Genomic DNA, 68,282 nt, shown 5'->3' with positions numbered 1-68,282 from the left:
TTTGATGTGCGCTGGCTGTCCTCATCCTGCACGTCAGTGACAGCTCTCTGGGAGAGCTATCCAGCCTTCCCGGCCCACAGATTTGCAGAGATGTGGTTGAAGCAGGGTCACCACGCTGCTATCGATCCCCCAACAGGAAAGCAAAAAAAAGAGGTTGAAGTGCGTCATCAGAGCGGACTGTTTTCGTAGTCTGACCTATAGTCTACCCGATTAACCCATAAAAAAAAAAAAACGTCTTGACAGCACATTGTGGTATTTCATATTTTCTGTTGAACTGATATCGGGGAAAAAAAAAATATATTTTTTTTTATTTGGCACATTTAAAAACAATATTAGCTATGAGAAAATATTTCTGCAAATGCAGTGGTTAAGTTCACGTTCAAAATAGGCCTACCGCCTACGTTATGAAGCCTAAGTGTAAGGTTTAAATACACAAAGTCACAAGATCAACTGTTTTCATAAGTTTTCACACTGTTGTGTGGTTATTTTTCCTGAATAAAATGTTTCTCAAAATTATCCCCCCCTCTGGTTTTTTCACAAATCGCACCCTGCGCGTACCCAATGCCTCGACGAACTCATCGAGCGGCTCGGGCCCGCTCGATACCTCACCACCCATGACCTTACCAAGGGATATTGACAGGTCCCCCTCAGCAAGACCGTCCTGGAGAACACGGCGTTCGCAACCCCCGGGGGACTATACCAGTACACGGTGCTCCCCTTCGGGGTACATGGAGCTCCGGCCACCTTCCAGCGCATGATGGACGGTCTCCTGCGATCACACCAGGCCTATGCCGCCGCCTACATTGATGACATCATCATCCATAGCGCCAGCTGGGACATCCACCTGAGACACCTAAGAGCGGTCCTGGGGGAGCTGAGGAGGGCGAGTCTCACCACCAACCCCGCCAAGTGCCGTCTGGGCTTGGAGGAGGCCGCGGGAACGTCCGATCCCAGGAGGCCAAGGTGAAGACCATCCAGGACTGGCCCCGCCCCACCTCCAAGAAGCAGGTCAAGTCCTTCCTCGGTCTGGTAGGCTACTATCAAAGGTTGATTCCCAGTTTCGCCACCCTGGCAAGCCCCCTACCTGACCTGACCCGGAAGGCCCTGCCGGACCGCGTTACCTGGTCGGAGGCAGCAGAAGGAGCATTCAGTCTCCTCAAACGGGCCCTCTACTCCGAGCCAATCCTACTAACGCCTGAATTTACTCTGCCCCTTATAGTCCACTCCGACGCCTCAAAGGTGGGCCTCGGAGCGGTCGTCTCGCAGGTCCGGGACACGGAGGAACACCCGGTGACGTACATTAGCAGGAAACTCCACACGACAGGTACTCCACCGTGGAGAAGGAGGCCCTGGCCATCAAGTGGGCCGTAGACAAGCTGCGGTACTACCTCCTGGGCCGGGACTTCACCCTGGTGACGCACCATGCCCTGCTCAAGTGAATGGCCACCGCCAAGGATACCAACGCCAGGGTGACAAGGTGGTTCCAGGCCCTTCAGGACTACCGTTTCAAAGTGGACCACCGACCAGGGCGGGAGCACGCCAATGCCGATGCCCTGTCCCGTCGGGACACATGCCTCTGGGCAGTCAGAGGCGCCCCGGGGCTACATCTAAGGGGGGAGGAGTGTGGCAACCCGGCCCCGACAGGGCGGCCCTTGAAGCCCAGAGGGCAGGTAATACTAGCAGTCTACCACCCTTTTCCCCCCAGAGGGCGCCAAGGGCCGCATTGGCACGGCCCCACTCAACGCCAACAGGAGACACCTGTGTACCAGGCCAATCAGACCCAGGTGAGGGCTATATAAGAGAAGCTGAGACGTAGTCTAAAGGTAGGAGGTATGGGACCCATGTAGGAGCCGAGAGCGGACTGAGATTCCCTACCTGGACGGACCTTGGCCCCAGGACCCGGTCTAGAGGCGACCACAGGACTACACGGAAGGAACTCCTCACCTGGATACCGGGACAGCGCGTGAGATACGACCACAGCATCCCCAGTGGCTCACGGAGCCCAGACTCTTTTTAGTTATAGTTTGCATTGACGGGTGATTCCCCTTTTTTCTGTTTTTTGGACTTAATAAACGTGCCTTGTTGGCAGTTTGAGCATCAGAGACTATTGTTCATTGATCGGAGGCGGGCTGATAGAACCGGGTTACCACAATATGTAAGTGTTAGTTTACAGAAATGTAAGGCACGACTACAGTATAGGCCTGGTTGGGACCCGGCGACACAGATATGCGCAGGGTAAACAGTAAACAATACAATTACACCTTGAAATCAGGAACTAACATGATTGTCATGAACAATATACTTCCATGGAAGTGTAATGCGGTAACACTTACAAAAGCTGTGGTTTAATGTGAGTCATGCTAGGAAAGGGAAGTTACATCTTCTCGAACGTTGAACGTAACTAATATTCTTGCTTTCAGCATTCATCTCTTTTAGCTCTGTGGCAATCAAACATTTTCAATGATCCAATGATTAATAATTAATAGGGGTGTGACGAGATCTCGTAGATTAAACTCAACGATATTACCCGTCGCGTTAAAAATCTGTCTCGTGAGATTTGTGAGCTATCCAAACTTCTATTTGTGGCCTGTAGGGGCAGTAATGCGCCTTTGCTACGTCTAGTCTGCCAGAACCTAATGAAGGAGAAGGAAAAGAAGAAGGGAAGGAGGGGAAGCAGAGGAAGCCGCCATAGGCAGCCAGAATGACGTCGGAAAATACCTGTATTACCGTTGAAGATGCCCCCGCCACTTTTAAATCATTGGTTTGGCAGTATTTTGGGTACCCGGCGGAAGAATGAATGAATGGCAGTGGCATACTTGGTCAGACTCTGTTTGCACTATTTGCACTCTGTATTGATGGAGTAGAACTTTGATTTGGCTTTGCACATTATATTGTTTGCACTTGGAAAAAAGAGAATTATTTAATTTAATTTATTTTACTTCAACTTTTATAAATTTGAGTTTTAGTTTCAATTTAATGCATGTGAAGAGTTATAATAAAACATTTCAAAATGCATGTGCAACTGGGTTAAATAAAAGTCTGTTGGTCCAGCCATATATTTTGTCATTGTAGTATTCTTAAAATCTCGTCTCGTCTCGTTCTCGTGAACCGAATATCGTGTCTCGTCTCGTCTCGTGAGCTGAGTGTATCGTCACACCCCTAATAATTAACTATTAAGACCAAAATCCCAGAGATTCCCAGAATAGCAGGGAGCAAAGATGCAACACCTGTATTGAATCACAAGAAAAGCTTTGTGGACAGCTCCATTGGGTCTATTCTTAGACAAGCAACCGCAGCATATCTAGTTTGCCTTTCGATATCGGACATTGATACAAATGGAAAGTTCCTGTTCCACAAACTCCAACTATCACATTTTGTTCCCTTCCCCATAACCTCAATCCAGTTATGGGTTTTGTTTATTAATATTCATCAGCTGACTTTAATTGTCCAATGTTTGCAGCGCATAGTGCCAGATTGATGTTTTCTTTGTTGGGATGAACAACATTCCCAGTTTAGTTTCTTAGTTCCATGTCCCTTAAATAAACCAGACAAACAATATAAAAACATTATTTATAAGATACACAGACATTTAACTGAATGGTTACCATTTGGATCTGTTGGACAGGTCATAGTGCGTTGGCAGGGTTATCGGGTCACAGTATTGCTCCAGGAAAGAGTTAAGAGGTAGCTTCGCTAGTCAACTAATAAGCACCGCCTCTTGCCGATATTTGTGAATATAAACGATGCTACAGTCGTTTATATTCAGTCGTGAGTACCACTCACATCAATCTGACCTGAACCGTCGAAGAGCAAGCTTGATCTGCACATTGATCTGCAAAATGAGTCCCTCTTTCTTCCTGCTGGCCTTGTGTCTCCCAGGCTGTAAGTATTTAGTCATTCATTATCAATTGATAAAATACAAAGTACACTTGTGATAATCCAGTACATTTCTGATTGTCTCTCCATTGGTTTTTACGGCTGTGCATAGTTCTGGCCGTGCCCAGTTACAAAGCCCTGTGGCAGTTCAGGAACATGATTCTCTGCATCCAGCCCGACAGCTGGCCTGTGCTGGACTACGCTGACTACGGCTGCTGGTGTGGGAAGGGGGGCTCCGGCACACCCGTTGACGAGCTGGACAGGTAGTATACTGAAGGGAACCAAGGCCGGTGGTGGTGGTGGAATGTTAAAAAAATAGGTCAAGTCAATAATCGTGAGTCCAGTATACTAGTTTTGATTTTTCATGGTACATTTGCTCCAAAAGGGAATAGGGTTTGCAACTAAGGGAAGCTAATTATTAAACAAAACTACCAGGTGTCTGTCAACTGGAAAGTAATTGTGCCGGTTGTTGGACAAGACCCTGATGACCCTTTTCTATAGGTCCTTTGTTGAGTCAGTTGTCACCTTCTCCTTAATCTGCTGGTATGGGTCTATCACCGTAAAACAAGAAAACTCCCTTTCCAAGTTAATTAAGGTGAGCAGCCGTATCACAGGTTCTAATCAGAAAGGCCTGGAGGAACTTTATCAGAAGCAGATGCTGAAAAGGGTTGATTATATCCTGTCAAATAGTTCTCATCCCCTACAGGCTGAATTTCAGATGTTGCCATCCGGATCACGCTTTAAACTCCCACGACTCAAAAAAAACTATTTTGTTCCCACAGCCACCCTACTTCTAAATTCCATAAAGACACACTCACACTTTTGGATATGCTGAGCCTCTGCCTTTCTATATATATATATAATATATATTTATATATATATATTATGTGTATTATTATTTTTTTACATATTTATTGACTACTATTTATTGATTGTATAGTGTTTTTTATTGTGTGTGATTGTGTGTGACTTGGATTTGTATACTATTTACTGCACAACAAATTGCCCCATTGGGGACAATAATGTATTTTGAACTTGAACTTGGTCTGCAGGAAGGAGCTAATTTGAAGTGTTTCCACTAGATGCTGTCAGGTTCATGACCAGTGCTACGACGATGCAATGCAGAACGATGCCTGCTGGCCCATCCTGGACAACCCCTACACAGAGATTTACAGCTACGACTGTGACTCCCACAACAAGAACATCACCTGCCGCCGTGAGTCTCTCCCGTTATGACCATTCAACATGTGATCAACAACATGACCCTTTGAGGGGCAGGGGCTCAAATTCAAAAAAGGGCACATGCAAAAACCACTACTGTCAGAGACACTGAGACAGAGTAGACATGAAACGGATTTGCCATGTCCAGTGGCGGCTGGTGATCAAAAATGTTGGTTTGGCACAGTAATAGACTGGGGGTCTGTTACTGTGGGGGGTCTGTACCGGGATGACGTGCCCGGTACAAATTTGGCACCCGGTACAAATATGGTGTGACAGCGCCCTGGCGCCCTCTATTGACCCACCGCCACTGGCCATGTCATGTGGCCACGTAGTTACTACAGAGTAGCCTATACAGATTCAATATAACAATGTATGCTTTCCCTTTGCAATTTCAAAAGGTTTCCCAGATAGGTTTGCTGGTAGGCAATAGAAAATAAACCGAGTGGTAGCCACTTTCACAGTCAGTTAAAACGATGCTTGTTGAAAAGCTTTTGCTGGCAAACATAGGTGGCCTATACTTCAAAATGACGCTACAAAACGAGAACTGTTACAGTTTATTTAGCATTATCAACTTAATGGTTTTGGAAACAACTGTCTGTGTGTGTCTGACTCTGTAGTGATCTTACCCTGCATTGTACCGTCTATTAAAACAACAAGCGCTTCGCGCAGGCAGGCAAAGGTGAAAAGTCACGTTGATAGCCTATGACGTCACCCAGCGGCAGCTGCGCACTGAGCGCCGGTAAACGAGGCTACAAAGTACAAACTTTACTTCTAGATTATTACTTTTAGACATTTTTATTCTCGAATAATTGATTCACATGTTAATGTTTAATTGTTCATGTGTAATTTTACAAAGCATTGAAAATGTAAATGACTCAAAAGGGCACTTTGGTCCTTCAGAGGGAAAAGGGCAGGGGCTCGGGCACCCATAGCCCCCCCCCTCTGCACGTGCCTGGATCACAGTAACTTAATGTTATAATTACTAAATATAGGGTATTTTTTACTGAGATATCCTTTGCAATATTTTTATTTTTATTCGCACAGGTAAAAATGATCCGTGTGAGATGTTCATCTGTGAGTGTGACCGATTGGCAGCCATGTGCTTCGCTCGATCAAAGTACAACCCAGAAAACGCTGAACTCCCAAGTTACCGCTGCCAGTGAGCTAGCCCACACTGGATCAATACGTCTCCTCAATTAAATGAATAAAGAAAAACTCCACATCATTTATTTGGTTATTGTTTTCTCTCCTTTAATATAATAAATATATACGTCTAGCATTGTGTATATTCATTTGATTTGAGTCCATACTCTGGACCCTGAGGGTTCCAGACAGTGCAGTGCAGGCACGGCACCAGGATTCCAGTTGTGGATGGGCCAAACCAATTGTGGTGGTCCTTAAAGTGTAATTCCGGCGAAAATTGAACCCGGGGTCTTTGTTTTGGCATGAAAACCCATCAAATAAGCCCTCCAGATACCTTTTTTTTTTGAAAATCGAGGATTAAAGTTTGCCCGGTGCAATGTTTGGCGTCCATGTTATTGGCTTGGGGCATAGAGTTTCACTTCCAAATCTGCATTTTTGAACCACTAATATTGCTAAAGGGTCCCTACACGTAAACGAAGCACCAACAACTTAATTTGCAAACCCAGAGTTTATTTAAAAAGACAATTTAACAAGCATTACCGGTAGGTCAGTGTTTACAGGAAGTCCACACAAGTCGATTACCGAATGCGCCGGAGTTCAGTTCTGGAGGAAAAGTTTTGGAATTTATAATTTATATAATTTATATTTATAAATAATATATAGCAAGTGTTGACACCTAAATTAAAGGACATGCATATGTAAGTTACTTAGTTCATATGTTAGTTATATTTGTTCGCTACAATCAAGCATGGCACATTGTTGACAGAAGACGCACTGCACACGTGATTGATGCATAGAGTGAAGGACAGCTCAAGCACCGGAGAAGACGCGCATCCACAGCTTGAAGTCAAGACAGAGAGATGTTTCGTTTTGGTGTTTTGCTCGGCTGCGGGGAAAAAATGGAGATCTGAGAGTCGACCAAGAGCAATGATGATGCTCTCTACAAAATGGCTGTGCCCTTGCAGAGATTATTATTTTTTGTATACACTTGATTACATTGCTGCTATATTAAGGTCACCAATTTATACATTGCATGGTCTTGCTGTGTGTTCAAACAATCTAAAGTTGTGTTGTTTGTTTTCGGGCTGGTTTGCAAAAGAAGCTAATGTAGCTAACAATAAACAACCACTAGCCAATTTCATGACACAATCACAAAGACGAACAGGAACGCTATGAATGCTCCGAGACCGGAAATTACGTCAAACGTCCAACTCGGAAGGCTGGCGTCCGAGTATTCAGGAACACACCATCAGTTACGGCCACACTGAACGCGTTACGCACGTTAAAGGCATAGAAAATTGGCATTTTTGCATAGGGAACCATTGGTTTAGGCGCAAAGATGCGTTATACGAGCTAAAGCAGTGCGTTAGACACGTTTTACGCACCTAAATAACGCGCCCAACGCACCTACGAGTGGAATTCAAAAAATGTAACTTTTAATGCTCCTACGCTTGACGCTTAGCCGCGATAGCCAATCAGCGTTGAGCTTGACCCGACGTCACTGGCAGAGAGACGGAGGACAGGTGCTCCGTAGCTCCGCACCTGATATGGATCGCCTGTCGTTGGTGTCCTGACGGGAGATCCTGGCACCAACCCAGGCTAGCAGGTCATCGAACATGGCCATAAAAAAGCATAAAAGCAAGCACAACATATAGTTAGACAGATGATTGGCATTCACATTACATGGACAAGGACACACACTAAGATGACAAAGACGTAATGTAACATGCCAGAATAAAATAAGAAGCATTGAACTCTTAAACAGTTAGTAAGCTCACAATCTATCAGGCCGGGGTTTTCAGGCACACACGCAGACGGCAGGTCGGGTGCAACAGTGAGGTTTACTGAAGTCCACAATAGAACGGTTAGTCCAACAGAAAGGTTATTCACACTAGGGTAATCCAAAGAAGGGGTAATCCACAGGAAGGTTAAGTCCACATAGGCAGTGATATGATGTTGGTGAATGTCAATAGTAATGCTAAGCTAGTTAGCTGATGCTAATCGCGATTTACCAGTATTCAACAGAATATGCTAAGGCACACAAACTAGTCCTCATGGGTGAGGAGGAAACTAAGGGAGAACTGTACTCACGAAACTCCGTGACAGACTGAAGAGGGAACAAACACCCAGTGCTTAAATAGGAAGTAAGTGGAAGTGGAGACCAGTGTACAGGAAATGGTTGATGGTGGATGCTCTAGAGTGAGCGTCGCCCTCTAGAGGGCTGGCGACCCTGCACGGACGTGACAGGACCCCCCCTCCGAGGGGCGACTCCTGACAACCCAAGGGAAGAGGCCCGGAACTGTTGGATGAGGGATTTGTCCACGATGTTCTTGGCGGGGATCCAGCTGCGCTCCTCCGGCCCATAACCCTTCCAGTCCACCAAGTACTGCGTGGACCTCCCTGATTTTGCGTTCATCCATAATCCGGTGCACGGTGTAGGTGAGACCTCCGGCGACGAACCTGGGGGGTGGTGGGGCTGGGAGCTCTGGACACAGAGGGGAGGAGGTGGCAGGGCGTAGTACAGAGCGATGGAAAACGGGGTGAACTCGCATAGCTCGTGGCAGCTCCAGATGGAAGGCCGTCTTGGATATCCTCCGGAGAATCCGGAACGGTCCAACGTACCTTGGGGCCAACTTCCGGGTTTCTCCTTTCAGGGCCAGGCTCTTAGTGGCCAGCCATACTCGCTGGCCAGTCTTCAGGGTCGAGCCCGGTCGCCGCCGCCGGTCGGCCTGTTGCCTCATCTGTCTCTGAGATTGAAGCAGGGCCCGACGAGCCTGTTGCCAGCGGACGCGGAGGCGAGCCACCGAGCTGCGAGCCGCAGGCACGTCCCCTATCTCTGGGGAGGAGGGGAACAAGTGCGGGGGGTATCCCCACATGATCTCAAAGGGGGAGGTAGCCGTGGAAGCACTCCACTGTTGGTTGTGGGCCACCTCTGCCCACAAGAGGTTCTGACTCCACTTGGTTGGGTCCTTGGCAGTGTAGCACCGGAGATACATTTCGAGGGCTTGGTTGACTCGCTCAGTCTGCCCGTTGGACTGAGGGTGGTAGCCCGAAGTCAGGCTTACTGATGCTCCCAAGTTGCCCCAAAAGGCCTTCCAGAAACTCACTGACGAGATCTTCTGGTGGTCCGTGGTAGCGCACCACCTCTCTCACCAAAATGTCTGCTGTTTGTTTGGCCGTGGGGAGTTTGGTCAAGGCAATGAAGCGAGCGGCCTTTGAGAACCGATCCACAACCACTAGGATGGCGGTGTTCCCTTGTGACGGGGGCAGCCCCATAATGAAATCAAGGGTGATGTGTTTCCAGGGGCGATGTGGGACCGGAAGGGGTTGTAGGAGTCCTGCTGGTCTGCGGTTGTCTGGTTTCGCCCCCATGCAGACCGTGCACGCCACAACATACTCAGTCACATCTTGACGGAGTTTCGGCCACCAGAATCGTCTCCGGAGTAATTCCAGGGTACGTCGAACTCCAGGATGGCCGGCCAATCGGGAAGCGTGAGCCCACTCCAAGGCCTTAGTGCGGCAGAGTGGAGGCACAAACAAGAGGCCCTTAGGAGTCTCCGTGGGTGCCGGTGTGGGTCCTTGTGCCTGTCGAATTTCCTCCTCCAGATGACAACGTACAGCGGCCACGACTTTAGAGGAGGGGATGATGGTTTCCAACACTGCAGGCTCCGCCTCCGTAGTGTGAAAGGGCATCAGCCTTGCCGTTCTTGGACCCTGGGCGGTAGGTGACCACAAAGTTGAAACGACTGAAGAAGAGGGCCCAGCGGGCCTGCCTGGGGTTCAGGCGTTTGGATTCCCAGAGGTAAGCCAGGTTTTTGTGGTCAGTGAATATAAGAAACGGGTTGGCTGCGCCCTCGAGCCAGTGACGCCATTCCTCTAGTGCTAGTTTGATGGCTAGCAATTCCCGGTTATCCACGTCATAGTTTCGCTCCGCTGGGGAGAGAGCTCGAGAGAAGAAGGCACAAGGGTGGAGCTTGCTGTCCTCCGCTGCCCGCTGCGAAAGCACTCCCCCTACCCCAGAGTCCGAAGCATCTACCTCCACCACAAAGGGTAGGGCTTGATCTGGAAGGGTGAGGATAGGCGCCGTGCAGAACCTTTGCTTGAGGTCCTCGAAGGTCTTCTGAGCTGCCTCTGTCCACTCCAAACGACGGGGACCCCCCCGAAGCAGGGCTATGATAGGGGACGCTAAGGCGCTATAATTGCGTATAAAACGCTGATAGAAATTGGCAAATCCCAGGAACCCTTGAACCTGTTTGATGGAGGTGGGTATTGGCCAATCCACGATGGCCTTGACCTTTTCAGAGTCCATCGAGAGCCCCTGGGGGCCCACTACAAACCCTCGGAAGGTAGTTGAAGCAGAGTGGAACGTGCACTTCTCCACCTTGCAAAACAGTTTGTTCAGGAGGAGGGCCTTTAGGACGGCTCGGACGTGGCTGACGTGTTCCTGGAGGGACTTGGAGAAGATGAGTATGTCATCCACGTATACAAACACAGACACTTCCAGGAATTCGCGCAGTACGTCGTTGATGAGGTTCTGGAAAACTGCCGGGCTGTTTGACAGACCAAACGGCATTACGAGGTATTCGTAGTGTCCTGTGGGTGTGATGAAGGCGGTCTTCCACTCGTCTCCGGCCCGCATGCGAACCAGGTGGTAAGCATTCCTGAGGTCGAGTTTAGTGAAGACGGTGGCGCCCTGAAGACGCTCGAATGTGGTCGACATGAGGGGCAAGGGGTACTTATTCTTCCGGGTTATGTTGTTAAGTCCCCGGTAATCGATGCACGGCCTCAGTCCGCCGTCCTTTTTCTCCACGAAGAAGAAGGGTGCTGCAGCCGGAGACGTAGAAGGGCGAATTAGCCCAAGGCGCAGCGCATCTATGATGTAATCCTTCATTGCCTGGCTCTCCGAGACGGAAAGGGAGTGGAGACGCCCCCTAGGGGGAGAGGTTCCAGACAGGAGGTCGATGGCGCAGTCGTACGGCCGATGAGGAGGGAGAGTGGTGGCCTTCTTCTTGCTGAAGACCTCCTCCAGATCATGGTAACAAGTAGGGACTGTGGACAAGTCTGTTTTTTCCGGCGGGGCCAAAATGTTCACGCTTGGAGGGGTGCCAGCCGACGGAACAAGAGACATGGTAGTGGGAAATTAGGTCCTGGCGAATTCCTCCTCTATGGTAACGCGGGAAACACCGGGTAGTGTTAGTGGTTGAGCTGGGAGGTGACCAGCCGTGGCACAGGCAGGGCCCCAGTGGAGTAGGGAGCCAACCGCCCACGCAAACTGAGGTTCATGGACAGCCAGCCAGGGGTAACCCAGCACCACCGGGTCCTGCGGTGTGGTGGTGAGCCAAAAGTGTATAGTCTCCTGGTGGTCATCATGAGAAGACATAATGAGAGGAGCTGTCACCCGCTCCAGATGTCCAGAGCCCTAGGGGCGACCATCCAATGCCTGGACCGCCTGAGGGATGGCCACCGGGGTGGTTGGAATCCCCAGCTGTTTTGCTAGGGTAATATCCATCAGGTTGACTGCTGCGCCGGAGTCCACCAAGGCGTTGAGGGAGGCAATGGGATGGTTCTTGCCTACGTGACGGAGTTGTATGGCGATGGAGAGACGGTTGGCGGGTCCAGGGGTCTTGGCGCTACCACTCATCAGAGGCCCTGGGTCCCTTGACGAGCGCGGTCTTTTCCCTGTAGGTCTGGGCAGTGTTGTGCTTGATGCCCGGAAGAGCCACAGTACATGCACAGGCCTCTTTGGAGCCGGCGGGTGCGTTCCTCGCGACTCAGCCGGAGGCGGCCGAGTTCCATGGGTTCTTCAGGTGACTGGGCCGGGGCTGGATTGAGAGCGGGGGTGGCTGGTCGTGGCAGGAAGGTCGTCATGGGTGCCCGGGTCTCCTGGCGGTCACGGCAACGCTCCTGAATGCGAGCATCAAGGTGGATGGCTAAGTGGATTAGCTCGTCAAGCGACTGTCCCCAGTCGCGGTTGACCATTTCATCCTTCACGGCCTCCTGTAACCCGCGGTAAAAGGCTGAGCGCAGGGCTTGGTCCCCCCAGCCACTTCGGATCGCCAGGGTGCGGAACTCCACGGCGTACTGGGCTACAGACCGGGTCCCCTGGTTGATGGTAAGGACTCGTTGTGCGGCCTGGTCCTCGGTGCGCCCCGTGTCAAACATCAACCCTAGGCGATGCAGCTGGCTGTCGTTTGCCTCGGGCAGCTGGCTATCCATGACAGTGGCTGCCCACTCCAAGGCTGATCCCGAGAGTCGAGAGATGATGTAGCCCACTCTCGCTTGTTCGGTAGGGAAGAGACGTGCTTGGTGGAGGAATATCTGGGAGCACTGAAGCATAAAGCCCCGACAGGCTCTAGGCTCCCCAGAGAATGGTTGGGGGGCAGATAGAGGTATGGTGATGGTGGGATCGACGGGAGGCAGAGCAGGGGCAGCGTGGGCACTGGACTCCGCCCTACTGCTAGGATCTGAGGTTGATGGGACGGGTGGAGGTCGTGCACACAGCTCTCGAACAGTAATGTTCAGTTGCTGCATATCCAGCTCCAAACGCCTCAATTGTGGTGCGTGGGCATTGATGATGGCGCCCAGCTGAATTAGGGCGTCCCTGATCTCCTGCAGCTCTGCTGCGCCTTGGCTTGACTCTTTCATGCTATCAGGCCGTGGTTTTCAGGCGATGCTCTAGAGTGAGCGTCGCCCTCTAGAGGGCTGGCGACCCTGCACGGACGTGACACAATCACAGATAAGAAGGAGGTTATTATAGCAATACCACACTCAAGGTAACACGTTACCTATGGTTACATGTTTGTTTATGTAGTAGTTTGCATTATGGATTTAGTGAAGTAGTTTATGTTTGTATTATTCCTAAATTAAATTGGTATGGAGTTCCAGGTGTGTGCTGCTCGATAAGAGAAGGCTGACTGAAAAAGCTGCTCTGTATGGTATTATGCAGTCCCCTCAAGCAGATCTTCTTGATGTATTTTGATTTTGTTTGATGAACTCACTAAGCGGGGCTAAGCCATTGAAGTTAATATATCAGCAAACTTGGTCATGTTTTCCCAGTTTAGGAAAACATATTTTACTAAATGTTACAATGGTGATAAACATTTGATTTCTTATCTTATCGTGTTTTCAAAGCCTGCTTATAAAGTCTTTCCACTGTTGCAAAGTGGTTCTTGATGTCTGTGTCCAGCTGGTGGTCATTTATGTGTGAGAGGATCATGGCATGCATGTACAATTTAGATGCTTCAGTTGTTAAATTATTCCTTATATATCTAAAATTGTTTAAATTTAATTTGATTCTGTTCACAACCTTTTTCAAGTGAGTTTTGAGTCAATTAATTTACTAAGATACTTATATTCATTCATAACTAATAACTTTCTCCCTGATACTAACACAGCAGGCTCGGGATCTTTATTTGCAGACTTTGAAAAAAAACATACAAATGCAAGGCACTGTACTGAATGTTTGACTGCTTGCATTATAGCACATATGAGAAGAATGAAAAAAAAGTTACGTGAGTGAACATTGTAAACGTAAATTAATATCATTATCTTCACTGAACTAAAAAAGTTTAATTTGTATCAACAAATATCATATAAATATAAATCGGGATTGTATATCTCAGTATATATTGTGGCAACCCGGCCCCGACACGGCGGCCCTGGAAGCCGCCAACGGTTCCACGACTGGCGCTTCGACCCCAAGGGCGCCGTGAGGTCCCAGATCGCCCAGCACGCGCGGCTCATCAGGAGATGGCTTGCGGGAGAGGATGGTCCAAGCGTTAGGGTTAGCGTTAGCTCTACCGGGTGTTGCTGGACAACACCATACACCAGCTACCGCCGGAAGCCCAGAGAACCCTCGCCACCAACCATCCGACCACAGTGGACGAGCTGATCCGCCAGCTGGAGAACTGGCAGGTGGCCCGACAGCTAACCAGCGCCATCCGGCCACAGCCCCGCCCGATCGAGACCCGTAGGGACCGACGAGGACCAGAACCCCCTTGACGGATAGATCAGCCGAAACCACAGACCCAATTGCCGGAAGCCAGAGAGGTATGGCGGTGCTATAACTATGGCCAGACAGGACACCTTGCTCGTCACTGCCCGGAGAACCGGGATGTGTCTATGCCTTCGCCCTTCGCGGGCGAAGGCCGGCCGGGACCATGTCAACTCACCACCTGTTGGGCGCATCAGGAGGCCGGAGCCCCGAACCTCCCGGCTCGGGTGGGCGACAAGGACACTCAGGCCCTCATCAACACGGGGAGTGTCGTCACCCTCCTCCGGCCCGACCTAGCCGTCGGAACGACGGGGGAGCCGATGGAGGTCGCCTGCGTACATGGGGACACCCGCACCTACGACACGTGCCATGTGGTCGTGCGGACCCCCGAGGGGCCTTCACCGTAAGGGACGGGATCGTACCCAACCTCCCGGTACCCCTATTGATCGGGAGAGACTGCCCCATCTTCCACCGGCTCTGGAACGCGGAGCCAGGACCCCGACCGCAGCCGAGGCGACACGACAACCGGTTCGACACGCCTACGGAGCCCGGGCACCACACTCCTCCCCAGCTGAGACATCTGGAGAGGGAGACGTCACCGGGAGAGACGGCCTGACACCACCAGGCACACCAGCCCGCCCGACCGGCGAGACTCATCGCCTGGACCCACCGGGGACCCCCGACACCCTGACAGCGTCGGAGCGACCTGCCGGGTTAGGAGAGACGGACAGTTCCCCCCTCACGGAGCTCTCGGACTTCCCCCCAACCGGGAGGGGGTCGGACCGTCCCGGACAGTTCGCCACCGCCCAACTGCAGGACGACACCCTGAAACACGCCTGGAGCCACGTTTTCGCCCATGACGGTCACGCCAGGGACTCGGTGAGTACTCTATCGTACCAGCACTTCTGCACCAGGTCAGACCACCTTTTGTATAGGGTAACCGAGAGGGCGGGGGTGATAGTAGAGCAGTTGGTGGTGGCTCGCCCGTACACCAGTAAAGTCCTCTTCATGGCCCACACACGTCCTAGGGGCACACCTAGGCATGGACAAAACTAGGGAACGGATCCTAGACCGGTTCTACTGGCCGGAGATAAAGAAGGATGTTACAGAGTACTGCCAGGCGTGCCCGGAGTGCCAGCGGACGGGCCCGAGACCCTCGATACGGAGTCCACTGATACCGATGCCTATCATTGAGTTACCCTTTGACCGACTGGCCCTAGACATTGTGGGCCCTCTCCCCAAGACCAGCCGGGGACATCGATACATATTAGTCATGGTCGACTATGCCACCCGGTACCCGGAAGCCCTACCCCTCCGCGCCGCAACCGCTAAGGCCGTAGCCCGGGAGCTAATGATGCTTTTTAGTCAGGTCGGGATAGCACGGGAGATTTTAACGGACCAAGGGTCATGTTTTATGTTGCGTGTGCTAAAAGAGCTTCTCAGTCTCCTGCAGGTGAAGCAGCTGAGGACTTCAGTGTACCACCCCCAGACGGACGGGCTGGTGGAAAGATTCAACAAAACCACATGCTGAAGAAGGCCATGGAGATAGACGGGAAGAACTGGGACCAGCTCCTCCCTCACGTCCTCTTCGCGGTGCGAGAGGTACCCCAGGCCTCCACAGGGTTCTCCCCCTTTGAACTGCTGTACGGACGGCGGCCAAGGGGACTACTAGACCTGGCTAAAGAAGCTTGGGAGAGCCGACCCTCCCCCCATCGTACCCTAGTGGACCATGTCGAGCAGGTACGAGAGAGAATGGCGCAGGTCTGGCCCATAGTACGGGAGCATCTGCACCAGGCACAGCAGGCCCAGGCGCGGACCTACAACCGCGAGGCCCAGCTGCATCTCTTCCAGCCGGGGGAGTGGATCCTGGTCCTCATCCCTATGCAAGTTCCTGGCCAAGTGGCAGGGACCGTATGAGGTGGTCGACCGCGTGGGGGAGGTGAACTACCGGGTGCGGCAGCCGGGGAGGCGCAAGCCCACCCAGCTGTATCATGTGAACCTCTTGAAGCAGTGGAAGGCCGGGACAACCCCACCGGTGCCGGCCCCCGTGGTCCTCGTCGCCCGGCAAGGCGTACCGGAGGTCCCGATGGGAGAGGACCTCAGCCCCAGCCAGAAACAAGACCTCACTGACGTGGTGTTGCAGCACCAGGACGTGTTCTCCGAGGTAACCGGGAGAACAACGGTCGCTCAACACGACATCCGAACAGAGGCAGGCGTCACGGTACGCGTACCCCCGTACTGGGTTCCAGAGGCCCGTCGGGTCGCCATACGGGAGGAGGTCAAGAAAATGCTCCAGCTCCGGGTGATCGAGGAATCACACAGCGCCTGGTCCAACCCATCGTCCTGGTCCCGAAGGCAGGTGGATCATTTCGATTCTGCAACGACTTTAGGAGGCTGAACGAGGTCTCGGAGTTCGACACGTACCCAATGCCCCGGGTCGACGAACTCATCGAGCGGCTCGGGCCCGCTCGATACCTCACCACCCATGACCTTACCAAGGGATATTGGCAGGTCCCCCTCAGCAAGACCGTCCTGGAGAAAACGGCGTTCGCAACCCCCGGGGGACTATACCAGTACACGGTGCTCCCCTTCGGGGTACATGGAGCTCCGGCCACCTTCCAGCGCATGATGGACGGTCTCCTGCGATCACACCAGGCCTATGCCGCCGCCTACATTGATGACATCATCATCCATAGCGCCAGCTGGGACGTCCACCTGAGACACCTAAGAGCGGTCCTGGGGGAGCTGAGGGCGAGTCTCACCGCCAACCCCGCCAAGTGCCGTCTGGGCTGGGAGGAGGCCTCATACCTGGGCTACAGAGTCGGACGCGGGAACGTCCGACCCCAGGAGGCCAAGGTGAAGCCCATCCAGGACTGGCCCCGCCCCACCTCCAAGAAGCAGGTCAAGTCCTTCCTCGGTCTGGTAGGCTACTATCAAAGGTTGATTCCCAGTTTCGCCACCCTGGCAAGCCCCCTACCTGACCTGACCCGGAAGGCCCTGCCGGACCGCGTTACCTGGTCGGAGGCAGCAGAAGGAGCATTCAGTCTCCTCAAACGGGCCCTATGCTCCGAGCCAATACTACTAACGCCTGATTTTACTCCTCCGAACGAAAGGAAAAACTTCTCCCGAACGAAAGGAACTACTCCCCCGTGGAGAAGGAGGCCCTGGCCATCAAGTGGGCCGTAGACAAGCTGCGGTACTACCTCCTGGGCCGGGACTTCACCCTGGTGACGGACCATGCCCCGCTCAAGTGAATGGCCACCGCCAAGGATACCAACGCCAGGGTGACAAGGTGGTTCCAGGCCCTTCAGGACTACCGTTCCAAAGTGGACCACCGACCAGGGCGGGAGCACGCCAATGCCGATGCCCTGTCCCGTCGGGACACATGCCTCTGGGCAGTCAGAGGCGCCCCGGGGCTACATCTAAGGGGGCAGGAGTGTGGCAACCCGGCCCCGACAGAGCGGCCCTGGAAGCCCAGAGGGCAGGTAATACTAGCAGTCTACCACCCTTTTCCCCCCAGAGGGCGCCAAGGGCCGCATTGGCACGGCCCCACTCAACGCCTCCTCACCTGGATACCGGGACAGCGGGTGAGATACGACCACAGCATCCCCAGTGGCTCACGTCACGGAGCCCAGACGCTTTTTAGTTATAGTTTGCATTGACGGGTGATTCCCCTTTTTTCCGTTTTTTGGACTTAATAAACGTGCCTTGTTGGCAGTTTGAGCATCAGAGACTCTTGTTCATTGATCGGAGGCGGGCTGATAGAACCGGGTTATGATAATATGTAAGTGTTAGTTTACAGAAATGTAAGGCACGACTACAGTATAGGCCTGGTTGGGACCCGGCGATACACTGTAAAAACAAAAACTTAAAATTGTTGGTCTCATTATGATTTCTGAGTAAAATGAATATACAACATTAAGTATTCATGTCAACTGTGCAATGCAATTTAGTCCAACCAACAATGTTGAGTTTTGAGTCAAGAGTTGGGCTCACGGTAGTATCTTTGTTAGCAAGACACACGGGTTTAAGTCAGACTCTGTCTGAGGCTGGGCCAACTACGGTGCACATGCGCATTTCGACACTTTGGAAAATACGGGATTTCCTAACGGAATTTTCAGGGGTTTCACCTACATTCCTCCACGTCGTGGGTCTTCGCTACGTATCACAACACAGTTCCATGTTGGAACTGTGTTGTGAGCCGCACAGGTGCTTTTACAGGTTATGCGTATTTTCATTTGACACGGCCACTTCAGATATGTCAGCAATGTTGTTGCTGTTGTTACAATTGTTATGCACTGCACAATGACATGTTTACAAGATGGTAAATATTGTGGCGACTCCTACCCCCCGGGGAGTCTGGGTATTCGTGATGCCGGTTGGGAAAAAGGGGTTTATTGCCTTTTGTCAATTTGTTTCTGTTAGGTTAAGTGGGGTTAACGGGTTTGGGGTCTTTATTGTTTGTGTGTTGTATTGTGTGTAGTGTTGCCGCCACCGTTACCGAGACTTGCATGTCCGTTGGTTGGGTGTGCGGTGCGCTGTGTGTTGTGGTTGTGTGTTAAATAAAGGCAGCTCTCGGGTTTGTGCGGTGTATGAGGCACGAGAGTTGCGTCACCGTTTAACATGGGCTCCGGTCTCGTGCAGAACAAGTTTGACCATAATGTCAAACTTGTTCTGCACTTTGGTATGCTGAATTTAGACAGCGATTCTCTGCTGCTGAACTAGCTACATGTTGCTTGTTCTATTGCTGTCTGGCATTCAGAAATGTAAAATGGAAGTTTCTAATTATTACTTTTAATAAAGTGAACTTAAAACTTGTTTTGCATTCTTTGAAATGCTTTTTTTTTTATGTTATTAACCTTAATTTGAAATATTAAATTAACAACCCTGACTTACTTTTTTGAGTTTTGTAAAATATAAAATCTTAGTTGGTATAGCTCTCACTTTCAAGTTTGTCTAAAGAAAATGTAATTATACAAACAAAATAATATTAGTTGATGGAACTTTTTTAAAACTCAAGATCTTTTGTTGGGCTCAAAACTCAAAAATTGATTGCAGTAAGTTGCCTTGCAATTTTGAGTTTTCTCAACTTTTTATTTTTTACAGTGTACAGATATGCGCAGGGTAAACAGTAAACAATACAATTACACCTTGAAATCAAGAACTAACATGATTGTCATGAACAATATACTTCCACTGAAGTGTAATGTGGTAACACTTACAAAAGCTGTGGTTTAATGTGAGTCATGCTATTGCTAGGAAAGGGAAGTTACATCTTCTCGAACGTTGAACTTAACTACTATTCTTGCTGTCAGCATTCATCTCTTTTTGCTCTGTGGAAATCAAACATTTTCAATGATGCAATGATTAATAATGAACTATTAAGACCAAAATCCCAGAGATTCCCAGAATAGCAGGGAACAAAGATGCAACACCTGTATTGAATCACAAGAAAAGCTTTATGGACAGCTCTATTGGGTCTATTCTTAGACAAGCAACCTCAGCATATCTAGTTTGCTTTTCGATATCGGACATTGATACAAATGGAAAGTTCCTGTTCCACAAACTCCAACTATCACATTTTGTTCCCTTCCCCATAACCTCAATCCGGTTATGGGTTTTGTTTATTAATATTCATCAGCTTACTTTAATTGTCCAATGTTTGCAGCGCATAGTGCCAGATTGATGTTTTCTTTGTTGGGATGAACAACATTCCCAGTTCAGCTTCTTAGTTCCATGTCCCTTAAATAAACCAGACAAACAATATAAAAACATTATTTATAAGATACACATTTAACTGAATGGTTACCATTTGGATCTGTTGGACAGGTCATGGTGTGTGGGCAGGGTTATCGGGTCACAGTATTGCTCCAGGAAAGAGTTAAGAGGTAGCTTCGCTAGTCAACTAATAAGCACCGCCTCTTGCCGATATTTGTGAATATAAACGATGTTACAGTCGTTTATATTCAGTCGTGAGTCCCACCCACATCAATCTGACCTGAACCGTCGAAGAGCAAGCTTGAAAATTGATCTGCAAAATGAGTCCCTCTTTCTTCCTGCTGGCCTTGTGTCTCCCAGGCTGTAAGTATTTAGTCATTATGTACATTTTGCACTATGTACTTATCTACTAATAATATTCAACATCCAATTTATATATTCAAAAACGTCTATATTTCAATGTCTTTCAGGGTCTTCTGCTGTATGCGAACATTGCACATGCTAAACAGCACCTTATTTTTAACTGTTTTGTTTAACTAAACTCTGCTCTTTGTACAGATATTTTTAGTAGTTTAGTTTATTGATCTACTTTTTATTTTAAGCATATTTTGTGTCTAGGGATCTTGCAAATTAAGAATTTCATTGCCCAGTGTAAACTATGTTTCCATTGTGTATATGACAATAAACGATCTTGTATCTTGTATCTTGTATTCATTATCAATTGATAAAATACAAAGTACAATTGTGATAATCCAGTACATTTCTGATTGACTCTCCATTGGTTTTTACGGCTGTGCATAGTTCTGGCCGTACCCAGTTTCAATGCCCTGTGGCAGTTCAGGAACATGATTCTCTGCGTCCAGCCCGACAGCTGGCCTCTGCTGGACTACGCTGACTATGGCTGCTGGTGTGGGAAGGGGGGCTCCGGCACACCTGTTGACGAGCTGGACAGGTAGCCTACTGAAGGGAACCAAGGCCGGTGGTGGTGGTGGAATGTTCAAAAAATAGGTCAGGTCAATAATCGTGAGTCCAGTACTATAGTTATATAGTTTTGATTTTTCATGGTACATTTGCTCCAAAAGGGAATAGGGTTTGCAACTAAGGGAAGCTAATTATTAAACAAAACTACCAGGTGTCTGTCAACTGGAAAGTAATTGTGCCGATGGTTGGACAAGACCCTGATGACCCTTTTCTATAGGTCCTTTGTTGAGTCAGTTGTCACCTTCTCCTTAATCTGCTGGTATGGGTATATCACCGTAAAACAAGAAAACTCCCCTTTCCAAGTTAATTAAGGTGAGCAGCCGTATCACAGGTTCTAATCAGAAAGGCCTGGAGGAACTTTATCAGACGCAGATGCTGAGAGGGTTGAATCTATCCTGTCAAATAGTTCTCATCCCCTACAGGCTGAATTTCAGATGTTGCCACGCTTTAAACTCCCACGACTCAAAAAAACTCTTTTGTTCCCGCAGCCACCCTACTTCTAAATTCCATAAAGAACCATAGATAACACCTCCTCCCCCCCCCCCCCCCCACACACTCACACTTTTGTATATATGCTGAGCCTCTGCCTTTCTATATATATACATAATATATATTTATATATAGATATTATGTGTATTATTCTTTTTTTTAATATTTATTGACTACTATTTATTGATTGTATAGTGTTTTCTATTGTGTGTGATTGTGTGTGACTTGGATTTGTATACTATCTACTGCACAACAAATTGCCCCATTGGGGGACAATAATGTATTTTGAACTTGAACTTGGTCTGCAGGAAGGAGCTAATTTGAAGTGTTTCCACTAGATGCTGTCAGGTTCATGACCAGTGCTACGGCGATGCAATGCAGAACGATGCCTGCTGGCCCATCCTGGACAACCCCTACACAGAGATTTACAGCTACGACTGTGACTCCCACAACAAGAACATCACCTGCCGCCGTGAGTCTCTCCCGTTCTGACCATTCAACATGTGATGAACAACATGATGTTGATCACAGTAACTTAATGTTATAATGACTAAATATAGGGTATTTTTTTACTGAGATATCCTTTCCAATATTTTTCTTTTTAATCGCACAGGTAAAAATGATCTGTGTGAGATGTTCATCTGTGAGTGTGACCGATTGGCAGCCATGTGCTTTGCTCGATCAAAGTACAACCCAGAAAACGCTAAACTCCCAAGTTACCGCTGCCAGTGAGCTAGCCCACACTGGATCAATACGTCTCCTCAATTAAATGAATAAAGAAAAACTCCACATCATTTATTTGGTTATTGTTTTCTCTCCTTTAATATAATAAATATGCGTCTAGCATTGTGTATATTCATTTGATTTGAGTCCATACTCAGGACCCTGAGGGTTCCAGACAGTGCGGTGCAGGCACGGCACCAGGATTCCAGTTGTGGATGGGCCAAACCAATTGTGGTGGTCCTTAAAGTGTAATTCCGGCGAAAATTGAATCCGGGGTCTTTGTTTTGGCATGAAACCAATCAAATAAGCCCTCCAGAAACCTTTTTCTTTGAAAATCGAGGATTAAAGTTTGCCCGGTGCAATGTTTGGCGTCCATGTTATTGGCTTGGGGCATAGAGTTTCGCTTCCAAATCGGCATTTTTGAACCACTAATATTGCTAAAGGGTCCCTACACGTAAACAAAGCACCAACAACTTAATTTGCAAACCCGGAGTTTATTTAAAAAGACAGTTTAACAAGCATTACCGGTAGGTCAGTGTTTACAGGAAGTCCACACAAGTCGATTACCGAATGCGCCGGATTTTAGTTCTGGAGGAAAAGTTTTGGAATTTATAATTTATATAATTTATATTTATAAATAATATATAGCAAGTGTTGACACGTAAATTAAAGGACATGCATATGTAAGTTACTTAGTTCATATGTTAGTTATATTTGTTCGCTATAATCAAGCATGGCACATTGTTGACAGAAGACGCACTGCACAGGTGATCGATGCATAGAGTGAAGGACAGCTCGAGCACCGGAGAAGACGTGCATCCACAGCTTGAAGTCAAGACAGAGAGATGTTTCGTTTTTGTGTTTTGCTCGGCTGCGGGGAAAAAATGGAGATCTGAGAGTAGAGCAAGAGCAATGATGATGCTCTCTACAAATGGCTGTGCCCTTGCAGAGATTATTATTTTTTGTATACACTTGATTACATTGCTACTATATTAAGGTCACCAATTTATACATTGCATGGTCTTGCTGTGTGTGCAAACAATATAAAGTTGTGTTGTTTGTTTTCGGGCTGGTTTGCTAAAGAAGCTAATGTAGCTAACAATAAACAACCACTAGCCAATTTCATGACACAATCACAAAGACAAACAGGAATGCTATGAATGCTCCGAGACCGGAATTGACGACAAACGTGCAACTCGGAAGGCTGGCGTCCGAGTATTCAGGAACACACCATTTAAGTTACGGCCACACTGAACACGTTACACGCGTTAGAGGTGTAGAAAATTGGCATTTTTGCATAGGGAACCATTGGTTTAGGCGCAAAGATGCGTTAAAAAGCAGTGCATTTTTCTTACGCGCCTACGCGCCCAACGCACCTACGGGTGGAATTCAAAAAATGTAACTTTTAATGCTCCTACGCGTGACGCTTAGCCGCGATAGCCAATCAGCGTTGAGCTTGACCCGACGTCACTGGCTGAGAGACGGAGTACAGGCGCTCCGCAGCTCCGCACCTGATATGGATCGCCTGTCGTTGGTGTCCTGACGGGAGATCCTGGCACCAACCCGGGCTAGCAGGTCATCGAACAAGGCCGCAGTCAACCGAAAAATACCGCTGGAACCGGCCGTCATCCAGGCTGAGTTCCTGGAGGAGGTGGTGAAACTCAACCAGCTGTGAGCGCCTACGGAGGATGTCATGCACCCAAACACGACAGCGTTTGGGTTTCCTACTCTCCTCGAATTCCCACAACAAATACAGCGCAGCGATGGTGGTGATCTCAGCCATGTTTGTGGAGCAACGGAAAAGTAGAGGGGGAAAATAAGTTTTGGGCGGGCTCATCTAGCTGCATAGGCGCGTAAGACGTGTTAGGCGGGTTGAACCATTTTTGTGACACACAAAGATCAAGCAGCAGGTTAGGCGCATTACACGCTTAATCCTACCGTGCAACACGTTCAGTGTGGCCATACCTTTAGCCTTACTAGCCGTTTCGAAAATCTGCCCCATCTGACATCACTAGTGGGCGTGTCCACCTAGATCTGTGCTGTATAGATCAGTCTACGAACCTACCCAGTGGACTGAAGGAAACGTTGCTCATCTATCCAGCACTGATCTAGGTGGACACGCCCACTCGTGATGTCATATGGGGCAGATTTTCGAAACGGCTTGTAAGGCTAATCACACTCACTGTGTCTGAATAAATGTTAAATCTCTCTGAGCAAAACTGCCTTGTGTCCGTTTGATTCTTCAACTCGCTGCTCTGCTTAGAGAGATGATCCAGAACCAGAGAAATAAACAACACATATTATAACATACATTATTTAAATTATTCAAATACTTGTTTTTTATTGTTTTCCGAAAAACTTCAGAAAAATGTTATATCGATTCAGATAAGGTTTGTCTATGAGTAAATGTAATATGGCATATGTGATAGTAAACTTTGGCAATCTGTATATTTATAAACTATTAAACTGACAAGCCAAGGAAGTTTAATCCATGGATATTCAATTAATAATTGTATCTTTCCTTCATCAGCATTAAAATATCTTTGGGTCAATTTCTCTTCCCTGAACAAAGCAGCACTTAAAGTCGAACCATTTCAATGCAAATATTGAGTATACCTTTATGGTCGTCAGGTATTATTGAATCACAAAAAATAAAAACCAATATAACCCAGTAAAAATCACAGCATTTGTGTGATATCTGATGTGTAACCAATAGGACCACATTGATGTTTTAATAAGCCTTTTTTATATATACAAATGTTAATGTGACTTAATTCGTTTGTATCCCAGGCTACAGTGGGACGATGTGAGATTCCAAATTATTCAAGCACAAGAAACACCAAATATAAATCTTTAATAATTGTAACATTTTAAAATAAAGTGTTCTTGATAGGGAACTATTTTTTTTTTAATATACGAGCAGGTTAGTCCCATTTATTAATATTTTTTAAAGAAAAACTATAAATAGTTGACGCCAGAGCCGTTTCTCTCTTGTCTTAATAGCTCTGGCTGACGCTAGAGGGCGGGGTCTGTAATCGCGAGAGTTTAACGATCTCTCACGTGACACAGAGGTTCTAGCATCACCTTCCGCTTTACACATCGGTCAAGAAATGAAGATGGCTGCTTTGGGAAAGCTCTCTCAAGCTCTGCTAAGGTCCTCTTTTGGCCAAACGAGGCGTCAGCTCTCGGCTGCAGCTTCCGCTGGACATGCCGAAAACGCATGTGAGTTTGGAGTTTTGTTCAGAATACAAGTTGCGTTGGTTTAAATTACCTTAGAATTACACCAATTCCTTTGAATAATGACCTTGCTGAGGTTGCTAGCACTAGCAGGCTAATATCCTTGGGAGAGTGCAGCTCAGTCAGAGGAGTTTCACTCTGCTATAGAAGTAGAAGGAAGCTTTAACTGATATTGACCCTGGTCCACATTCTTTGCTATATTCAAAGCAACTTTAGTCAATAGGAATAAAATATTAATAATTGACAGTTAAAATTATACTTGCATTTGCCCTAAACTTTTATGATTGCAACTTGTTAAAGTATCGAGTATGTATTGGGTCTGGTTTTCAATGTTTTTTAACACTGCTGCCTATGACCAACATTCAGCACAATAGTCACACCAGAGGCACTAAACCCTGTAACTCCATTGGTTACTTTCTAGTAATAGTTGTGACATAAACCCATGTATAAAGCTCAATCGTCTAGTTGTGTCCTTATCCGGTATTCCCTGAATTCAACTCCAATTCTTTTGTTTTTGACTGATTTATTTAGTCCAAAATTAGTAATGGTCGGTTTCCCCCACTAGCCCGGACATGGAAGATCCTGAGCTTCGTGGTGGCCCTGCCAGGTGTTGCCGTGTGCATGTTGAACATGTATCTGAAGATGCAGGAGCATCACCACGAGCAGCCCGAGTTCATCCCTTACAGCCACCTGCGCATCCGCACCAAGGTCTTCACCACATACACTTCATACCGTTTACACACCTTGTAGTACACAATTGTCTTCACTATGAACACTTTATATCGTTTACACCTTGTAGTCCGTCTACAATACATACACTTATATCGTTTACACACCTTGTAGTCCAACAAGGTGTCCAACCCTTGACAAATTTATAATATGACAATATCACTGACTTGGGTGCTACTGAGCAGACTAATAAGTAGGGGAGGTGGACGAGTCCAAATGAACTTATTCGGAACTCGGAGCATCATAATGTTGGACACGCAAGAACCTGTGTGCTCAGTGCATCAATGTACAAACCAATATCTAGATTCTGAAGCATTTACCTTCAGTGTAACTATTGAATTATATTGTAAAGTGTTTCTGTTCCATTCCTCCTAGCGTTTTCCCTGGGGAGATGGCAACCACTCCCTCTTCCACAACGACCACTTGAACGCCCTCCCTGGTGGCTATGAGGGACACGACGAGTGACAACCTCCTCCCACAACCCCTCCATCCTACTGGGACCAGCTTCCCTCATTGTCTCCAATGGACCATCCTCCCAATGCAGTCGACTTGATCATTCACATCTTGTTTACCTCTGTGCTACTACTCCTGTAAGGCACTCCAAACTGTTCCAATGTCCTGTACCAGAAATCAAATTGTCTGCTCAAATGTATCTTAACGAAAATAAACTATTAAATTCTCTGATCTCATGTGTTTTCTTCCTATTATTTCATGTAATTTGCCAAAAATTGTGTGTTAAATATATTGTGGACACAATTTTGAATGTATGGTAGGTTATGTGTTGTGTATTTACATTATAATCCCACATTTTGGTGAACAAGTTGGTACTTTTAGTAAATATTGCCAAAGACCATGACTATAAAGTATTAACAGATTAAGAAATGCCGTTTTCCCCGGGGTGATGCTCGCTTTATTGCTACAGAGGTTGCTCGAGATAATAGCGCGTAGAACGATAATTTAATTTTTGTCCCATTTGCTTGCCGTACTTTCACATGACCACTGCTTGTGACTACTTGCATTCTTGTAGCTTTCGCCCTGAAAACTTGCTCCAGTCTCACGATGGATTACCAAAGAAGAATAGGATAACTAATGCATTTATTACATATATAACTTAGCCGTACTGAGTTGATTGGCATGTATTCGTGGATATAAGTGTTACTTTGCCCATGTTTCATGGTTGTAGGGGTAATCGTGATGCGTTAATAGTCATTTGACTCATCGTTTCAATGGCAAACTGAGTGGCAGTAAAGTTAGGGGAAAACATTGTTCCAAAAAGCTTTTTCCTCCGTGATGGCTGAACTGATGGCCAACTCAGGAAGGTGCGCTATTTATTTTACTCGTCTTTGCTAAACGTAGACAGAAGTTTTGTATTTGGCTTCCGTCTTACTTTTTCCTAAATCCACAATGTGCCTGTTTCCTATTCTATTCTCTATTCTATGATTTGAAATGTGTAGGCTATTGAGTGCTTTTAATTAATTCATAATTTGGTCCCTATTACTTTTTACAGGTGCACTTATTTTTTCCTCTACGATGGAACCAAGGTCCAAGGAGAGGGAGACCCTACGAGGGAAGGCATCTGCTACTTCTACCCAGAGCAGGTCTGACAAAAGCATGGAAATACCACCAGGACTATTCCTTTATAGTGTTAATCAGAAACTCAGTTAAATGCATTGTAGTCTTTTAGTGTGCAGACCTGCTTCCTGTTGGATCAGTGTTCTGAATACGGTTTTAACGATACCGGTGCGTCTCTTTCTCTTCTAGACTCCCGTGGACCAGCAAGAGCTGCTGTGCGGCCAGCTGGCCGGGGTGGGCCGCTGTGTGTCCGAGCTCTCCTCCTCGCCTGTCCGGGTGCTCCGGCTGCGCCACAGCAAGTTTGCCATTAAAATGGAAGATGACTTTTTTTGGGTGAGCGTAATGGCCTCTAATGTGAATTGTTGCATCCCCCTCTGGATAGTGGACATTATCCCTTTTGTTTTAATTCCTGTTCGGTCATGTAGGCTCTCGGTTGCGCCATGGACTTCCCAACAGTGAGTATGTGTGACCGTCTGGACCAGCTGATCAAACTGTTTTGTTTTTACAACGGCCCCGTCCGCCAAAGCTACCAGGTAACAACCTCAACTGTATACACAATCAATTAAAAAGTACAATATCAACTAGCGCAAAGTGCTTGTTGATATTCTTCTTCTTAATTGCAAAAAAACACTACAGAATAGTCCTTGTTCCCTGTGGGGTAGCTTTTGAAGTCCTACCCAAGACAGTGCGACTCTCTTCCTGCAGACGAACAGCAGGGAGACGCTGGCTCTGTGCTGGTCCCGGTACCTCTTCTACCTACAAGCCGGAGCCACGGAGCTGCATCACATCTTCAGCTGCTTGCGGACCATCGACTCAACCCACGTACGTGGCTCTCATAAACAATGGGATTAGGCTACTAGTAAATCTCTGTTCAAGATCATTATATTTCATCAGGTATTTTCACCGTTAAGTTTCCTACTCACTTTCAGATAAAACGAAATATCAACTAATACGCTATACTTAATTCCTTTATCAGATTTCACCTATAATTGAATCCTAAGTAAACCAACCAAAAATGTTTCTGCTATTAACGTGGGATCTAGTTGTTAGATCCCACGTAAGGTCAGCAAAAAGGTCCTGGGTTCGATCCCCATGTCCACAGGCCCGAAGGCCTAACCTTACCGGCCCCTTGAATAATGTATCCACCAAGTCACCAGTTAATAATACTGCTTGTTCTCAGATTGACCCTCTTCTGCTACTGAAAGCTGCCCTCATACTGCAAGCTTGCCAACGCTGCCCTCTAGTGTTAGCAGGCTGTATTTTATTCCGTGGAAGGTGAGCAGGAATTTCCACGTTCAACATAACCTGTATTTCCGAGAGCTTGGTTGGAAAGAGTAACTGACGTTCCCGTATCCGCAGGGTGGTGAGCACTCAGATGCCTCCATGTCTTACAGTGAGGGTGATGGCCCACGAGACTCAAACCTACAATAAGGTGTGTGTAAGATTACTTACTTGGAAGTCACTGGTGTCTTTCGTCCTAAGTGGACAACACAACAGTATTGGACACAATATTATCGATTTGCTCAATATTATTTGATCTCATTATTTTATTAACTTTTTATTTTTATTTATCTAGTACATCTTTTACATCTGAAATTGAACATTTCATTTCTGAATTATTTTGCGCTGCTCATTGTTGTATAACGCTTTAATTTTTTTGCAAAATAATCCAGTCCCCTGATTTGGCCTCAAATCGCATCCTATGTTTTTTTTAATTAACAAAAAAAACTTTTTCTTATGGTACCAGGATGAGAGACTAAACGGGATGAGTTCCAGTTTTCCTCTCTCCAGCGCTGTGACTTCCACTACCGTGCATCTAACCCTGTCGGAACTTCAAGACCTGCGCTCCACTACTGTGGACAGAGAATCCAGGTAGACCGCCTATTTCCCTTTCTGATGCTCTTTTGTTAAAATGAAGAGGGAAGCTGAATAACAAAAAAAATCATTACAACAGAGAGACGGCTTTTGTGGTTTAGTTTATCATAAATTAATATAAAAGTACGCCCATATCCAAACTAGAATAGGGCAATTAAATTCTTTCCTAGAATGGGATGCACAATGTTGTTTAAAGTCGGGACATGAATGGTTACAGCCTACTGGGATATTGAGTTGAGTTTATTTGATTGTGTTACCCTGTTGGGCCTTGCTAGTGTAGTCATGAGACCATACTCAGTTCATGAAGTGGAACACCCAATGAAGATAATCACACAATGGGCTTAGAAATAGCCTGGAACGCTTCTTTACATTAAAACTATTAGTATTATTTAACAGTTAAAGCAACCTTTAAAGTAAGACTTTCTTGAAATTGTGGTAAATTGTCTAGTTCAAAGATGCCCACAGGTCGAAAGTGAACATTGGGGTTCGAACCCAGACCCTTTCTGGTTCCACTGGCCCCCTGACCCTCCTGTGTTTCACCCTCCCCTCCTCTTTAGACCCCACTCCACTCCCAGCCAGGGCAGCCGGCCACGGAGGACCCGTCTGTCCAGAACGTTATCAGACACGCCGTCGACGGAGTCAACCCCCGACCTGGAGCCGGAGCCCCCCGGCAGGCCCATGAGGCTGGACGCCCCCCTCTCCCCGGGGCTGAGCCGGGGGGCCGAGCAGAGGGACGCTACGCCGACCAACGACCCCCTGCTGTCCCCAGCCTCGCCCCGGTTCCCGGAGATCTCTCCTCTCACAAACCAAAAGGGGCCTCGGAGAGGGGGCCAGGAAGAGGAGGATGAGGAAGACGGCCCGCTGGAAAAGTCGCGCTACTACAGCTTTCACAGCCCGGACGGAAACACCAGCCAGACGGAATTCCAGGGAGAGGCCCCGCCGCCCACCGACGCCTCCCCTCTCGGGAACCCCCCGCCGGCAGGCCGCCGGGCCCCGGAGCGGGAGGGGTATCCAGAAGGCCGGGCAGCATCCGGAGGCAGCGGGGGCGACATTCTTCCCGGAGCAGGGGTCAAGGACAGAACGGTGGTCCCCATGACGCTGTACCAGCACAGGGTGAAGGGCCTTTTACTGGCCCTACTGGTGGAGCCCCACCTCCAGAGAGACACGGAGGCCATGGAGGAAGTGGTGAGTGGTTCATGTTAACGTTGCTCGTCCTTTGAGGAGGAGTAGTGGATGGGACTTTAGTGAATGGGACTTAAGTAGCGTCAGTTTTGCGGAACAGTGTTTGCGGCAGCATTTACACAGTGCCACACTAGGTTATCGCCAGCATATTGATTAGATGAAAAGGATCTGCGGTTAACTATAAGTAACAAGTGTTATCTCTCATGTTGTTGCTTTTAAAGTGCAGATTATGGCCCATTTGTAGCTTAGCTTAATTAATAGATTTACAAACTTAGTTAACGAGTTAACCCAAACCCCAAACAGTGAGTTAAGGACTCCTCATCTCAGAGATAGAGTATAAAGTAGCAGTTGTTCAGCATTATCATGCTAATGTTGCTATTTATCAGCTAGTAAGCCCCGCCCCTTTTCTTTCTGTGTTTTTTCTGCATCCAGTATCACAGCAGCCTGGCGTCCCTAAACGGACTGGAGGCCCACCTGAGGACGGTGGCCCCGGGGGCCCCCGGACTTCAGGGGCCCTACACCTTTGCTCATTATGACTGCGTTCAGAACACCCTGACAAGTGAGTGCTTGTTTTTTAAAAGTCATGATCGTTTGTGTACAACCCTCAATTTGTGAGACCCAATAACCTTCTTTGACTTTCAGTTTCCCCAGTACTGTACTGGTATTATTATTTATTACATTTGAACCAGGAATGGGGTTTTCACTCCTTTCCTAGTTAAAGGGAGTTTCTCCCCTTCCTAGTTAAGTGTTTTTCACTCCTTAACTAGTTAAGGGGTTTTCACTCCTTTCCTTGTTGAATGGGTTTTCAATCCCTTCCTTGTTAAAGGGGTTTTGAGATGAAACGTAAAACCCTGTAGTTCATTTGTAGATTTCCAATTTGTGCTTCATATTGTCCAACCCTTTCTATGTAACGCATTGTAAAGCATGCATGTATGTGCACAGCCGCAGCCTTTCCAGTAGAGACCCCCTTGTTGTTGTGTCTCCCTGCAGCCAACGTGTCTGGTCGAGCAGGGGGAGACCAGGACCACTCCTTTGTCCGCGCCACATCGCTGCTACACACGCATTTCTGTAACAGTGACGCTCTGCAGGAGGCTATTATCAGGTCAGCAAGGCACAGGTGTGTGTGTGTGTGTGTGTGTGTGTGTGTGTGTGTGTGTGTGTGTGTGTGTGTGTGTGTGCGTGTGCGCGCGCGCGTGTGTGTGTGTGTGTGTGTTGGGAGTGGGGGGGTTGTGAAATATTGAACACTTGGTTGTGTCCCTTGTCAAGATGTCACAGGGTAGCCATGGGATTCAACCACGGCTTTACCCTTACCCCCAGTAGTAAAACTTCATTCATTGTATATATTTATCCACCATGGCAGCATTTACCTACCATGGAGGCCATTCTGCTCACCTTAAAACCCAGAAAAAAACATATCACAAGCGCTCATGCACATTATGCATGAGAATGTTTTCTTAACGTGTGTGTGTGTGTGTGTGTGTGTGTGTGTGTGTGTGTGTGTGTGTGTGTGTGTGTGTGTGTGTGTGTGTGTGTGTGTGTGTGTGTGTGTGTGTCAGGAGCGCCCGGACGGCGGTGTACGCCACCCGCAGCGTGGCCCAGGAGACCTACTTCCTGCAGCACGGCGGGGCGCTGCGCAACTCGGGGGTCCCCAACCACCAGGACACGGCCTTCACCCTGCCCAGCAAGGCCCGCCACAGGCTGCTCAAACACGGGGTCAGCCTCCTCTGACCCGGGGCGGGGGAGGGGGGCCGACCCCCACCCACCCCGACGCTCTGATCACAGTGTTAAGCGGGAGGTGAAAGCTGGTGCTTGAACCTCTGCAGGAGTCCCAAGGGTCTTTTGTAGCTTCCGCTAATCTCTGCTGGGAAGGATTTGACTAACTAATTCTGGATGAAAGCCTGCTTTGACATTTTGAGGACAGAGTGTGTAAAAGTTAACATTTGTCAACCAAAAAAAATCACGTTTCAGTTCAGGCCGTGTGTTGAATGTAAATCTTATACTTTTCTTTTTGTGTTTTATTGAAGCATAATAGCCTAATTATGTTCCAATCTGCCTAATTAATTGAGTCTTCTATAAAATCCCAACAGTATTGCATAAATACAACGCAGTGTTTTCAATGCATTTTGCTAATTAACATGCATTTTTTTAATGACAATAACCCAGAAGAGAGTTTAAATAGTATTTATTAATGTAAATGAAGTGTTAAGCTTAAACAACCATAGGACAATGTCATTGTGTGTCGTTCATAAATAGTTTAAAGGCTTTGCGAAAAGAACAGGTTTACTTTTTCGATTCACGCCTTTATTCGAAACCGAACGTCGATAAATAAATTAAATACATAAATAATCCGCTTTGTGGAGTTGCACTAGAGCTATTTTTGTAACCGCTTGTTTTTGATCCACAGGGGCCCCGTCGCCTCATTAGGCCCCGGTAGTTTGCATGTGACCGGGCCGCCGCGGCCCTCATTGTTTATTACCCACGTCACCTGAATGGCGGGTTGGGAGGCGAAATGTTTAAGAGTAGTTAGGGATCTGTGTGTTTTGACTTTGCACAAATTAAAAGTAGGACAAAATGCACATATAAAGTCCTAATCATGAGTTGAGGTTATTAGAATGAGTCTCCGCAACCTCACATGCGTCCAGTACAAGAGGCTTGTAGCGTAATGGCTGTCATTAGCCGAGCGGCTGAATGTGAATGGAGGAGGCGGGCCATCCCAGGCGCCTCATTATGCACGCGCATTAAGAAGACGCGGCGGGGGGTCATTATGCACGCGCATTAGGAGAGAGCAGCGGGGGATCAATGGGTGGTGGGGACCCGAACAAAAAGAGGGGAGGGACAATGACGAGGGCCAGGATTCAAATTCTAAGTAGCAAGTGTCCCCCATTGTGGTTGGAGATATATAGGGTAGCCACAGGGGCAACCCCCAAGTCATCGCACAACCCCAACAAGTTTCCCCCTAGGAAGAGGCCCCTGAGAAGTCGCCATGGCGTGCCCCCGGACCCTACTGTGTTTCTTCACGGTGGTGACAAGCGCCAGTGGACTTATGGATCGGTTAGGTGAAACGAGGGAATATATGTCACCGTTACCACAAACCGGAGAGGAATCCTACAGGTCGAACCCGCGTTTACACATGGTGAAGAGATTGAAGAGGGAGGTGATGGATGCGCACCGGCAACCCTGCGCTGAGCTGAACGCTCCCTGGAGGGAGAGCACCGCGCAGCCCGCGGAAGGGGCCACGTTACTACGCCTCCGCGTTAGGTCGTTCGCTCAGGGAGGACCTCGGAGCGCTGTTTTCCCAGGGAAGTCGCTTTTTAATTTCGTCCGACGGGCGTATCGCTGCTGTCAGGAAGGGTTCCTGTGCAGAAACGTAAAAGGCATCCAAGGACACTTGCGCGAAGGTAAGCTAAAGTAGACCAAACCTTACGCACCATTCAACTAGAAAGTAAATGACCTATTACGTATTGTGCTTATATGTGCCAAAAACCTTGTTAAGCCCTACAGGATACATTTGAAGAATGAACACTCATTTTTTGTTTTGTCCCCCCCAGGTGCACACGCAGAGTTCCTCCTAAGCCCAGATGTGCTATCAATGCCCATAGTGAGAGCTGAACTTCATCTGCAGATTTTCCACCAACAACACCTTTCCATTCACCCTGCGCTGCTGTTCCTGGCGAAGCGCAATCTCCCCACAAGGTAAGGGCAGAGCGTGTTTACTGTCAACAAAATGGTTTCACTCATGGACTCATATCTACGTATTGACACACACACACACACACACACACACACACACACACACACACACACACACACACACACCTTGAAAACTCAACACAAAGGCTATGAAAGAACACTTTCTAAACCCCCTTCTCCCTCCCAACCCCCCAGATACGAGGTGTGGCCACGGGGGGACATGGTGGAGCTCAAGGTGGACCTACTGCCTCTCTTCCAGGGGCTGGCGGACACCGCAGCAGCTGGTGGAGGAAGGGGGGGGGCCTCCAGCCTGATGAACATGCTGCGGTGGGGGGTGCGATCCAGGGGGGGTCCCCCACAAGCACCAGGCCAGCAGTCACTGCAGGACACTGACGAGGATGATGTGTGGGGGGAAGGCTTGAGCCGCAGGCCGCCACCCCCTCCTCTAGAGCTGGGCCTGGCCCTCAGCTGCAGCCATGAGGGACAGGCCGTCCCCTGTGAGCATGCAGGCCTGCGTCTCTCGCACATGCCTTTCATCGCTCTATCGTACTGAAAAGGAGCGTATGGAACACGTATAGAGCATGTGTTAAAGACTCTAGTTGGGTTTCATGGAGTGAAGTCACAGTCGAACTCTCTCTCTCTACTGGGGCTACAAGTCACCGACATCCATACAATGTTGGGCAAAGTAATGCACTTCACCGATGGCAGATATATTATTTATGAATGTGTTTATGGTACTTTTATTCATGTGTAATTGGTATGTAAATAGTGTATATTTCATATAGACTAACTTTTTGATGGTCATACATAAATTTCTTGGATTTATTATGCCATTATAAAACCAGATGTCCCAGATTTAAATGTATATTTTCGTCAATTTTATGAAAGGATCAGATTGTATTACGTTACATTTGCAATAATAAATATATGTGAAAAGCTATGGAGCAGCCGTTTTTGGTTTGTTTACGAGGTTAGCTGGTGGTGGTTGCAGGGATCAACATCTGGACAAACACAAGGCAGTACTGTTGAATGCTAGAATCCTCACATCAGACCGTTCACCATTAATGATAAAAACAAGGCAGTGGAGCTCACATTTCTTACGATTGACTAAGGTTATTTGTTATCTGGTCATCTAGACTAATCCATACACAAGAAAATAACCACCGATATAAATAACAGCAGAAACAAGTTAGATAAAATAGCACATTTATTAAAAAGAGACGGCATTTATCCACATTTTCCCCACTTTGCAACATCAGTGAGTGAGAGCAGGGGTCTCGGAGGCAATGTTGAACTACTCCTGCATCTCAATGGGACTCTTGTTTTGACTCTCTTTAATACAATGAGATATACATGATGGTAGACCAGTTGAGACCGGTGTGGGACAGGTTTCATGATGGTGTTAAGGTTTTATTTCAAAACCGTCTCCAACCACTACAATATTAGGATACAATAATGTAGTTTGGACTGCTGAACATAAGATTTGATCAAAAACCGCATTAAAAAAAGTAATGGGTTCTTTATAGAATAAAAATAAGCAACACATACCAAAATCTTCCAAGTTTATTCCCCAGCAAGAATATACATGGATATTTTTGTTGGAATATGACTTATGTGACCTAGAAGGAAGTTTGTTCTTTGGTAAGGAACATCTGGAGCTAGAAGAGAGAAAACATTGTCTTCACTCTGCTCTTATTTTGAAAGAATTGAAGACACCTACATTATCCTCTGGCAGTGGCGGGTTTAAATCTGCTGCTAAAACTGCTTTCATTTAACTGTTACTCACTCCTTAAAAAATAAGTTTTATCCTTTGCAGCACTGAAGTATTTTGATTTCATTGAATATTTATTAAAAACAGGTTTACTGTGTACTGATCTTCCCTCACACTATCCATAGGGGCGGAGTGTGATAAACATCTAGGTGGAACAGAAAAAAAGCTCAACTCATGTAATGTTAGGGCAACAAAGGAGGGACACAAAGCGACATGGTGGCAAAGCACAATGTATTCAATAATCAAGGCAACAAAGGAAAAAAAAAAACATACACAGAATGACACGTGATCTGAACATAAATGAGGCAGTGCAAAACAACACCAATAAAAAGTTAAACAAATAAAAACAAATTAAAGATCCTGAGGAAACAATTCAAAACATATAAATCTGAGCATGAATCAACATCTCTCCAGACTAGCCCCGCTCTTGATAAAATTTACATTTAAAACATACTAGATCGGAAAATTAAAATATTTTACTTTTCTTTTGAGTTTCGACCATCTGGTCATTTTTTGCACGATTTATTTCGTACCAACAATATTTCTACTTCAGCAAAAAGGCCTCATGTATTTTTTAACATGACAGAAAAACAAATAATGGAAAAGAGTAACATCATTTTTTTATTAAACAGAAAAAAAGGGTGACTACTGTTACGCTATAAAAATAATAATTTTGTACCTTATATACACAAGCAACCGTGTAGAAAGATTTGATTTATTAAACAAAGTGGTGACTTTGGTGCTGAATTAAATTAACTTCTTGCAACCTTTAAGGGAAAGAAAAAAGGTGCTCGCATTAGGTATATCTTAAAAACAAGAAAACAAAACGCCAATAACGAACCGACATGGAAAACTACTATTTTTGTGGCAGCAATAAACAGGGAGGGGGGATTGAGGGGTGGAGGGGAATACTTAGGACCTGGACCGTTTGTCAACGAAGAGCCAAACCAATAGGAGAACAGTCTTGGGGGTTTTTGAAGACCGGAAAGGTATACAGGCAAAGTTACAACATTCATCCTCCTTGGTGAAGAGCTTAGCACTTAATGGAAGTAATGTGATACATAAAAACCACTGTTCGCCAACGGAGCGGGAGAAAAACCCGTCTTCAGTTACGGTAGAAGAACCAAAGGGGGCTGTCGCCGTCCAGGGGCCGAGTGTGTGCAGACATGACCCATGGTGAGGGTGAGGAGGTTGCCTGCTACCAAATCTACCAGAAAGAGGCAGACACAGTAAAGGCTTTCGTCTGTTTCCAGGGTCCATTCAAGTGGACTGAGATTCTGACAGCACCCAGAAGCAACAGCGACCCTGCTAGTGCTCAGAACCCACAGAGGATCCCGAGTCACTCCACAGCTGAGCCGTCTCCCAAAGCGCACACGATACACATGCTTTCAGTGCACACCTCACAGGCAACAAAAAAAGCTTAAAGCAAGAGTAATGAAAAATTAAAAATAAGTCAACCTAACGAATGCTAACGTTTTGGTTTTGAATAATTCAGTTTTTTACCCCTATACCTCACCGTTAAAACAAAACATATCCCGAAACTTATTTCAATGGGATCAATTTTGATGTATAAAAAGGAAGCATGGCCCAACAGTGGATGATGTTCACCATACCTTCTTAGACGCTGTTGGGTCTATCAAAGCACATACTATTCATTTCAGATAGCCCTGTTTCAGCTGTGGTGAAAGATGGGGCCCTGATGGCTGCTCGGGGGCCTGCGGCCTGCCAAGGGCCCTGGACTGGACACGGTAACCAGGAGCACTCAGAGCAACCCAAAATTAACGCAGGCAGAACAGCCTGCAGTCAGATTCGAACCCCGGACGTCCTGCCAGCGAGGCAACATTGCTAATCGCTGCGCCACCAGTCCCTAAATAAATAATTGTGTTCAGTTCATAGCCGTGATCAGCACCGTCATGTCCACAACTCAGATCCACTGTCCATTTCCACAACGCCAAACGAAAAGAAAGACAAAACTATTTTAAGACTACAATTACAAAAGCTTGGCAACATTGTTTTAAGACTGACGAGCAGCTCATTTTCATTTAGATCGATTCTTCTATAAATAATAAAACAGCATACGTCTAAGCATGCTCATCCTGGGATTCCACTCGCACACCTTGATCTGGTTTGGGGGGACTGAATGCTGAACAATTCCTCCATTAAATAACAGAAATGTTTCTTTGGTGAAACAAATGGAAGGCGTGTGCTTATCAGCAAAACAAGGCAGTGTCCATGTAGCACTCAGAGCTGTTAATGCAATGTGAAGGTAAGGACAGCAATGGCAACGTAATCCATTCAAACATCAATGAAAATATGGCCAATCATCCACTGCAATTAAGGGACCTGAATAACGATTGCCCTAAAAAAAGTGAATGCAACTTTTTTTTATAACTTCATAGTTTATAGCTCCATCTAAAATAATTTAAAAAAAAAAATTATAACTGGACAAAAATTTTGTTTGTCAAGGACTGAACTTATTTTTGATGCCCAACTGTTTTATGTTTGTAAAAGCATAAATCTTGTAAAAAAAGATGACAGGGAGTATAGACTCCATGAATAACAACTAAGGGATGTGGGGAAGGATACTGGCCAATGTGATTGTACACAGTTATAATCAGTAGCACACTACAGAGAGCCAAAATCAATCACAAATGAAATATGAACAGTATCAAATGGCCACTGTATTCTCATGAGCCAATTACTGTGCTTACTGTTAAAACACCCAATTAGTTCTCCTTTAGAAGTTTGAGTTCAGTGAGTGTGTGTTGAAACTTATGCAGAGCAAGTGTCCAATGTTTGAGTTACTAAACCCTGCACTAGAACATAGGTCCACAACCGAAACCCATGTTTTGTACAACTCAAGAAAACATGTGGTGTTCAACTTAAGACAGATTAACTCTTGCCGCGTCTTGTGTTGGTGAAAAGGATGCAAGTAAGTTTGTTCAGGGCCAGCGCCAATGGATGTTGAACACAATCACACGATCGCCCCAGCACCTACACACTCAACAGTAAAATCCCATGGTAACCGCCTCCCCTTACAGTTTTCTTGCAAAACCAAAAAAACAAAAAAAGAAACACACCCTGGTAACTGGTTTGCACCTTCACCATATTTAAAAAAAACAAAACAATTGAGAACAAACACCATCCTCCTGCCTCCATCTCCTGTATGTATGCTTTTGTAGCAGTAATGTCATCTTCAACTCATCCCATGGCGTCTCTCTCTGTCCCCCTCACTCACTCCGTCTCTCTCGCTATTCCATTTATTGTCCGTTTAGACCCCTGCCCTAGCACCCTCCCCGCCACCTCTCCTCCTCTGGTTGCCAGATGCTCAGAGCCGACAGAGGCAGAACAGTGTGGGGATGAACACGCCAAACGCCACAAGGATGGGGAACATGAGGCTGCTGTTGTCGGCGGCATAGGGGTTGGGTGTCCGGGGCCCTGATTGGACGCGGTTCTTGGGCGCTGCGGAGGTGCTCTTCTTGCCGCTGTCCTCCCCTACCTCAGGGTCTTCCTCCTCTTCCTCCTCCTCCACCAACACCTCGCGTTTCTCCAAGCCTGGGTGGGGCTGGAGCTTCGGTACATCTGTGGCACGAGAAAAGATGGTGGCTTACAACCATTTTCAATGTAGGAAGAGCATTTTGTCAACAATGTGTTCGGATTATATAGCAAGGATTAGCTCCGCTGAACGTGATATGGGGGCTCACCTTCTAGTGTTCCCTTCATGACGTAGAGAGCGCAGACTTTGGGGTTGTCGTAATAACCCTGAAAAACACGAGATAGAGACGGTGTTAGAAAAAACATCCCTTGTAGATTCAGATTGGGCAAAACATTTCTATTATCAAAAGGTAAAAACATCCTCTCTTTGGAAACAAGACATCCTTATCATCCCGCTTATCCTACCCTGTGTAAACTCATTTAAAGAGAAAAATACTGCTCTCTAAATACCATAGTCTTTTTTGTAGGTTACCTATTAGGTAACCTACAATAGGTAGGTTACCTAATAACCTACCTACCCAATTAGGTAACAATTAGGTAACATTTATAATAACCTGTGCATATCATATACCTAGTGCATGATTACTAGGTATATGATTACTAGGTATACCTAGTAATCATGCACTAGGTATACCTACCTAGTGCATGATTACATTCAATGTACAACTCCATCAGATCCTCTGACTTTTCCATCCCAAAGTACATGAATGTTTAGTCTATGAACCCAACCCATGTTCCAGTTAGCCAACCTATATCAATATCAATGATTGTCTAGTTGATCATCCCTGCAATACTTAGCATAGCGCTGCAAACAGTACAAATGACCGTTTTAATGCATCATATTATTACCATGATCACAGCTGTCACCTTTCCCTGAGCGTGTGAATATTGACTGCTGGGATTACATTTGTGGACGACAAAAAAAGAAAAGTCCCTCAGAGCTTCTCGGGGGCGGGAATAACAAGAGCTGACCCTGCACATCTTCAGACACGGCAAATATTGGATATGTTCATGTTTATATCAATTTGTAATCAGCGTTATTTCAGTCATTTGAATATGGCTTTCCTCACCTGCACTTGTAGCGAACCAAAACAGCCCATAGAAACAGGAAGTCCCAAATGAAAGTAACACTTACAACTTACTCATATCCCTCAGGGATAGGCTATTCATTAGCCGCATCAACATCTGGATGTTCACTGGACTGTGCCCACATCAAAGCCTTACAAAATACAGTGCTACGCCTATGTGCATATGCAAAGACACACAAAACAAACGCTCACCTTAACAAACTCCACGTTGAGCTTGCCATTGAAGGTGGAAACCTCTCCCTGAACGCTCAGCTTGCCCCGGCGGACGGAGAAGGGGACTATTTCGTCGTGGGCTGTACTGTGACCCACACGCTCAAAGATATCCAGATCTTTTACCACCACGTGGCCGTTGAGACGCACATCAAACACCTGTGAATATAGATAAAAAAAGAATGAGCTCAACGCAACTCGAAAAGCAAGAGTTTGCAGCCGCGTGTACAACCGACCGCTGCTTTGAACATTCCCTGTGTGGTTGGACTTGATAGACTTGCTGCCATGCCATTAAAAGTCATACATTTGGGCTGGATGGTAAGACTACCACATAAACAACCCACACCCACCACACACACCCAAAGACGAAGAGGAGTGCCCTCTATCTTTCAGTATCACTAGGTCAGATCAACACAATTTACGCAACAATCTTGTAAAAAAAATGCACAGACAATCTACAGAGATCAAGAGGTGCTACAGGGGTTGAATAAGACGCTTTTTTTTTATAAATAGCCTACCTTTTGCTGAGACTGAGCAAAGTAGACCTCTGCATACTTCATGACTAATATGTAGTCCCCTTCTTCTCGGATGGGCACCTCGTAGCCGAAAGTGTCCTCGTTGTAGCGCTCCGTCTGATATAGAACCTGGTCCTCTGGACTCGAGCGCAGGATAGGCAGGCGCACGCCGTAATCAGAGGCTAGAGGGTGGAAAGTAAGAAGATGATTATTTTAATATTAATTCCACACCCATCAACCAAAGAGAGTACGGTACACCAAAGTGGTTACAGGATTGATAGATGTTGCATTTAAACTAGGCTTTTTGAGAGTGGTTCTCTAAAAGTGGCAGTTTATTTCATAGATCTTGGTTGTAAAATGCATCTTTAGGATGGGAAGGCAATGCTTGCTTATAAACATTAATTTAATGCACTCTAGTATTCTGACTTAAAATAATGTGTTGGCCTTTTGTCGGTTGCTCTAGCAAAATCGGTAAAAATACTGTCCTGAAATGTAAATAATCCCTGTCGTTCTGTTAGTTTATATTGATGGTCATTTCTAATCTTGCTAAGCACACAAGTCCTGAGGCAAATGGGAAAACCTGTAGTCTACTTCCTCACCAGCCACGCGAGAGGCGGAGCCAAAGAAGGCTATGATGACTTGTCATTGGCTTTTGATTAAATGCGGAAACCACCATGGCACAATCTGCTTCTCGAAAAACGGCAATACATTCCTACGAGGAAGCCAGCCACTGTGCATGCATTCAACAATACGTTAAAATCACCCATTTGAATAAAGCACTTGTTAATACGAGCACATCGCCGGTTGTCATGCACTCACCTTTTCCGAGTTTCCCTTCCAGGGGATCCTTTTTGAAATGGATGCCGTGCATGTCTGTGTGCGCTTCCCCTCCAGCGTTCACTGCCCATATAACTCGCTCGGCGAGGCTGGGCCCCCCACCGTCAGCCCAACACCGGTACAATAGCAGCGACAGCACCGCGGTCCCTAGCCAGGCAGCCCAGGGCGCCGTGGCTCGCTGCGTGGCCATGCGGAGCTTGGTTCTAGGACGCCGGGAGAAACACAGCCTGTGTCGGTGCCCACTGGAGCTGGATGACTAGCTAGCTGGTGGTCTTTCTTTTTTTTTTTTGCAGTATGCACAGCTTCCCGGAATGAATTCCGAGTCCCAATGGAGACAGATGTCAAGCGTTTGTTGCTAGCCCCCCTGTCAGGATGACTTTACGCTGGATGTAACATGATATTGATAGCAGACATGCTAATGGAAACACTACGAGTCGCCGGCAGAAATCGTCGGCCTAAAAACAAGAAATAGTCAATAAAATAATGACTTCCACCATCAAAACATAGGTGTTAGCCCACAGTTAACCGGGTTAAAACGGACACGTGTAATAAGTTTGTCGTGTTGGTTCCTCCGACGGCTAACGTCACCTGTCTCACCCACTGGGCTGTGAAAGCTACACCGAAACGTCCAATGTCTTACCTTTACCTTCGTTTTCAAAACTGGAGTCAGCCTATATTTTGCAATTTGTAATCGTATCTCTTGTAAAAACAGACTCGCTAGCTACCTACGGCGTATAGCCTACGATGACTCAATTTGCAGATCTTATTTGGTCGCTGGTCGTCTCACTGTAATAAACTGACGTTGACTTTCATTCAATGTGCATTCAACCATTAGCTAGCTTCTAGCTACAACGGGGAAGGGGCAGTGCTACCTAACATGCTAGCTACTATTCCTAATAAGTGACAGCCTTTCTATCCAATCAGATATCTATATGAATTACCTATCATTGCGCGTGCAATTACCATACATAGGAAACGGGCATACTATGGTTTACCTTTTACAATTATATGAAATTTAAATATTTTACGATTTGAAATACATATTCTGGAAAACAATGTTGTATCAACGTTGAGAGACGGATCATTTCATCTTTATAAAAGCCTATATTTCGATTTTGTCTCTAATATGAACTGAAAAGTGAAAGCTCCCATTCATTCTCTTTATCGTTTTTTCTGGTATCATAAGACGCAGGAGGCGGAATCCAGAGGACAAGGCCTGCCCCCTTGGTCAGGGGCAGTGTAGTTTGGTTGAGAGCTCAAGAAATATTCATCTAGCTGGCAACAGGCGGAAGAAATGTATATTTCATATTAATAGATTTGGGGTTTTGGCGGCGTCTTTTCCCCAGCTTCGACAATTCTTCATGCATAGGCCTACATGAACAAAAAACGTAGGCCTAAACGATTATGTTTGTATAATAATAATAATAATTCATGAATGAATAAATAGCAGGCAATTTGTTTATTGGATCAGCGGGAGACAAAACCCGACAAAAGGAATAGTCCTACATCTCGAAATTACAGTATAAAATAACAGCAATTGTTGACATGCGTTCGTTATTAAAGGTCTTGTGAGTTTGATCCTCACGAACTTTGGAATGTTCAGAATCGTACCCAATCAGACGAGTCCAACACAGCGTGCACGCGGTGCACTCTGGGTTTGGTTAGCCGAAAGATATGCATGGGTATTGTTGCCGTAGTAACAGACATTTGAGTCGCTTGTGGGCGTAGTCAGTGTATCCTTATTTGTATGACCAAAATAACCTCTCGCACCTTGATTAGCGTAGAGCTCCAAATGTTATGAACACACGTGTTCACGCAAACACACCCACACAATAGTATACTAACACGGTTATTTGTTGATCAACATGAGTTCATCAAAGGATAATCACAGAATCACGTTTGCGTGTTTATCTAGATTGTGTTCCCATTGAACAACACTCAATTGTGTTTCAGTGTAAACATCAGTTGATACCCTCGGGTTATCTTGGCAAGATTCGTTTTTGCTTCTTCTTTATGACACAAATGCAAATGTGCATATTACAATTCCTAAACCTCTCTTTGGCATGCATGACATTTACCACTAAAGACATCAACATTTATAATTCGATATACCAAACAGCTACGACAGTAAATCCATTCTACTTCAGGAATAAATCAGAACGCAATGTGTTAGTGTCTTGTGGTTCCCCCAGACCAGGAGGAAGAGGCAGTGTGAGGCAGAACGGTTGTCTCAGATAGTCCTGTGCTCCGATTCGGGAAAATTTTTGCTATTGAGTTCATTTTAATGTGATATCCTGTGCACAGCCGATATGTATGATTTGGTAAACAACCAAAGAACATATGGTATTCACATTTTTTTTGCTAAGACACTCGTGCAGAGCTACCATCACCTGGGGAACTCCTGCCCCCTTTGTACAATCCCCTTGACTTTAAGTGAGGGCAACCTGCTGACTTCACTATATCCCAGCATGCATTTCTTCTTGCTTGGACCACACCCCCATTAGAAGATCAACAGGTTAACCCAGGTGACACAGAAGATAGGGGCTCGATGGATCTGAATGAAACCCCTGTCAGATGAACACATTGGATAGTATTATGAGATGCACTGGATATACCCTGCACAGGTTTGGATTTTACATCTGAAATTACAAACACAACTGGTATCAGACAGTTTTCAATGTGAAACACCACAGCTGCTGGTTTCATGAGCTAACGTACAAACAAAACAGTAAGCTTCCATCAAACTACAGAGTTTCAACACGTGGCACATTACAGAGATACACAGCAGTGATGCACTCTACGTAAGAAGCAGACTTCTTGGTTGCAGGACAATCAGCCATGTCACATTCAGGTGGAGAAGACGATGGCTTGTTTGACATAGACCCAAACCGTGGCCATCAACCCTTCCTTTACATATATATTTTACATATTTCACGGGACACATTGTATTGCCATGTCGAGGTCGAACAGAAACGAAAAGCATTGACAATCCTATTATTTAGCTTGTGAGAACTGAGGTGCAAAAGGATCGCCCCTCGTCCTTGACAATCTCATCTGCCATCGCTACAAAAAGGTTTGGCCTCAGTTAAACTGAGAGCATCTCAAGGAAGAACACCCTTCGAGGTGAACCTTTTGAGAAGACGGGGGGGAACTCCTCCTCTGCTTCCTCCTCCTCTAGAAAGTTCAAGCAGTTTTAGTTTAATCCAGTGACTTTGTATTTCAATGGCTCAGAGCTCTTAGCATCGCTGCTCGCTTCGCTACCCGGGGTGATGGATGGATGAGGGGGGGGGGGGGGGGGGGGGGGGAAATGGGGCAAAGGGGACTGGACAGAATGTGATCAATCAGTCTGTCCTATCGAGACATCATCCGGACGAACTCTGTAACAGAAGGGTAGGAGGATGGAGATCATGAAGAACTACAAACATGGAGGACTTTAACTGACCACTGGGAGGAAGGATAAGAGAGTTTACCTTCGAAGTCAACCAGCCCATCTCCATTCAGGTCCACATCTCTGAGTATGTCTTCCAAGTCTTTAGGACACACCTGCTGAAAATAAATGGCGTGGTAAATGAATGTTTAGAAATTTGTTGGACACATTTCCTTTCTCAAATTCTCACCGCAAGATTTCTAAATGTATCTTGTCTAAAGCCCTAACTGGCCGTCTTAGCCAATAATGCACCTTGGGGTATAACAGCAATAATTAGGGTGTAGCCATAGAAAAGTTATATCTGAGAAGCAACGGAACACTCACCTGTTGACCTAGCAGCTTCTTCATTGCCTCTCTCAGTTCAGAGAGGCTTATTGCCCCGTCCCCGTTGGTGTCAAACTGTGTGTTCAGCAGAGATAAAGACCCACCGAACAATAGAAAGGAGAGATATGTCAATAGAAGCTCAGAGCTGACCGCAGCCATCATTTGACTTGCAAAGTGTCTGTCGGGAATGGCCTACCTCTCTGAAGGCCTCCTTCAACTCCTTTATACCGATCATATCCGCGGTCTCAGCCAGAAGTTTGGGTCCCATTAACTCCACAAAATCTTCAAAATCAACATGTCCGCCCACTTCAGAAACAAAGAACATTATTAAGTTGGATGTAATCAGAAAACAGTAACGACCAATGAGCACAATGTTATTAGCATGTTGTTCAATGGTTTGGTATGGAAACCATAGAATGTATAGCCCTAACAATTCATGTTGATTTGCTGGCTCAGTTCGATGAGCTCCATCTCGGTGGGCATGTATCCCATGGTCCTCATGCAGTTCCCGAGGTCTTTACAGCTGATGAAGCCATCTTTGTCCTTATCGAACTCTTTGAAAGCATCCCGCAACTCTGTGGAGCAATCACACAGAGTGGTTGAGAGAGATAATTACTTTTATTTTTGTCAACACTGAATAAATATGGTGAATCTTAAACAAATATTCAATGAATCTATTTGAGTTCTCCATTTTCTCATATAATAATCTAAAATATTGAACATCCCAAACTCTCAAATCTGAAAGAGCTGTTTCTAAAAAATCGAATTTGAGTTGTTTAAATGCTGTGAGTTTGTTCTTGTTCTTCTAAACGCCATTATGTACAACTTAAATTTAAGGAAGCTAAATATTTGCGAATACATTTTTATTGAGACCTTGAAATTGTAGATGAAAATTTGAATTACTAAACATAGCATACCGTCCAGTTCCTCTGGCCTCAGCTCTCGGTCCTGCAATGACATATGAAGAAGGTTTAGAAAAATAATTGAGCTGATAATCTCACACACACACACACACACACACACACACACACACACACACACACACACACACACACACACACACACACACACACACACACACACACACACACACACACACACACACACACACACACACATACATACACAAAACCTTTCATTGGCCTCCCATTATGGACAGTCAACATACTACCCCATAGCTTCGCGACAACCCTAAAGACAAACGGGTAAACCCTTCCATAACAAACAATCTATCTCCGGGCCTGCTTGTGAATCATAGCAGAACACCGTATTGCAAACAAATATCCTAATCGGAATGGACTCTCGCTGGATCTGGGAGCGACGTTTCAGGTACTTCACTGAATGATATTTCCAGGAACCCTATCAAAACAATAACCGAGAAATGCTTCTGTGTGACACCAGTTTGTCTGGGGAGCTTACTATGAAGCCCACCATTAAAGGACACAAAGAGAAGGAGAGAGACACCAGATCCTTCAGAGGGTCAAAGCAGGAGCAAGGCAGAATGTAAACAAAACACAGACTCTGTGACACAACGCTCAGACCCAACTGGAACCACAGACAATGAGAACTCAAAAGGACGAGGGAGCCAAGGCACTCCTAGAAGCTGGCTATAGTGTCAATGTAAATAACCTTATTTCAATGAATGAAGAAATATTGGACTTATATATTTGTTATATATCCTAGTAGCGGAGGTACTACTTTCGGAATGTAATAACACGATATTATGTGTTCTTAAAAAATAAAGTGTTCAAAAACACATGCTCATCTACAACCTGCTCTCCTCCTGGCTCAAAAAAACTGATGGTATTTAGTGGACGGGAAACATCAGAGAAGAGAGAGAACCGTGGCTTTGTGTTTTTTTTGTGAGAGTGTGAAAGAATTTAAAAATCAAGAGGACAAGGTGGAAAGTATGACGTGAGCTGGTCAATAATGAAACAGCTGGCCAAGTTTCCACTCAACCATACCAGTATACCCGTGACGTGGGGGGGACTGCTACCCCATGCTGTCACACAGACCGTAGCACACACACACACACACACACACACACACACACACACACACACACACACACACACACACACACACACACACACACACACACACACACACACGCACACGCACACGCAAAAGCACACACACACACACACACCACACGGTATAACAACGTGACGTTCAGCCTTTTGTGCACTGAAGACGCAGAAGAAATTAATTATGACTTACGCCAACTGAGCAGAGTTTGCTCTGGTTAAAATATTAAAATCTGCCGTCGTCAAACGTCATGATTTGAAACAAGTTTGACAACATATTACTCACGCAAACGTCACTGTGAACTGACAATGAACGGAGGATTTGATTTGTAGACTTGCAACACTGGAAAAACAAAAGCATGGGGTGGTTGAAAATAACAACTCCATATGCTAAACCCAAACGTTTCTTTTTCTAACTTGAGCTACATTAGATAAAAACATGACCATCTAGAGTGGTAATTTACTGTTGAAACAATGGATGGTTGCTCAGCTAGAGGCTGCAGAGCTTAAAACGTTCCTAGAATTAACATTTACTCCACATCTACATTTTCTCCCGATTAAATCACAGAAGATTCAACAGTGACCAGGGGGGAGAAAGATAATGGCTTACCTTCATGAGGAGAGATTCTAGCCCGTTTCCCATAATAATACAAAAATAATAATTATAAAAATAAATCAAATGCTATATTTGCTTTGAGGATCAGTTGAGAGAATAGCAAACTGCAATTTACTCCAATCACTGTGAACTCTAACTCGAGCATGTCCAACACTCGAGAGGGACAGAGAGATGGGGAGGGAGAGAGGGGGACAGTGCAAGTGGGGGAGAAAGAGGGAGAGCGAGAGCGAGAGAAAGAGAGAGAGAGAGAGAGAGAGAGAGAGAGAGAGAGAGAGAGAGAGAGAGAGAGAGAGACAGAGACAGAGACAGAGAGAGAGAGAGAGAGAGAGAGAGAGAGAGAGAGAGATAATAAAGGGGGAAGGAAAAAGCAACAATGATCGGTGTTGAGAAAGGCTTATAAAATTGCATGGTGAAATAGAAGTAAATCATATCTGGTTGAATATTATTATATGAATTTATAAATGGGCTTGGACTTTTCCAAAGCTAATATTTTCCATGATTGCTGTGGCACTTTTCAACCATCTTTGCTTTTGATGTATTGTATGATTCAAAGATACACACAATCTCACATAAGATCATGATAAGCGTCTTAGAGTACCATATTAAGCGCTATATACATTTTATTTATTATTATTGTTATTATTATCATTCAAACTAAATTGTATGTGGCTCTTTCTTTAAATACCACAAGCAATAACACCTTCTGAAACACACAAAGACACATTCAAGCACACACACGCACGCGCACACACACACACACACACACACACACACACACACACACACACACACACACACACACACACACACACACACACACACACACACACACACACACACAGATGCCTAACAATCTATTAACCAGTGCCCTCTGGCTGCAGAACCTGACAAGGTCATAGTGACCTCGCTGACGGGGGAGCTGCTGGGGGGGGGGAGAGTGAGAGGGTGATAGTACTCACTCAAGGTCAATGCATTCATCCTGTAATTACATTCTGGAGCCCTGTCTGAAAGGCGGATGATGGAGGTGTGTGTGTATGTTTAGGGTTTCCCGTTATTTCAAAAGAAAGGGAAAGCATTTCTGTCCCCTTGGTTCACAAACCAAAACAACAACAAGGTATCATCCTCTTACTAGGTTCTCGTCTCCTAAATCATCTCAGTCACTTATATAGGCCTATAAACCCACCATGGTGTTGTTTGTTTTGTATTAGTACTAAATGAGGTCGGTATGTATGATTAGGTCACCTTATGCCCCAATAGTAGGGCTACTGACTGAAACTGAGGGGGACCGCCGTTCAGTATGGCTTCACATTTGCAACAACTTTTACCCTGAGTAGGCCTACTGTCATTTATTGTTTTATGTTATTTGAGCACTCTCAAGTTCATGGGCTACAGACGCAACGATACCGGTTTTGTTCGGAGAGACACACATTATGCACATATCAGAGGAAATGCATGAAGTTCTAGGGCAGCATGAATGAATGGATGCATAAGCCTGACTTAAACTTACGCCAACGGCCCCCAAACCAGTGCCTTACCTGCCCGAAGAGAGAGTTCAGGACCGTGCGCAGATTTAACCCGATGGTCGAGGATGTGGTGCTGGACCTGCGCGAGCGGCGGCAGGATTGGCTGGAGGACGGCGGTGAGAGGGAAGAGGGGGACGGCGCGCGCCCTTCATCGGGACCACCGCCGCCCGACTCCGCGGGCTCCTGGCGGTCCGTCCGCTTGAAGAACGGCGCCGTGTCGTCGGTCTCGGACAGAGACGGGATCCTGGGGACGGTCCGGACGCTGTGCGTGTAGGACCGCTGCGGTGCGTGAGGCGGCTCATCCCGGTCAGGCCTTCTGCGGTGGTGTCGGTGGGTGCTTCTGGATGCCTTGCAACTCTCTCTTACAAGTCGCTCCTTTTCGCGGGAATCCTGCGGATGGTCCTCCTCCTCCTCCTCCTGGGAAGGAGCGCTGGACACCCGGTGGTGATGCTTTGGGGAGTGGTACCGGTTCCCGTCCCGGGGGGGCGCGGGGTCCCGGTTGCCTGGGGCAGAGTGGTGATACGGGGGTCTCACGTCGCACTGTGCCGACCAGAAGGATTCATCCGCCGGGTGGCCGCTCGCTAGAGCCGCGGGACGGTGGTGGTTGTGGTGATGATGGTGACTCCTGTGGCTCTCGGGCGCGCGATCGAGGTGTGACGAGGGTCCTCTGGTCGATGATTTCAGTAAGGATGTCCTGGATTCAGACTTGGGGAAAGAGGAGCTCATCTCCTACAGTCTTTTGGTTCCTGTGTAGCCTAGTGGTTGGTCTGCATTTACCTGCCGCCAGCTCATCACTGAGCGGTTTCGTGCATCACTGCAGATGCACGGGTGCGCTGCTTGCTTCCCGCGTCCTTCCTCCGCCTGACTGCGCGGCGCGGGTGCGCGCAGCCAGAGCGCCTCGAAGGGCGTGACGCCGCGTACACCTTTCCCTTCATCAGGTCAACAGAGTTGTTGCTTTTCCATACGAGCCACACTGTATAGAGCCAATCGTTAGCCTATCCACACATCTGATCAGAGCGGCTTCTGTTTAGACCCACGGATCAAATCAGAGATGATATATTGGCCAGCCACTACATTAAAGAAATATGCTGTAATTATAGATTTCCAATATAATACAGAATACCCCACACGTACGACATCAGTTACCATATCAATTCAAAGAAAAGTAAATCCTTTTCCTCCATAATAAAACGTTCAGATTATGTCAATCATTTGCCAAATGGATTCATAATTTAAAAGGCTTATTGGAGCGTATTCGATTCAGTCACACAAACGCTTATTATAGGACTAGTTACCATGGTCTATGCAATTTATGAAAGAAAATCAGACTAACATGAGTTACAATCACACTCCTGATTCCTATAATTCATAATCCAGCTGTAAACAAAGGATTGATGCCCTCTTAGGAGGCTCAAGAATCACAGCTTTTATTACAAAGTGAATTGACAGTGCTTTTCTTGTAAGGCCTGATAATGGACATCGTCAAAAATTCAACGCGTTTTAATATTGTAAACAATTTCCATACATTAAGAATACTTGTAAACAGTCTCTATGAATTGATTGGATCTTTTGAGTGATGGGTGGGGAAAATTCAATACACGCATGATTTGATCAATAAGAATTAGGGATCGCCATAACAACTGATTACATCACCGTACAATGCTGCAAAATACCAGATTGAGTTAACGGAAAACACCACTGAACAAGAAAGATATCAACTCACGTTTAAATAATCTACCAATCAACGATCAAAAGCAATGCAATACTGTTTCCGAAAATATTGAGTGAAATGTCATTACTTTTAATAAACAACACCATAGCTACAATAGTTAATATTTCAAAAACATATCAACCGACATTTTTCGTTTGCCTACTGCAAGTACAAACCTGATATCAAATACAACCAAAGTACAAGGGTTTAGTCAAATCTACTAAAAACACTCCTCCTCCTTCTCTTCCACCTCCACCGCCACAAGAGAACAAGGCTGACTCACACAATTTTATCATAAAAATGTGCTTATCTAACCATGCATTGTGAAAGCAGTATCGATTTCTTTTTTCAGAGAGGACATCCGCTATCACCTTCCCGACAGACGGTTCAGATAACGGTGGAGACAGGGGCTATTTTCTGTATGTTACTGAACCGACGGATCATGTTGGAAACATGGGCTGTTTTCTGTACATTTCTGAACAGAGGTAGAGATTTGCGCTATTTTCTGTATGTGAATTGATTCAATCATTACGCAAACACCTCACCCAATGGCCAACAGGATGCCATCAGAATACTGAACCTCAACGTGGGCTCAAAATTCCCAGACAGATTATGGTGTCATTTATGTACTATTATTAGTGGAGTTTTATCATGAAAAGTATAACACATTTTGAAATCCTACAGGCAAGCAGTCATCAAATCTTTTTGATCCCTGTTGGGTTTTCAGGTCGAACCAGTGCCACAATCCACTTGACTATAAACTGTTTATCCTAATATTTATCTGTGCAAAACAACTATTGTGTTAGTTTGTGAAGCACAATGTTGTTGTATTGTGCCAACCAATAGCAAAGGAGCCCGTAGCAAGTGGGACATGTTGAAAGTTGTGTTATAGGAGATTGCATCATCGCAATGTTTTGATTCATTGACAATAAAAAGGTGTATACATAATCGCCTACTCAGCGGACATCGGTCGAATATCTCGTAGCCCTTTCTAAGCGCTAAAGTGTTAGAAAACAGTGATCGTCTTCAAGTGTTCAGCCTAGTTTCCTATAGAATCATAGTGTTAGTGATGATGGTTATTCCTTCTCCGAGGGCAACACTGAAGTGAACCGATAACATTTAAATCGTGTCGAATGAACATCCCCCCCGAAAGACCAATCTGCAGTGTAAAACTGTCGTGCTCGCAATCAACACCGACAAATCTCGTCCATTGCAGCCGTTGAGCTATATACACACACACACACACGCACCAAAAGGCCATTAACACATCAACTAATATCAATGGGATAATGTTCACAGTTACAGCTGAAAGTGGCTAAAAGGAATATGGTGGTATCACATCTTCAAGAGGCCATTTGGTAGAAATTAAATAATCAAGCAACATACACATCGATAGAGGAGGCCCAATACTTCGCTGGGACGCCTTTGAAGAAGATTTGCGGGCAGGAGCACATCGTACACAGTGGGTCTGAGCGTGCGGGGGGTGGGAGGCGGGGTGAAGCCCCCGCAGGCCCGCTTTCTCGTCATCAGCAGCAGTCTCTTCCCTGGACCCCGTCTCAGCGACCCGGGGTGAAAATGTAGTCCAGTGCTTGCCGCTCAGCCGCGGCCACGTTGGGATGCCAGAGGTCCACCATGAAGACCACCCGGGGGCCGTCCTCTGCAATGCCTGGCCAGAAGCAACACAAAACACTGAGTTCAACTCCCACCCGATGGTTTGTTGCTGCAGCAACATAAGATATAAACTGCAATCACCGGGCTCCACTTTCCTTGTTTATATTCCCTGATTGGAGATATTTCAAGGGGGACCCATTTTGTAGTCTGTACACTCGCCAACAACAACAACTGAAGTGGTTCCCCCACTAATAAAATATGAACCTTCTGATTCCTCTGGCCACACAGAACTCTGTGTATACAATTTTTATTGCATGCTTTTTTTATAGTGTGATGGAACTGTATGTGAATTTATAGTGTAATATAACTGTATGTGATGTAACTGTATGTGATGTAATAGTGTGATATAACTGTATATGATGTTATATTGTGTTGTAACTGTATGTGATGTAACTGGGATGTTATAGTGTGAAGTAACTCTACGTGATGTTATAGTGTGAAGTAACTCTACGTGATGTTATAGTGTGATGTAACTGTATGTGATGTTATAGTGTGATGTAACTGTATGTGATGTTATAGTGTGATGTAACTGTATGTGATGTTATAGTGTGATGTAACTGTATGTGATGTTATAGTGTGATGTAACTGTATGTGATGTTATAGTGTGATGTAACTGTATGTGATGTTATAGTGTGATGCAGTGGAGGCTTCTCCAGGGAAGAGGGGGAGGAAGATCCTCCTTAACATTGTTGAGAATAAAAAATGTAGATTACCCAGAATACTGTAATGAATTAATACCCTTAAATATGAATACTTTAATGCCTTTGTATATGTATGTTTGTTTCGCTGGGTAAAGGGACAGTAACACCACCTATCGCCTATTGACAATTACTTCAGGGTGGACGTTCCTCCCTCAGCCTCCATTGACTCCCATTAATTTCCCCCAAAGTGTTGGCGGCCGGTGAATAACATGGGGTTCAATGGGAGGGAGGAGGAAAGTCCTCCTCTGAGTGGGTTTGACTAGCTAAGGGATGTAGATCGCGTCAACGTCCATTCACGAACCGGCTGGAGCAGAGTATGCTTTGAACCAATAAGCATAAGCCTGGCTTTGGAGCAGCCCGGAGGGAGTGGTTATCCCCTCAAGTTTAGGCTACGAGAACCGACGAACCCGGCGCTCAGTCGTATGCCTCGTTTCCACCGAGCGGTGCGTTTACTGTTCGTTGCGGTAGTTTGTGTCTCTTTTCCGTTTCCGTCGAGTGGTGCCTGGTGCGGTTCGGTTCGCTTATATCAGCGTTTCCACCGGCAAAAGTTGGGCACGGTTCCGAAATAAACGCGCTGAGCCTGCATATTTTTCGACACTCCTCTGTTGGATTACCAAGCCTTCTGAAAGGATGGCGAAAATGTGGAGCTACTCACGCCGTTATTCTGAAATCAATTAAAAAATATCCCGTTTGGTATGACCCTGATATCTTTGCCACACAAACAGCGAGGAGGATTGTCTTGATCTATAAATTAATGAATCTTAATTGGTTTAACACCATGACCAACATTGAAACATCCATTAACATCCACACTTGCCTCAAACAATGTTAGGCTTACAGCCTATGTAAATAGTTGTGAAATAATGTTCTTGTTGTTCTTTTAGTTACTCAGACCGTTCTATTTGATATTGTGGAAGGACGTGATTCAGAGCATGATGCATTTTAAATGTTATAGTGTGATGTGACTGTGATTTTATAGTGCGATGTAACTGTATGTGATGTAACTGGGATCTTATAGTGTGATGTAACTGGACGTGATGTTAGTGTGATGTAGCTTTATGTGATTCACTGATGTTATAGTGTGATGTTACTGTATTTGACGTTATAGTGTGATGTTACTGTATGGGACGTTATAGTGTGATGTTACTGTATGGGACGTTAAAATGTGATGTAACTGGGATGATAGAGTGATGTAACTGTATATGATGTTATAGTGATGTAACTCTACGAGATGTAATAGTGCGAGGTAAATGTATGTGATGTTATAGAGTGATGTAACTGTGATGTAAATGGCAGTACCCTCGTGGAAGGCTCGGTGGAGGAAGGAGTCGTCAAAGAGCAGGCAGCTCCCCTCGGACCAGCACTGCGGCTCCCCCCCGACCACCAGCTCGCAGGCAGAGGGCACGCGGAGACCTAGCAGCACGTCACACACACACACACACACACACACACACACACACACACACACACACACACACACACACACACACACACACACACACACACACACACACACACACACACACACACACACACACACATCACACGTTAGAGGTCACGCTGAGACCTGGCAGCACGTAACACACACACACACACACACACATCCCACATTAGAGGTCACTCTGAGACCTAGTAGCACATAGTCCACACACATCACACCTCAGGGGTCACTCGTAACGTTCAAACAAGAAGTTTTGCACAATGAAAAATTGATAGGATTGAGTGACGGAATACAATCTTTTTCATGAGAATGGGAGAAACATGTCTTTAAAATAATAATAATAATAATAATAATACATATAATATATAAATATATAATAATAATATAATACTCAATACTATTCGAATGAAAACAAAACAGCATTGCACTCAAGCTATTCTGAAACGATTCAAAGCGGTACTGTTAATAGATATTGATTGAATCGAACAAACATAAGATGCCCTTTGTTCATTGAGTCCCCAGGGTGCAGCTGGTTTGAGCTTACCCAGGTGGCAGCGCAGCCGCACGTTGGTGGGCCCGTAGTGCTCCGAGATCAGGGCGCCGGGCGACAGCACCGAGAAGCAGGCGTTCCCGAACACGTTGTTAGCGATGAAGGTGCGCAGCTGCCCCAGCACCCTCCAGGCACGGGGGCACCTCCGGGCGTTGAGCGCCAGCGGCGTGCCCTGGTTCACCAGGTAGTAGGTCCACCACTGGCCGTGGGGGGTGCTGTTGGCCTTCCAGCCGGGGGGCAGGGGGGAGCCGCTGCGGGCGGGGGGCTGGTTGTACACGTTCCCGAACTCGGCCAGCAGGGCGGGGAAGCTGCGCTCCAGCAGCTCCACGTCGTGCTTCTGGGCGTCGCGGGAGAAGAAGGGGGCGGACGGCAGGTCGGGCAGGAAGAACACCTCGGGCCGCTGGATGGTGGGCCGGCTGGAGAGGTACCGGCCCTGGTCGCGCACCCCCTTGTGCACACGGCCCATGCCCGACCAGGTGTAGCGCTTGGCGTACTCCTGGAGGCTGTGGTACAGCCGCTGGTTCAGGCCCTCGCCGGGGGCGGTGCAGCGGAAGCACTCGGCCGACTGGCAGTAGGCCAGACCGTTCTGCTCGTCCAGCGAGCCCGGCGGCGCCTTGGCCCCGCCCGCCGCCTCCGCGCCGCCCAGGACGCCGGCCCGCAGGTGGCCGGACTCGGCGCCGTAGCGGCCGCGCAGGGGACTGGAGCCGTGCTCCCGGCCCACCCGGTAGCAGTACCACAGGAAGAGCAGCAGCAGGCAGGCCGCCGTGCCCACAGCGCTCGACTCGCAGTCCCGTATGGACTGCATCCCGTCGGCCACCAGCTCCCGCACCCTTCCCAGTGACCACTCCATCTGGGCTCCTCCAGAGAGCACTCCTCTTGCTGCAGGTGGGTGGGTGGGAGGTGGGGGGAACGGACCAGTCTCTCCTCTACTCCCCCTGCACCTTACAAAGCCCCGTAGTAGGACCTCTGCAAGCACAGTCTAAAGCACTTGGTACCGGACACTTTCCTCCTGCACAGACTGGGGTAATGGGAGCTGGCTCTCTGGCTGCTGCTGCGGGCTCCTAACATTTCAGCACGCTGGAACTGGGGGAAGGTCCGTGTTTTTTCCCCCCTCTTCCCTGTGCGGCGTCTGGCTGCTTGTGCTGCTCCCTCTCGCGTCCTTCTAGACAAATGCAGACAGACGCTGCATCTTAGGGCATCTGGAGTCTGAGAAGAGAAAGGGAGTGGAGAGCACAGCGGGCTGAAGTGATGCTACACGCTGAAACTGACCAGGGTAGTGTCTGCATAAAGTGAGCCTCAGTATACACACACCCACCCACACACATCCAACCACACACATCTCATGATCAGTCGTGTCCAATGGGTCTGATTAGGAACCATGTTCCACCTACAATTCAAGAGAACACACACACACACACACACACACACACACACACACACACACACACACACACACACACACACACACACACACACACACACACACACACACACACACACACACACACACACAATCTTAAATGCCGGAAGCTCTCCCACACACTTTATAGTTAGAAATAACTGCACACTGGATTCGAACACACACACACACACACACACACACACACACACACACACACACACACACACACACACACACACACACACACACACACACAGGGAACTGTGTAAAACCATGAGTCATGCGAGCACAGCATCTGACTTAAAAATAAAAGTAGAATACATAGCTACAGTTTAGGCATTCGATAGAGAATGGAACAAGCATAGGTTTAAACCCCCAGTGGTAATCCAAACATAAACAACGCGCAAATATGCATTTATTTGCTACAGACATTCATTGGTGGCACGTCAGCAGGAGGCTCCGTATTCGGGGGCTGGGAATGGGTGGACCCTGCTGAACTGCAGGACATTAAATCGGGTTGCTGCCTACCTTTGTTGAACGAATTACATATATTATCACGGATAAGGCTGTGTCATTACGTCACGCATAAAGCATAAGCACGGTGTCGTTTCCAATGCGTCAACAACGTGCAACCACAACTCCACCACGCTACGTTATCGATCCTGACCAAAAAAGGGTCGGCGATGCTGAACCACGAACGGATCCTACTGGACAGCAGCACGATGCCCACCAACAACACCACAACCCGTCCACCCAGGACACCGCTCCAGGACACACCGTCACGTTACACAACACGTCAGCCCAAGACGAATAATGTAAAACGACCACTGTTTGATCATCGCCGACCTTCACCATCACATATGCGAACTATTCACAAGGCGATCAAACAAGTCTACAGAGCTGCAGTGCTTCGCTGTGGGGTGTTTGTCGGGCACAGACGCACAACCTCCCCCGTCGTTAAGAGACAAGGGAAGACACAAAGTGTGCTACAGAGACGAGCAACAACATGAGGATCTCTTCCGTTGAAGGAATCTAAACATTGCGATACGTTATATCTGACGAGACATACCTCCTCAGCAGTCGTGAACTCAGCCCTGTCGATTTTCTGATGCATAGACGAGTCGTAACGAAACAAATATTCGTAGTGATGGACAAGATCGAAGCTTTCCGAAACACTGTCGAAATGTAGGGGACGGTTCGGCTCTATGAACCGTTTGACAACTCATCTCACTGATGACATCTGCTGGACGTCCAATCACTACACCGTCTGCCTGTTCCGAAACGGGCGAACGACGCGAAACGAACCTGCAACAGAGTGGCGTAAGGTAAGGGGGCGTGACTTGTAGCGGGGGGCGTGACTGGTAGCACACAGAACCACGCGAGATGTGGTTGGCAAGGGAACTGGGTTAATCTGCAGTGTGTTCATCCCCCAAAGGATGTTCTGAAGGTATGTTTGGAGCATAGGAAGCGTCATTTTAAAGGAAAGAAGATGGTTATGTGTAAAAGCAGAGTCCATGGGCTTCCACAATTTATTATACTCATAGTTAGGATAAGGTGGACATAGCAAGTCAAACCATGAAAAAGCAGCGTAGGCTATAGTATAGAATAACAAATCATTGAGCAATAATTAAGCTAGGGCCTACCTCAAACAATTTATATAAAGTATCTGGCAAAAGTATTGGGTCCTTAGTGAAACAGGCTACTAGAAAGGTAAATCATGAAACTTCACATCAGAAGGAATTGGCAGGGATCATAGAGAAGAAGGTGGCATAACCGGTTAGGACAAACAGGGCTAAATCAAACACTACATATAGTTGGAAAACACACAACATGAGTATGCAAATTAAGGAGACTGCAGAGCACGTGTTGGGGCGATGCAGAAGGTTCTCCACAGAGCAAGATACGATGTTGGAAATATAGCAATTTGTCACCGTAGATTATTTTAGGAAAGCAATTTGAACACATAATGACTTCTATGAAAGAGACCGGTTTAACTGATAGGCCCTACATAGACCCTAAACTTGGGGCATTCCATAAAAACATATTCCAAATGGAAAATAAATCAGCACGAAAAAAAAAAAAAAAACTTAAAGGGGGGGAAAACAATCCACCTGAAAGGCAGAAATTCAGATGAAAACAAAAAAGGTACTATTCACTGACGGTTAACAGGCGTGATGCAGCGGTATGTTCCCGTTGCGACATGCGTCTCCGCCCCCCGGGGGCGCACGTGTCACTCGGTTCTCCAAACATGCGGGGGGAAAGATGTCATGTGTCATTCCTTATGAAGGGAAGACTAAGAGAAGAGTTGTGTTTTAAAGAGCGTGAATTAAAGATATTCTTATTTTTCTCATATTCTCAATTCTAAACCCTTTAAACACCTGGGCATTATATGTTTGCATTAAAATATCTAAAACCGACTAGACCTATGTTACGAGACGGCTCGCCACAGCGATGACGCTCACGATTACGCGTGTTCCCGACAGCGACCGTTCATGTGCACTGCGTTGGGAATCTAAAAGTTCAGGGGGTTTTTATCCGGTTAAAAAGTCAGAACTAAACAGAACTTAATAGGATCAGTTTCAAGTTTAAACGCCCTTATTTCATTGTAGCCAATCACCTAGCCTACTCTCCTTTTGCTTTTATTTAGGCTATGAGAAGCAACTTGTATTGCCAACGTATTGGTAGGCTACACTTCCCCTTATCTAGAGCTGGTTTACCAGTAGGCCTACTCAACGTTTAAAACTGAGAAAAGTCGTTGCCAACAGACGGTTACAACGTAAATCAATAGCAAAATATGTGACATGATGGTTGATTATTTTATATTAAGTAAAACGTTAACGTTCCGCCATGTTCATGCGCGTCACTAGTAGACCATACGTCACTAACGGAGCATCTCTGTTATCAAAATCCAGCCCCAGTTGCCGAATAGGATGTAGAATCTAAGAGCGTCATGAGGTGTGTCGTTCACGATAACTTTCCGACGTCGTGGAAATGTATTCCCCATAATTTCCAGCGATGTGAATTCAATGCACCATTAATCCCTATCTTCCGGGAAATACGGGAAACACGTGAGGAAGGAATTCTTAATTTGAAATTTTCAAACGCATGAAGCACCATTCAAACACCAATGAAGCACCGCTTGTTGATGTGTATGGAATCAAATAAGGGCCAACACTATTGTGTGTGTAACACCTATGTGTGAAAACATTTTTTGTGAATGCATTCAAATGTGTGTATTTGTTAACTATATTTCAACAAATCTATTTAACTTGCAGTTGCACGTCAAAGGTTTGAACCTACACATTTTTATTTAGTTACACATAAGCGTTTTTTAGCTGCACATCAGGTTTTCCCACTTTTCAAAGGGGTGCGCAGATAAACATATCCTTTGTCTATCCAAGAAGGCAAATCATTTCACTATCCAATCATGGAGCCAGGGGTGCAAGTCTTTCTAGCAGCCTTTTCTTGCAACATGCCAAGGTGTAGATCATCTGGGGCCAGTCACTCAAATGTGATCATAATGAATACAATCAGATTAACTCATGATAAATAGCCTGCTAATAAAAACTGGAATATCTCTTGAGACACATACTTAGATACATGAGTCTTCAGGAGGTTGATCGTCGAGGTCAGCTTCTGAATCTAACGTTATTTGGTGAGCAGCGGCCTGGTTGTTAACAAATCATGTGATGTGATATAGTTACACACGCTGTTAAGAGAACATTTGCTACTGTGATGGATTCAAGAAAGGGCCTAGATTGGTGATGTGTGCTTTATGTTGCCATACAATGAACGTGGCATTGAATTGATAAAGTTAGCTATTTAGTTGGTGTTTTTCAGCGACTAGATATATAGGCCCGCCTGATCCGCACACATTCTGTAAAAACGTTACAGTAATACAGTAATACAGCGAGAAGTAATACATTAGCATTTCACTGAACAAAATACCTTCCAATACTTTGGAAGGTATTTCCTTTCAAAGAGAAATTTTACCTCACTTTTAATTCTAAAGAATATTCAGACCTTAAAAGGAGAATGTACATTTATATATTAGGGCCACATCGAAAGTTGTTAATACATTAGCTATTTACTGAACAAAATACCCTGGTCTGTTTAAACATTCATTCCTTTTCATAATGTGATGGCATGGTAGCCTATTGGGATGATTTATTGTCACATGAAGCAATGACAGCAGTACCAGGCAGCGTGGGCAATTGGGACATCATAAATCCACAGAGATCCATGTAGATTAATCTTTCCTGAAATGTTTGATTGATTGACTATCACATCTGGTTATGGGGTTTATAGGATATAGGGGGTTAACCCCAGGCCCCAGGGCTGTCATCGCTCTGTCAGAGAGCGGTGCCTATGTTGTCGGCCAGATCTTCACAGTCTAAAATGTCAGGGGTCATCACTATAGCCTCCCAGTCAATATCTGGGTCTGGACAAAATAGGGTTTGCTTAAATTACAAAATCTTGTGAAAATGCGGATGTAGTGAAATTTACACAATCAAACATTGCCAGGCAACAGACAAATTATCTCTAAATGGATCGATGTGGATTTATGATGTCCCGTTTTCCCAAGCTGTGCGGTATTGCTGTCCTTGCGATTCGTCATGTGACAATAAATCCTCCCAATAGGGTACCGAGCCATCACATTAGACTAGGAATGAATGTTTAAACAGGCCAGGGCATTTCGTTCAGTGAATGGCTAATGTATTACCAACCTTCTATGTGGCCCTAATATATGAATGTACATTCCCCTTTCAATGTCTGAACTTACCTAAGAATGAATAGTGAATTGCTCTTTGAAAGGATGTTACTTATGTACTTATAATGTCATCATTATATCATATCAGTGGCATATCATATGGTCCTACAATTAAAATAATATTGTTTATTGCAATTATTTCCAGGGCAATATATAATTTATCAATATATAAAAGTGGATGATGGTATTCATTGTAAAATGAAGGTCACTGTCTATCCTACAATGTCGTGTGACTAAAGTGCAATTTGCCTACTTAGACAAGTCTGGTTGGGTTTAAATACTTATGGCCCATAGCAGAATGAATGGATAGGAAATAATCACCCTCTTCCATAGATTACTGATGGAGGAACCGATGACGCTTGTTGCCATGACATAAACCAACTCAGTGGGCTGAACGGAGATTTTGTGTGGGTGGTGACAGGCCTTGAATAAAATCATGTGACTAATAAACTACTTTTGTGGTTGGAAGAAGACCTCTCAAGATATTATTTTCATATTAACATGCCTTAGTAGTATTGTAACGTTTGCAGTCAACATCTTTCTCAGCTCAGCTGCCTGTTCCACGACTAGAGACTGAACTCTGCTGGTGCATGATGTGCACTACAATACATCACCTCAATACAGCATCTCCATTTAAGTTTAACGTCATGGGAGAAATTGACTGTAGGTTTAAAGAAAGTAAAAGCATTATCTTGCCTACATGAATTAAATAAATGTGGAAAAACAACGGTCTACATTCCGAGTGTTACTTATTTATATCTTCTGCTGCCCCTGAGATGAACCCCGGTTACTCCGCTGACTCCCAGTTGACCCCTGAAAGCTGTAACCCCCTCTATACCTGGCTCACCGACAGGAAGAGACGGGGGGAGCTTCATGACAGCCACAAAAAATAAAGGAGCCCCCTTCATTCTTCCTCTCACTTTACTTATTCTGACACATACGTTAAGGTTAGCTAGTTAATGCTACAGTCAAAGCCAAACACTACCTGCTTTATGAATGTATTGCACCATCAAATACAGTGTTATTGTTTTCAATTGTTTGATTGTATGCTTATTGTCTAAGTAGAAGTCTTTGCTATAGTGCTTATCCATGTCACATCTTAATGCAAACTCATTTATGTGGTAGAGGCATGCCTTCTTTTATTAGTCAAGATTGTGTTTGTCCCACACGTAAACTACCTCAAGCCAGTGATTGTAGACTGACAATTTAATCTCACAAGTGTGATGTGTGTTTTATATCAGTTTAATGCATAAGGTGACGAGTGGATTTCAATGTCAGAGTACCTCATTGCTCTGATATAACTGTAATGTTTAAGATGGTTAGAGAGAAGAGAATGTAGTCCTGTGCCATCCTCCAGCTGTGCTGGGCTGACCGCAGCAGGACCTCCCCTCTCCTCCGACACCTCCGCCAGCAGAAGGACCAGGCAGCGATGGGGGACCAGGCCGCAGGAGCAGAGGGAGCTGCCGCCCACCACCTGGGACCAACCTGCCTCATTTTTTTTTATAAATATATAAATTATTGAAAGATATAAAGTATGTTTGATCATACGGCAGTACATCTTTACGCAGCTTTTGCCATGTGTAGAATTGCCAGGCTCCTCCCTCACTCTCCCTTCAGCCTGGTGGCTGTAGGGCGGTGTTCAGACGGCGTATTATAGCCCGGGTTCGTCCGCCTCCGTGTGACGTTCCTGTGTGCTTAATGAGCGGCCTGGGACTTGAAGCATGTGGCCTTGTGTACCATCTCCTAGACCCATACTTTCCCGCACTTTCTTCCTCTACAGTCGGTTGGCTGTAAGGAGGTGGAGCTGCCCGTTACGCTCGTGGCACGGTCTTCTATTGCTCTGTAGTCTATGAAGGTATTATTGTAGCAAAAGTCTATAGCACCTGTAACTGCAGAATTTGAATGCGTACACTAAAGTCACAGTAAATTTGAAGTCGTATATATTTATTTTGCATGTGTACTCTAAAGTCACAAATGTGTAACAGTAGGCCTACATTTGTAGTCGTAAAAAATAAATAATATATTTTTTATACCATTGTAAACACAAAATAGGGTCTACGAGTACGCAAATCTGTGTTACAGGTGCACAAATCCTTTTGCTACAATTATTGCAGCGCAGTTGGTGCAAAACACATTCGCACACCCGTGTTTCATAATCTGAGAACATGCCCAAAAGGCGTGCATTCGTAAACCCAAATTTGAACTAATGCATCAGAAGATGCACATCTATGAAAACTTTCCTCACAAATAAAATGATAAAGAACGCTATGTTAATTCAGCATTTTAATGAGCGAACACAAATCCATTTTACAACTGCTCGAATCTGCTCCTGTAAGTCTCAGCTGTGGGTTTTTTTGCAGGTTGTTTTGCACCACGTCTAGGTGGTAAATGTGTAGCAAAAGTATTCGTATCCGTAGATGCCAGAGCGTCCGTGGGCGGGACAAAATAGTCCCGCCCATAATTTCCTAATCCAATGAAAATCGCCGGCAGGGATGCATTTCTCAAATTACACTGGGACCAGTGACGGCTGGTGGTGATTTTGGGTGGGTGGGCTAAAGAATGCATTACATTTATCAATACTTCACAGGGCTCCAGACGCCACCTTTATATCTCTGTTCATAACTTTCATATAATGTGAATGATTTTTAAACAAGATTAAGGTGTAGAGAATGGCATGTCTTTATTTGAAGCACAATTATAAATAAAAATAAAAATAAGGTGTTTAAAGTGCTTCACTGAGCTGAAATTGAACATTTCGAACTAAACCATTAAGCAAAAATTTTTTTTTTGTGCTTAAAGTATTACACAATTAAAATGTTGACTGGTCTCCCTTTGCGCAAAATGCGGCTGTAGACGATCACACACTCTTTGGTAGAGACGTCTGTGTCGCCGTCAATCATGAAGGACATGTAGGCCTATGTGGCGTTTCCGACGTCCGCAGCTGTCTTTTGCTTTAAGGTGTCGCCCATTAGGCCTACTGCAATGAATTGTGCACATGCCATCTCATTGCTATACGTCGGGTTGATGTTTAATCCATTTCTCTTCATGAGAATAATTTCGGATTTAAATTGAGAATGGCAACTCCTCTTTGGCAATGTTGTATGCAACATTAAATGAGATAATTTCCGATTCCTTAGAGAACCTTATTGTTACTGCCTGTCGCTGAAATGCAGCTTGGAGAGGGGCCACTATCTCTACACACTTGTCACGTCATGTTGGGTTATTTAGACATCTTTTTTAATGTTTCGATACGAAACGTAGTTGACCCGCTTACAAATGCACTATTACCGGCCATATTCTGACCGCACTCCTGACAGTAAATCGGTACATTGTTTGGTTGATGTGTCCCCAATCTTTTCACTTCCAATTTTTCCGCCAAAGACATTAAAGAAAACCGATTAGAAAGTAAATAATCCACTTCGTTCATTTTCATGCTAACGCCCGCCATACTGCACTTGCGCTACTGTGCTGTGATTAGTCGAAGGTCACTGTACTCTAGCTACTGTGCTAGGTCAGCCTTTGGGCTAAACTAATTTAGCCCAAATGGGAAGCATATGAAGGGGGCGTGTCAAGGCACCTGTCAATCAAACGTCAATGGAAGCTTACGCTACTGCGCTTGGGCTAAATGAAATTAGCCCAAATGGGGGCGTGTCACGACACCTGTCAATCGCAATAAAATGGCCACTTACGCTAATGTGCTTGGGCTGAATGACTTTAGCCCGAATGGGAAGCATATGAAGCGGGCGTGTCACCATACCTGTCATTCGAAATTGAATGGAAGCTTACGCCACTCCGCTAGGGCTGAATACATTTAGCCCATTCACAGGAAAAAAACGAAGATATATATATCCTGGGTTTTTCTGTCACTTTTTGGTGCTGTTGCTCCTATAGGTTCTACCAAAATTTAAAACAATATGTTCTAAGTTTTTAATAATATTTTTTTCTTTTTCACTGTAAAAGGTAGGGAGGGCTTAGTTTAATTTGAGAAATGCATCCCTGCCGGCGATTTTCATTGGATTAGGAAATTATGGGCGGGACTATTTTGTCCCGCTCACGGACGCTCTGTCATCTACGGATACGAATACTTTTGCTACACATTTACCACCTAGACGTGGTGCAAAACAACCTGCAAAAAAAACCACAGCTGAGACTTGCAGGAGCAGATTCGAGCAGTTGTAAAATGGTTTTGTGCTCGCTCATTAAAATGCTGAATTAACATAGCGTTCACAGATGTGCAACTTCTGATGCATTAGTTCAAATTTGGGTTTACGAATGCACACCTTTTGGGCATGTTCTCAGATTATGAAACACGGGTGTGCGAATGTGTTTTGCACCAACTGCGCTGCAATAATTGTAGCAAAAGGATTTGTGCACCTGTTACACAGATTTGCGCACTCGTAGACCCTATTTTGTGTTTACAATGGTATAAAAAATATTTACGACTACAAATGTACTGTTACACATTTGTGACTTTAGAGTACACATGCAAAATAAATATATACGACTTCAAATTTACTGTGACTTTAGTGTACGCATTCAAATTCTGCAGTTACAGGTGCTAAAGACTTTTGCTACAATAATACCTTCATAGTAGTCGCTGTAGGCCCGCACTGCAGGGGTTTCTCAGTGGCGCACGCCTAGACAGCTTTTTCTTAGCGGTCTGCTCAGCATCTCTACGAGCGCTATGCGTGTTTACGAGATCGACGCGTTTACCAAAGCAGTTGGATAACACACTGAAGTCGGGACATCCCATTTAGTTCAAGCACCATCCCCCACCCTGTATGGGGCGGCGGTTGGAGACTAGGTTGCAGGACCCAGTTGCGAGCATGGCTTCAGCAGCGGAGCTGGCTTGTCTCTTCTCAACAAGCCAATTCTGGATCCTTGCGTTTTCAACAAATCAGTTGTTGCTTGTAAAGTCAAATGCTATTTACTTATCCGCTTCTGCTTCTTTACGTGCCGCTTCTGAGAGGCAGAGGCTATCAACGCTAACTAGAGTAGGCCTACGCCCACTTCAACCCTACCTCTATCCCTCTACTCCCTCTACTACGTTGGGTGTAACATCCACGTTGTCCTATCAATCTGTGAGGTGGGAAGCGTTCTTAGTTTCCTAGAATGCTAGAAGCCATTTTGGCTTGATGATCCTGCCGGGAAAAGCTCTACCGGCAGCGGTTATCAACACTTAGAGTGCCTGCGTGCGCCCACTACATCCAAAGTGGGGCGTTTTCTCTAGCGGGTGTGAGGGAGTTTTTTTAGCCTACACTGGGATGGGTTCCGCCACCAGTGGATGTTAGAGCTCGCTCAACACGGGTTGTGGCCGCTTCTACGGCTTTGCTCATGGACGTATCGGTCGTAGACATCTGCACGGCTGCATGATGGGTCTTCCCCCGACCCCTTTGTCCACTTTTACACGTTGGACACGTCCAGGGGCTCACTCTGCCTGCCCCTTGTTATTATTCGTAAATTTGCTCTATCTCTGCTGTCAGCTGATGGTGTCCCAGCGTTACACTGGGATGAAGAGTGATTCTGTTGCTGCTGTCTCGTGCATGGCACCCTGGCCTTTGCCGGCCAGATCAGATGCACCTTCACCAGGGGACAGGACAGTGCAGCAGTCGCCTAATGTGTCGGGCAGCTATTGGTTGGTTTCTGAGAGGCAGCGGTTATCAACACTATCCAGATTGCCGGGCGCGCCCACTTCATCCATCTACTCTGCAAACTGGGGTGTTTACTCTAAGTGGTGTAACAGTCATCACATCATCCCATCTCTCTATGCTCA

At 46.0% G+C, this 68,282-nt stretch overlaps 8 protein-coding genes across 12 annotated transcripts; 5 read left to right on the top strand and 3 right to left on the bottom strand.

Annotated features, from left to right (window-relative positions):
* The first annotated feature begins 3,745 nt into the window (after window positions 1–3,745).
* LOC115546131 (phospholipase A2, minor isoenzyme-like) lies at window positions 3,746–6,373 on the top strand. The gene is made up of 4 exons (XM_030359810.1): window positions 3,746–3,882; window positions 3,989–4,139; window positions 4,959–5,092; window positions 6,142–6,373. The coding sequence occupies exons 1-4, from the start codon at window positions 3,840–3,842 to the stop codon at window positions 6,258–6,260; spliced, it is 447 nt and encodes a 148-aa protein (XP_030215670.1). The 5' UTR covers window positions 3,746–3,839; the 3' UTR covers window positions 6,261–6,373.
* A 13,809-nt stretch (window positions 6,374–20,182) lies between these two features.
* Window positions 20,183–22,272, top strand: LOC115545161 (phospholipase A2, minor isoenzyme). 2 transcript variants are annotated; one of them, XM_030358046.1, is made up of 4 exons: window positions 20,183–20,314; window positions 20,753–20,903; window positions 21,760–21,893; window positions 22,035–22,272. In XM_030358046.1, exons 1-4 carry the CDS (start codon window positions 20,272–20,274, stop codon window positions 22,151–22,153), a joined length of 447 nt encoding a protein of 148 aa, XP_030213906.1. In that variant the 5' UTR covers window positions 20,183–20,271; the 3' UTR covers window positions 22,154–22,272. The 2 variants fall into 2 exon arrangements, with proteins under 2 accessions (XP_030213906.1, XP_030213905.1); XM_030358045.1 differs by having other exon boundaries at window positions 20,186–20,314; window positions 20,741–20,903.
* A 2,861-nt stretch (window positions 22,273–25,133) lies between these two features.
* Window positions 25,134–26,794, top strand: cox6a1 (cytochrome c oxidase subunit 6A1). Its single transcript, XM_030358044.1, has 3 exons — window positions 25,134–25,366; window positions 25,947–26,089; window positions 26,486–26,794. Exons 1-3 carry the CDS (start codon window positions 25,255–25,257, stop codon window positions 26,573–26,575), a joined length of 345 nt encoding a protein of 114 aa, XP_030213904.1. The 5' UTR covers window positions 25,134–25,254; the 3' UTR covers window positions 26,576–26,794.
* A 284-nt stretch (window positions 26,795–27,078) lies between these two features.
* hps4 (HPS4 biogenesis of lysosomal organelles complex 3 subunit 2) lies at window positions 27,079–33,085 on the top strand. 2 transcript variants are annotated; one of them, XM_030358041.1, is made up of 12 exons: window positions 27,079–27,429; window positions 27,618–27,708; window positions 27,872–28,015; window positions 28,108–28,215; window positions 28,388–28,504; window positions 28,863–28,957; window positions 29,042–29,114; window positions 29,430–29,554; window positions 30,115–30,742; window positions 31,172–31,298; window positions 31,730–31,856; window positions 32,296–33,085. In XM_030358041.1, exons 1-12 carry the CDS (start codon window positions 27,401–27,403, stop codon window positions 32,465–32,467), a joined length of 1,836 nt encoding a protein of 611 aa, XP_030213901.1. In that variant the 5' UTR covers window positions 27,079–27,400; the 3' UTR covers window positions 32,468–33,085. The 2 variants fall into 2 exon arrangements, with proteins under 2 accessions (XP_030213901.1, XP_030213902.1); XM_030358042.1 differs by having other exon boundaries at window positions 27,080–27,429; window positions 31,730–31,841.
* Window positions 33,086–33,335: 250 nt separating this feature from the next.
* Window positions 33,336–35,369, top strand: si:ch211-170d8.2 (uncharacterized). The gene is made up of 3 exons (XM_030358043.1): window positions 33,336–34,137; window positions 34,288–34,432; window positions 34,625–35,369. Exons 1-3 carry the CDS (start codon window positions 33,723–33,725, stop codon window positions 34,980–34,982), a joined length of 918 nt encoding a protein of 305 aa, XP_030213903.1. The 5' UTR covers window positions 33,336–33,722; the 3' UTR covers window positions 34,983–35,369.
* A 608-nt stretch (window positions 35,370–35,977) lies between these two features.
* Window positions 35,978–43,215, bottom strand: mlec (malectin). 2 transcript variants are annotated; one of them, XM_030358039.1, is made up of 6 exons: window positions 42,986–43,215; window positions 42,328–42,548; window positions 41,512–41,690; window positions 40,976–41,152; window positions 39,905–39,962; window positions 35,978–39,782 (listed from the first exon to the last, which is right to left on the bottom strand). In XM_030358039.1, exons 2-6 carry the CDS (start codon window positions 42,533–42,535, stop codon window positions 39,529–39,531), a joined length of 876 nt encoding a protein of 291 aa, XP_030213899.1. In that variant the 5' UTR covers window positions 42,536–42,548; window positions 42,986–43,215; the 3' UTR covers window positions 35,978–39,528. The 2 variants fall into 2 exon arrangements, with proteins under 2 accessions (XP_030213899.1, XP_030213900.1); XM_030358040.1 differs by having other exon boundaries at window positions 42,992–43,215.
* Window positions 43,216–43,785: 570 nt separating this feature from the next.
* cabp1a (calcium binding protein 1a) lies at window positions 43,786–51,152 on the bottom strand. 2 transcript variants are annotated; one of them, XM_030359179.1, is made up of 7 exons: window positions 50,275–51,152; window positions 47,014–47,044; window positions 46,528–46,671; window positions 46,293–46,402; window positions 46,097–46,171; window positions 45,816–45,888; window positions 43,786–45,722 (listed from the first exon to the last, which is right to left on the bottom strand). In XM_030359179.1, exons 1-7 carry the CDS (start codon window positions 50,986–50,988, stop codon window positions 45,697–45,699), a joined length of 1,173 nt encoding a protein of 390 aa, XP_030215039.1. In that variant the 5' UTR covers window positions 50,989–51,152; the 3' UTR covers window positions 43,786–45,696. The 2 variants fall into 2 exon arrangements, with proteins under 2 accessions (XP_030215039.1, XP_030215038.1); XM_030359178.1 differs by having other exon boundaries at window positions 45,816–45,891; window positions 50,275–51,151.
* A 512-nt stretch (window positions 51,153–51,664) lies between these two features.
* On the bottom strand, window positions 51,665–59,066 carry asphd2 (aspartate beta-hydroxylase domain containing 2). Its single transcript, XM_030359181.1, has 4 exons — window positions 58,808–59,066; window positions 56,331–57,542; window positions 55,645–55,758; window positions 51,665–53,639 (listed from the first exon to the last, which is right to left on the bottom strand). The coding sequence occupies exons 2-4, from the start codon at window positions 57,184–57,186 to the stop codon at window positions 53,530–53,532; spliced, it is 1,080 nt and encodes a 359-aa protein (XP_030215041.1). The 5' UTR covers window positions 57,187–57,542; window positions 58,808–59,066; the 3' UTR covers window positions 51,665–53,529.
* Between the last annotated feature and the right edge of the window lie 9,216 nt (window positions 59,067–68,282).

Source organism: Gadus morhua, chromosome 6 (genome assembly GCF_902167405.1).
Source record: "Gadus morhua chromosome 6, gadMor3.0, whole genome shotgun sequence".
In the NCBI taxonomy this organism is placed as follows: domain Eukaryota; kingdom Metazoa; phylum Chordata; class Actinopteri; order Gadiformes; family Gadidae; genus Gadus; species Gadus morhua.
This window is presented reverse-complemented; position numbering and strand designations above follow the sequence as displayed.

What these genes read in the sequence shown, in the direction of transcription:
- LOC115546131 (XM_030359810.1), top strand. Translation starts at nt 3,840, where the DNA reads ATGAGTCCCTCTTTCTTCCTGCTGGCCTTGTGTCTCCCAGGCT. An exon ending in GGCCTTGTGTCTCCCAGGCT is followed by an intron (nt 3,883 to 3,988) that starts GTAAGTATTTAG and finishes GGCTGTGCATAG; the next exon opens with TTCTGGCCGTGCCCAGTTAC. An exon ending in CAAGAACATCACCTGCCGCC is followed by an intron (nt 5,093 to 6,141) that starts GTGAGTCTCTCC and finishes TTATTCGCACAG; the next exon opens with GTAAAAATGATCCGTGTGAG.
- LOC115545161 (XM_030358045.1), top strand. Translation starts at nt 20,272, where the DNA reads ATGAGTCCCTCTTTCTTCCTGCTGGCCTTGTGTCTCCCAGGCT. An exon ending in CCTGTTGACGAGCTGGACAG is followed by an intron (nt 20,904 to 21,759) that starts GTAGCCTACTGA and finishes TGTTTCCACTAG; the next exon opens with ATGCTGTCAGGTTCATGACC. An exon ending in CAAGAACATCACCTGCCGCC is followed by an intron (nt 21,894 to 22,034) that starts GTGAGTCTCTCC and finishes TTAATCGCACAG; the next exon opens with GTAAAAATGATCTGTGTGAG.
- cox6a1 (XM_030358044.1), top strand. Translation starts at nt 25,255, where the DNA reads ATGAAGATGGCTGCTTTGGGAAAGCTCTCTCAAGCTCTGCTAAGGTCC. An exon ending in TGGACATGCCGAAAACGCAT is followed by an intron (nt 25,367 to 25,946) that starts GTGAGTTTGGAG and finishes TTCCCCCACTAG; the next exon opens with CCCGGACATGGAAGATCCTG. An exon ending in ACCTGCGCATCCGCACCAAG is followed by an intron (nt 26,090 to 26,485) that starts GTCTTCACCACA and finishes CATTCCTCCTAG; the next exon opens with CGTTTTCCCTGGGGAGATGG.
- hps4 (XM_030358041.1), top strand. Translation starts at nt 27,401, where the DNA reads ATGGCTGAACTGATGGCCAACTCAGGAAG. An exon ending in CGGAGGCCATGGAGGAAGTG is followed by an intron (nt 30,743 to 31,171) that starts GTGAGTGGTTCA and finishes TTCTGCATCCAG; the next exon opens with TATCACAGCAGCCTGGCGTC. An exon ending in ATCAGGTCAGCAAGGCACAG is followed by an intron (nt 31,857 to 32,295) that starts GTGTGTGTGTGT and finishes TGTGTGTGTCAG; the next exon opens with GAGCGCCCGGACGGCGGTGT.
- si:ch211-170d8.2 (XM_030358043.1), top strand. Translation starts at nt 33,723, where the DNA reads ATGGCGTGCCCCCGGACCCTACTGTGTTTCTTCACGGTGGTGACAAGC. An exon ending in CCAAGGACACTTGCGCGAAG is followed by an intron (nt 34,138 to 34,287) that starts GTAAGCTAAAGT and finishes TGTCCCCCCCAG; the next exon opens with GTGCACACGCAGAGTTCCTC. An exon ending in AAGCGCAATCTCCCCACAAG is followed by an intron (nt 34,433 to 34,624) that starts GTAAGGGCAGAG and finishes CCAACCCCCCAG; the next exon opens with ATACGAGGTGTGGCCACGGG.
- mlec (XM_030358039.1), bottom strand. Translation starts at nt 42,535, where the DNA reads ATGGCCACGCAGCGAGCCACGGCGCCCTGGGCTGCCTGGCTAGGGACC. An exon ending in TTGCTCAGTCTCAGCAAAAG is followed by an intron (nt 41,153 to 41,511) that starts GTAGGCTATTTA and finishes CTATATTCACAG; the next exon opens with GTGTTTGATGTGCGTCTCAA. An exon ending in TCAACGTGGAGTTTGTTAAG is followed by an intron (nt 39,963 to 40,975) that starts GTGAGCGTTTGT and finishes CGTGTTTTTCAG; the next exon opens with GGTTATTACGACAACCCCAA.
- cabp1a (XM_030359178.1), bottom strand. Translation starts at nt 50,988, where the DNA reads ATGAGCTCCTCTTTCCCCAAGTCTGAATCCAGGACATCCTTACTGAAA. An exon ending in GAGGCCAGAGGAACTGGACG is followed by an intron (nt 46,672 to 47,013) that starts GTATGCTATGTT and finishes ATTGCTCCACAG; the next exon opens with AGTTGCGGGATGCTTTCAAA. An exon ending in CCAGCAAATCAACATGAATT is followed by an intron (nt 46,403 to 46,527) that starts GTTAGGGCTATA and finishes TTGTTTCTGAAG; the next exon opens with TGGGCGGACATGTTGATTTT.
- asphd2 (XM_030359181.1), bottom strand. Translation starts at nt 57,186, where the DNA reads ATGGAGTGGTCACTGGGAAGGGTGCGGGAGCTGGTGGCCGACGGGATG. An exon ending in GCGGCTGCGCTGCCACCTGG is followed by an intron (nt 55,759 to 56,330) that starts GTAAGCTCAAAC and finishes ACGTGCTGCTAG; the next exon opens with GTCTCCGCGTGCCCTCTGCC. An exon ending in CCACCGAGCCTTCCACGAGG is followed by an intron (nt 53,640 to 55,644) that starts GTACTGCCATTT and finishes GCTTCTGGCCAG; the next exon opens with GCATTGCAGAGGACGGCCCC.